General features: G+C 38.2%; 1 protein-coding gene across 2 annotated transcripts; it reads right to left on the bottom strand.

The window, feature by feature from the left end:
* Positions 1-10,019: 10,019 nt before the first annotated feature.
* Positions 10,020-56,699, bottom strand: PAPSS1 (3'-phosphoadenosine 5'-phosphosulfate synthase 1). 2 transcript variants are annotated; one of them, XM_054203316.1, is made up of 12 exons: positions 56,432-56,699; positions 49,411-49,525; positions 45,615-45,850; positions 44,084-44,222; positions 41,870-41,988; positions 33,008-33,121; positions 30,922-31,033; positions 27,634-27,839; positions 25,211-25,346; positions 23,561-23,829; positions 19,391-19,620; positions 10,020-10,843 (listed from the first exon to the last, which is right to left on the bottom strand). In XM_054203316.1, the coding sequence occupies exons 1-12, from the start codon at positions 56,489-56,491 to the stop codon at positions 10,705-10,707; spliced, it is 1,875 nt and encodes a 624-aa protein (XP_054059291.1). In that variant the 5' UTR covers positions 56,492-56,699; the 3' UTR covers positions 10,020-10,704. The 2 variants fall into 2 exon arrangements, with proteins under 2 accessions (XP_054059291.1, XP_054059292.1); XM_054203317.1 differs by having other exon boundaries at positions 56,553-56,686.
* Positions 56,700-72,089: the final 15,390 nt, after the last annotated feature.

Genomic DNA, 72,089 nt, shown 5'->3' on the forward strand with positions numbered 1-72,089 from the left:
CATCTTCTAGTTAGTGCAAGGTCAACAGGTCCACAGAGAGGCTGTGACAGAGCTCATAGACATGATTACATCTAATAACCGTCAATCTGCAGATTCAGATTTATATTTTCAGTCTGGGTTGAAAACACTCATCGTACCAGAGACAAGCAAAAAATCTAAAACATCAAGAAATTTACCACTTTCCAAGTGCACTTTTCTGTCCAACTACAGTTTAAAAGTTCTATTGATCAAAGCAAATTTAGCAGCTCTGGAATAATTGAGTCAGTTTGAAAACAAGAAAAGGTGATACTCAGTTCTTTGAACAAGCTTAATCTTGCAGCTTTTATGCAATCAGCTCTGTAGTGAAGAAACCTGCTTAAGACCAATAGTGAAAACGCTAAATTCCTTTAGTTCTTTGTCTGTGCCCATTTGAAGTTTTAATGTTCCCCCATCCCCCCTGCTCATTGCAGGATTGGTACATTTCTACTTGGAGAACAGCAGGCTTCTCTTTTGCTCTTTGTTTCCAATGAACCCTGTAACTTTTTGATTATTTCCCAGTTTGTGCATCAGTACCACGGATGGGGTTAGAACAGTTCTGTGAACATTTTGCAAATGACGCACCACCAGATAAAACTTAATTGTGTTATACTTCAAACAAGGAGACTTTCCTCACTATCATGATTATTTATCATTCTACATTGAAATACTGAAGAATGATGGCCTTTATGTCAGATTAGTAGTAAATAAGGTTTAATCTCTTTGATCCATACTGCTCATCACAGAAGCATTAGAGAAAACAAAGTATAGAACAACGGAGAGATGAGGTCAAAAGATGAAGTATGTATTATTAAGAGACATTAAGAGAAAAAGGTCAATTCAGAGCTCTTCACTTTCTTAATTTCAGTTCATAATTTCAGTTACTTCCATGTCACTTAAGCTTGTACTGTTTTTCCTCATTTTTGAGGAGAAACCATTCATATTGTTGTACTAACAACGCGATATATCACGGCAAGAATAAAAACCCTCCTACAAATGATTGCAGTGCTCTACTTCCAGATCTGGCACAAAGTCTTTCAGCAGGTTTCACATTTCCATTACCACTTGGCGTTCCATAGATAGAAGCATATAGAAGTAGAGACAGAAGCACATAGAAGTAGAGCAGTCACATGCAATTGCAACTGTCTTTACCATCTCTCTGGCTACATCAGAAGAGCAGTTTCTGCCCAATATGGAAAAATCTCGGGATTTCTGGAGCTCCATCTGCTCCAGCCTTCACAGCTCTAGTTAAGAAGCAAAGGTTTACTGAGTTTGGTTGGGATGGAGTTAACTTTCTTTACAGCAACCCATATGGCACTGCGTTTTGGATTTGTGACTAAAACAGTATTGATAACACGCTGATGTTTTGGATATTGCTGGACAGTGCTTGCACAATATCAAGGCTTTCTGTTTCTCAGCAAGCATGCTGTTGACTGGAAGCTGTGACATGAAAAGCAGAAGCATAGAGAGATGGAGAACTAGGACACTGGTTCATACTACAGTAACTGTTGCTTTCAGCTCCACGAATATGAGGGGGGTGCAAAAAAACAAACCAACACATCCCCAAAAACCACAGACCACAAAAATATGCTCCAAAGACAGTAAAAATAGCAAAGCTCACTGAAAAGCACGCTCACGAAACCCAAACAATCTGTCTGTAAAAGAGATCCAGCATCTGCCACAGTAAGAAAGCAGCTTAGAGTCCAAAGAGAACCAGCTCCTGGAGCCCTACAAAGACAGCTAGAGTCCAGGAAAACCCTAAGTATGAAAGGTCAAGGCCGTCAGGCCTAAGACAATCCCAAAGCAGCCAAAGTTAAGGCAGCAACCACATGGCAGACAATGCTTGCTTTTCTAATGAGAAAAGCAAGTGGAAGAACATTAGTACTCTACATGATTTCTTCTTACACCAACAAGGCTCAAAATTTTGTGTTTTAGATGAACATTCCACCAGATAAAGCAGTGCTATTTGTCTTGGCTCCTACTCCGTATCTAATGTACAAGAGATCCAGTTCCAAAGTTCAGGGTCTCAGTTCCTCTTTTGCTCCACTTCTTTAACTGGAGGGCAAGAGTTGTCCTTCCTTCAGAAGCTTGCCTTCTAAGCCTTGGTTGGTTTGGAGCTGTTGTCTTAGCTTTCACTGTGTTCTTACCTGCATTTGTGGTAATATACAAACTCAGACAGCCAACACATACCATCAACTTTCTTGTACGTGGTGGATGTAAAATTGAGTTTGTCCTAAATGGGAACATGCTAAGCCTTCAAGTACTGCCTAATCCATTTATAATCTTCTTTTATTCTTTCCTTTTATTCTTGTTTCTTTAAATGCTTCTGTACTTCATAATTTAATATAGAAAAAAAATCACAAAAACTTTTAAACTGTTATTCTAGAGCAATGGTTTTAAACTTGTGAGCTGCATTTCCCAGAAAGGCTTACAGACTACCATTAAAGGAACCTCAGAAGATAACTAAACAAGAACAAGATTACAGGCTGACTAACACTTACTAAAAAAAAAAAAAAAAATCAAAGGAGAAAAAACCCAAACCCTACACACCTACAGTAGTCTGCAAACAAAAAAAAAAAAAAAAAAAAAGATTGTAAGCCCCTGTTATACTGACCCTGACCAAAATCAGAAACTCCATTGTCATAGAACACTCTTCGGCCCCTTCTCTCAGTTTTCATGGCTGATTGATGAAACTGTGAACTGCATGAGCTCCCTTTGGAAATTGCAATGCTTCCCTTGGCACATCCAAGTCTAGAAAATTTTCAGCCTGAAACAATAACAGAGTGTTTTATGAGAAAAGGAAGAAAAAGATACAAAAGCGGAACATAGTATAAGCAGATATTTTATTAAAATTGTACATGTAGATTGAGCAGACATTGAAAATTCCACAGGAACCATGAAATGCATAATAAATTCATACTGCATAAAATCCTCTTCGATGCTGAAATTCTTCACGTTAGTAGTAGACTCCCTGGGGATATACACAGGCAAAAATCTCTGGGTTTTAGTGGGCAGGCCTTCTTTAATGTGTACCGATCATTTTGTAAACCACTGTCTAAAAAGCTCCTAGCTTATGTTTTTTTCTTTGACTAGTTAAGACAAATCTATTTCTTTGGAAACCCCATTGCATCACATTTAAGAAAACAGTGACTTACCCCTTTTCTGTCAAAATAAAAACTCTGTATATCCTAACATTCAGGCACAGACTTAGAGAGAGGAGAGTTAGCAGACACTCTGCAGTGTCTGATCTCGATACAATCAGATTCATTTCTCCACAGGCAGCCAGATCTTTCTTCAAGTTCACATTAATGAACATCAACGACATCTTCCAGAGTTAACGTCACAAAATCAATGCGGAAAGGCACTTACTTCCTTAGAATTAGTTTCAAGATCTACAGACACATGTAGGATAATAATCAAACCAAGAATGGGTAAAGAGATTGAATTTTCTTTCATTAGTTACACATATATGTAGAAAAATCTGAAACGAGGAGTTGTTGCAAGTTACATACAGGTGAAAAAAGTAAATTAAGTATGTCTAAATGAAAAGATGAACTTGCTTGTTGGAAACTGTGTAGTGTAGGACTGGTCAAGATATACCACGATTTTCAGTACATTCCAATATTCACAAATCCTCAAACTGAAGACATTGCAACTGTTTGAATAAGAGAAAGAAAACACATTGGTCCCACATCAAGACACATCTTTAAATATGGAAATGGAAAGATCAGGACATTTATGTTTCATTTTTCAAGTACATTAAAAATGTGAAAAGGAAGTGGGGTTTTTTCCAGAAAACTACTGACTGAAGAATGTTCGTTTCTTTCCATACATCTTTTAGACAGAACATGCTGCTTTGAATTTGCATTTATATCCCAACTATGATTATAGAAAAGGCAAAATATTCTTTTGAAATAATTAAATATTACAAGATCTGGTCTTCCATTGTTATTGCTTGAATGAGACTGTCCTGGAATTCTCCACCATCAACTCATCATCTTTAAATACACTTTTCTCCAGCACATGAAGTGTTTGACAAGAAATCCTCATGACACAAATGAAGGACATCCCTGAACCAGAAGTTTGTATGAAAAGGAAACCAGCTACAGTTGTTTTAATAGCAGATGAAAATTCTGTACCCAATCTCTACATAAGATTGACCTTTATGAGACCCTTTTTTAATTTGTACAGAGGGAAAAATGACCAAACTGCTGTGAGTAAAATAGCCAAGAATGTTTACAAAGAAAAACTTTGAAACTTTAATGTTCTTTGCAAAGCCATTTCATTGTGGAACTCAGAAGCATGCATGTATTTAAAAATACTCACAGCAAAACAGTAAAAACTATGAAGAATCATTGCCATTCTGAGTGTCTCTAACTACCAAGTAAGGCAAACAGATTTTCAGTTTTCAGAAAGAAGCAGTATTTTTCCTTGAAGAAATAATGAACAAAGGAGTTATAAATAACTGTCTCTAATGAAGAAGTGTCAATAATACTTAGCATTTTGCACTGTACTTCTGATGTTGACTCTGATGACATGTTTATTGCTCTGCTGTCACATAGTACGATAGGAAATTTTTCTGTATCCTAGTTTAAATATAAACTATAATAGTGCTAAACTTTTCCTAGTGGAAAGTTATGCTTGAACATGATGTTGTCTCATGATTGTCTTCATTATCTGGAAATAATTGAATCAAATGATCAAAATATTGGTTTTCACAGGTGGTAGATGAACTACAAGCAAGGCAAAACTCAGTGACACGTGACCAATCCTGCAAACAACTTTCTGTGGACTATCCAGTTTCAGTTTTCCATTCTACAGTGGGCAACCCATCTGAACCCAATGTTTAAGGGTTAAGGAGTTCTTCCTACTTCCACTTAAGCCTTTGAGAAAGCTGTTGATGAAATCAAATTAAGTACAAAAACCTAAACGTTTTCTCTTTCCCTGAGGAGCACTCCTGAAATCAGAGAAATGTTTCCATATTCAGGAGTGTCCTCCTGAACAAAATGTCATGTTTTGTAATATATAAAATGCACCAATGATGTTCGGGCAATATTAACACATGGATACTGGTATCTCTCATCTGTCTCATCACAATTATTGCAACAAACTTTACTATCAATCATTACAGAAATAACTGATTTAGACCACAAAAATTCAGGCACAGGTCATCTGGCATCTGGGTAGAAAACCTGGAAATCTGCAGGTACTCAGCAAAACCTAAAAATCTTTTACTTGCAATCATAACTGCTGTTACGAGATGAAAATAAGTGGATGTGGCCAAAATGTTTGTGTTATTCTCATACAGTGCAATTTAGAGTGATGAGTGTAGGACTCCGCAGAGAAAACAGCTTTGTTTGCAGAGGATAAAAGGAAGATTTGGGCACTACTCCCACCCCACTGAAGTTTATACTGAAACTGATATTATTTTTTTCCTCCTTTTATACATAGACAGGTAGCATTCTGACTGCAATCATACTTCAAAGCATTATGTAGAGGGATTTTAACATGAAGGTCGGGTGACAGTCCTTATACTGAATCCAAGGCTCCTAGAGTTTTATAGCATATAAAATATCTGCATTTTCTGTTTTAAGTTGGAGCCATTTACTGTCTAAGAATTCCAGATGTGGCTTTAAAGCAGTGTTTTCTAGCTTTCAGTGAAGTTGCCTTCCCCACTCAACTTCAAAATGATATCAAGATGAGGTTTCTAGGGCAAACGGCTCTGGAAATGTTGAAGGCATGATTCTGGCTCGTGCACGTATATACCCTCCCATAAAGAAGAAAAAAGTGATTTTAATAAAGACTAAATAATGAAAAGGGATACAGGTAAAAAAAAAATCCTAATACCACAAAAGCAGACATAGAGTTTGCAGGAGACACAAAAAAACCCCTTCAATGGACACTTCAAAAGCCTAGTAAAAATCCAGCTATATTCATAATCAAAAAGCTTTTTGTGAAATGAGAAAGCAAACTTAAAAGAGGCCCTTCTATTCCAGCCCTCAGGCTTTCTTCAAGATAAAACACCACAACCGAGCAGAAACCTCAGCACAGTCTTCCTTTAAATCACATATTTTTCCAACACCTGTTTGGCTGCTGGCAAGGAACTCTCATATCCAACAAGTTGGCCACTGAAGGCTTTAAATTTACCCTTGGCAATCTAGCTTCTCAGCTCCATCTTGTAAAAAACTCTAAACATGAAAAAAACGGAATTAGTGTTGCTCTCCTCTTAGACAGCATCTAAATCAGGAGTTCTGGTAAGCAAGTTTCTGAGACCAATTTATAAAGTACCACAAAATACTAATTCTGAGCTATCAGTTGCTTTCATTCCACAATTTAATTCAGCCAACTCACTCCAGGCTGAAGTCCCTATTATTTTACAGGTGGTGGTGAAGGATTCTGTGCCAGGTTTGAGGAATAGAATACCATTCCTACACAACTCTTACTAGTATTCAACCACCACAGTAAACCCCGTGCCTATAGTAGTAGACATGCATGTAAAGTTAAATGAAGATTCAGTTTACATCTTATTTTTTCCTGTAGATTCACATATATTAAGTGAAGGAATAGTCTTCCCTTTCCCTGACTTTGAAGACGGTGCCATAGATGCAGTAAACTTATCTTCTGACTCACAGGTGAGCAGAGATGAGAGATTTTTTTCTGTGTTCCTACAGTGCCTAGCACAAAAGTTTAAAGATTCATGAACAGAAATAGAAGGGATGCCACGGGTGTAAATACTGAGAGTGACACACACACAAACTTATTTTTGAAGCTGTCAGCATTTACAGGGAAAGGGAGAAACACATTGATTAGCACCTTTAATCCATCAGGAAGGGAAAAGGATATGGAGTACTGTTAGTATTTGGTCAGGATGCTCAAAGTAACTTTTATTCTTTTTGTAGTATGGGAAGACAGTAAGTTTAACCCTCTGTGTGACCCACCTGTGGAACTTTTTGAAATTAAGGAAATATGAAATGCAAGGGAGGTCCAAACTCAAGCCAGTTACAGTATTGGCTACACAGCTCATGGTAGACCTGTTGTATTTCCACCACCACGCCAAGACATCCACTGATTTCCTCCCCCTCCTCTATGGAATTATTCCAGATGCAGAAGCTTAGTTAGCTCCAAACTGCATCCAAAAAATAAAAATAAAAAAATGCGACCTAGTCTACATTTTCAATTTTGCATCTCTGATGCATTACTGAGTTGTTTGTGCTCAGATCCCCTATTGAAATGAAAAAAATCAGACAGAAGTCAGCATCCTCAGTATTCATCTACTATTTTTCCCATCACAACCTGCAGAACCTTTCTTGAAAAGTTACCCAAAATATTCACGTTAGTCAAAAACAGGCATATGGGAGCTCACACAGGAGAACAGAATTCTCAGTCGTGAGGTTCTCCACAAAAAACTTGCATTTTTCAAGTTGCTTATAGGTACTGTAGGAATCAAATTTATCTGGAATTAATAATTTCACCTAGGAGAGGTAATAATTTCGTACCATTGATTTAACCTTGAGGATTAGGGTTTGGTAATCTCCATCTACCTCATTAATCCTTGTATTTTGGAAAGCTGGGTCCAGATTGTCCTTGTATCAGCTAAACAGATCGATGGTGTTACCACTTTCATACATCACACATCCAATACATCAGAATGATCAACTAGAAGTAATCATGCTGAGACTGTACAAAAAGCACAGGATAATAGCCATAAATTATTCTGTGCAAGAGTAGCAGGTAAAGAACCATTTATAAGGTAAATCAATGTAGAGACAGAAGGTAGGAGACAAAGGGAACACTTTTTGACATTTTTCATCTTAATGAACAGAGTAAAACTCCTCTTGATTGTTAAAGCAAAATGACCTTTAGAAAAAGGGCATACTTGGAAGTTTGATTTTGCAGTTCTTCAAAACAACACACCTATATAACTGCTTAGATTCATGATTCATGTACATATCACTACTTTTCTAGTAAAAAATAGTTGGTTTAGGAACTGAAGAAATGAGGCAATGAAGCTTTTTATTTTCCCAGCTGGAAAGCTAGTTCCTGCTTGTCCTCATATCCATCACATGGCTCAAGAGTATTATTACTTCTATATGGTGTGTTTCTGAGGTCATTGCTCTTTGGTGATAGAGCAGGTGTGGAAAGACAGGTGTTGGGTGCAAACAGCATTACCTCATTAGTCCTGTTGCCCCCATTACCCATTAGTCCTGGAAGACACCCAACTGTTGTCTCAGAAGAGCCTCAAATGCCATAGCACCCTTAAGGAAGTTGAATCTACTGTTAAAAACAGCATGTTAGGACTGGACAACTGGCAATGCTACCCACTGAGATAAGACAGAGAAAAGCTAAAGAAAGAGAAACACTGACAAAAGAATAATTTCTGGGGTATAGCTTCCTTAAATAAGGCAGCTGCAGACAAGAGGAGAAATTTGAACTCTACAGTGAAAACTCACATGATACAGGAAAATACTGTATAGAGCTAGTCCTTGCCCACAAATCAACCAGATGCTCCTGTTCTTAATCAGCATTATGCTGTGAATGCCTTGGCTGTTGGCTTAAAGTTAGAATAAACCTGAAAGCTTCTTTAATACAGAGACTTGCAAGGAATGCTTTCCAGGAGCTCTCTAAGCAAAGGGCCTCAGCATCAAACCAGCTAAGTATGAAAACTAGATCTGCTTGTTATCACCGTATTAATTTGCTTGAAGGCACTCCTGCTTCTAAATTAACTTTACAGGATGATTCACATTCATGCTCATCACTACTACTTATTTTCTGGACTTCATATAGCACATGTAACATTTTTAAAACATTAACTTCTGTAGACTTTCACCTGTGTTTGCTATTCTGCCAAAATATTTTTATTATCTTTCATCATACCTAGCAGAAGAATCAAACCTGACAGCAAAGAGTCCAAACTCCAACTTCCAACAGCAAATCCCGTTTTAGCAGCTGATAACTCTTGTTCACCTTCATAGTTAAACTTGAAGTTTTGCATGAACAGCTGCACACAGATGAACTGACTCTTTCTTCTGGATTTTGCACGTCCTACATATTGATACAATCTAAAATGAAAGCCAAGTTTAAAGAAAATCTGTTCAGTAATTCTGAAGAAATAATCTTTACACTACCAAAACACAGTCTCAAGTAATTGTTGTGGTTCGCTAATAAACATGCCTCTTGTCTCTTCCTAATTCTGCCTTACTTTCTATCAGTCAGAGGTAAGAATCCCATTACAAGGTACTTTCTACATTTCTTCCAAAGACAGAGGGAGAAAGCATTTGTCTTAAATTCTACTGTGAACAATTAAACTAAGATTACAAGTAGCATTCGTCCCATACACAGTTCCCCTCATCACAACCTTCCTCCTGTCCAAAAAAATCTAGATGAACATATGATTCATCCAGGCTTAGTAGCAGGCCAGTATCAACATTCCGAAAACAATGTTGAGCTCATTCCTCCTATATACAAAACAGAAAAGTAAGTTTTCGCGAGAAGGATGCGAGACAGTTTGTAGCTGATAAAGGTTACGACTGTTCACTGATTATCTGCAAACGACTGAAAAGATCCCAATAGGTCAGTGTTACCTTACACTTAAAGATTTTTTTGTTTTCCTTTGGCAGTTAATGTTTCACATACTGAATTAGACAACTTCGGGATTTTTGAAGAATCCTAGAAGAAGAACATATGCTTTGTTCTTCAAGCAAACAAAGCTGAACCAAGAGAAGGAGATTACTCTTTGGAGACCTTGAAAAACAGCCAGAAAATTAACCTCAGGACTCAGCATTTGTACCACAGGAAATTACAAGACTTAAGGATTTTTTTTTTTTATTTTTCTAGCAATAATTAAACATGAATTCAAGGTTGGTCTGCCATTAGTTTTTTTTCAAGTTGTAGTAGACTGAACAAGTATATCTGGAATCAAAACCTGGCAAGTTACATCAAATAAAATAAACCATTCCCTACTGACGCCTATGGCAACAAGCATATATAAAAAAAATATGGAGTAGTTATGAAACGAAAACTAGATATTTTCTTTTATTCATTACTTGGCCATCTTTACAGGTCCACAGCAGAAGAGAATCACCAGACAACTCAATGGACTCCAAAACTAAACAAAGAAAGCAAAAAAGGTTAGCTATGCTACATAAAAGCTCTGCTTTTTGATTACATATAGTGAGAAATTAACGTTAAGTGCTTTTGGAGATGATGATGAGATAAAGATGAGGACACTTTTATGGATGTTTTGAAGCTTATTTATGTTTTTGATTTATAGATAATCTATCCATAGTTAAGGGTCTAACCATTACATTTTCTCCTACAAACTACTAAAACCAGACACTACCCAGCAGTTTAAATAACATATGAAAAAAGCTGCATCTATTTAACAGCTGCAGAACTCATAGGACAGAGGCAATAAAATATAAAAAATAGACAAGAGTTAAAAATCCTACTGCAAGAATATTAACTGTAATAAAAGAGAAGACATTAAACCCAGCAGCTAGTTAGGTGCCAGGACATAATAGAACCCATAAGGACAGGCAAAGAATGATGCTAAGTTAGGGAGAAAGAGTCTGTTTTCAGAGAAGAACTTCCTGACAGACACCACAACAAAGCAACATGAACGGTGACTGTGTGGTCCCCTTCTCGTAAATAAATCAGGCGTCAAAGGTTGATCTGCAGTTAATAAGAGGCCTAAGCCTTCTCCAAGGATTTGTAGTATTCTGTCAGCACAGTCCAAGCCTTAGGAGCCATGAAGCCTTCCGGTGGGTTTTGTCCTTCTCGAGCCAGCTTGCGCATGCGGGTCCCCGATATAAATTCAAAGTCTTCATGGCTGAGAGAGTAGGAGTGGGGGCAACGGGGGAGAGGAAAAAAAGAACATATTTTAAAAGCAGGCAAAGTTGTTCATATTCCTTCTGCTTTCTTGATACTATACAAATTTCTTCTTGTGAGTATAATGCTGTATAGGAACTGTCATTTCCAGACATTTGGCCAGCAATGTCAGTAAATCTCTAGAATATACACCCTCTGCAATATGCAGCTTAGGTAACTCCTGAGGTTTAGTAGCATGATCCAACTGTTCTCCTGTGGAATGAATTGAGCCTATGCTTCCATCTAGCCTGGCTCGCTCTCTTTGAGGGAACAGGGAGCTGCTGTTGAGAGAGAACCATCTCCTCCACCTCCTGTCTCGGTCCTCTGCCAAGAAACAGCAGCCATCCAATTTTGCACTGCCATGGCAGCAGACCAGCCCAATGTGCTGGTTGGAGATCATTCCAGTGCCATTAGAGAATATGAAAAAACAACATTGCACAAAATCTTAGTGAAGGACAGTTTGCAGAACAGAGAAAGTAAAAGCCCCAGAGTCCAAAGGAAAGCTCCACAGCTGCTGCAGCTGGGCCACTGCAAGCCACTGAGCATGTATATACATATATATGCATATCAGTAACGTGGCACATACAGTTCAAAATAAAGAAAAAAAGCAGGGGAATAATAAAAATACCTTCCTCTAAAGATTTCCCTGTTTTCCCTAAAAAAAACAGAATTCTGTAGCACAAATGCACAAATGAACCCAGATCAGGATTGTTTATCATTGTTAACATGACAATCTAAATTAAATTCTCAGGTATGTGATCATAAGTGATCCACAAGCTAAAGTCTTACTACTCAAAGGACTGAAACAGTAAAAGCAAGACAAGAATGCCAGAGTTCTACCAAAGGCTCCAAAGGAAAAATTATTTATTCTTAAATTAAATATGCAATTTCACGTACACCATTTGCTCAATTTGCAACATGTATGCATTACTCATTCTTTATTTGTCTGTTTGAAATAAAAGCCAAATATTGATCTCAGATGAACATGCCTTAGATAGAAAGAAGAGCCAAGTGTGTGCATCAGAGGGCAGAACTTGGCTCTAAGTGCTGAGCTATGCTCAGTAGGACATGGAAGTTAGCAAGATGCAGATAGCGTTCCACAGTTCCGTTTCACAAAACCACTAGCCCCATAACTTTTTGATTTGGATTGTACACATTTACACAGCAGCACTGCCATACATGCTCTTTTCTTATTGCTCTCATTTTTGTTCCTTGGCAGAGAGATGCCTACTGTTCACTAACACTGATTGAAGGTAACTTGCACTCTTTGCGATGAACCATTTCTATAAAATATATGTGGGGAAGTGATAAGCCTGGTTAATTCTAGTGAAGAAATACTAAGTTTTCAGAAGATCAAGAAAAGAAAAGTAGAGCAAGTGCTATAAAGTTTCTCCATGTGTGGTTTTCTCCACAGCTAGCAATACCAAAGCTCGGGCATGAAAAAAATGTAGCTGTTTTATCCCTTCCTTGCCTGTTAAGTTTTCAGAACTACACTCAACTTCCGCCTATACCCTACAAGTGAAATAAAGGTACTAAGACAATAAATTTAGATATGCCATATAAGTTTGCTTCAATAACACCCCCAATTCCTTTAGCTTCCTCTTATCCCTAGATGCATAAAATACAGCCCTAGCAATTGGAGATATCAAGAAATAAAGAAACACAAAAAGAAGACAGAAATTGTAAGAAAAGGAAAGAAAAACATAAGTGAAAATCATTTAATCATAGAATGGTTTAGGTTGGAAGGAATCTTAATGATCACCTAGTTCTACCCCCTGGGCATGGGGGTTGGGACATCTCCCACTAGACCAGGTTGCTCAAAGCCTCATCCAGCCTGGCCTTGAACACTTCCAGAGATGGGGCATCCACAACTTCCCTGGGCAACCTGTTCCTGTGCCTCACCACCCTCAGAGTGAAAAGTTTCCTCCCAATATCTAATCTAAATCTACCCTCTGTCAATTTGAAGCCATTACCCCTCATCCTACCACTACATGCCCTTGAAAAAAGCCCCTCTCCAGCTTGCTTGTAGGCCCCCTTCAGATACTCAAAGGCTGCTATAAGGTCTCCCTGGAGCCTTCTCTTCTCCAGGCTGAACAACCCCAACTCTCTCAGCCTGTCTTCATAGGAGAGGTGCTCCAGCCCTCTGATCATCTTCGTGGCCCTCCTCTGGACCCACTCCAACAGGTCCACACCCTTCTTGTGCTGAGGACGCCAGAGCTCGATGCAGTACGCCAGGTGGGGTCTCACCAGAGTGGAGTAGAAGGGGAGAATCGCCTCCCTTGACCTGCTGCCCATGCTTCTTTTGATGCGGCCCAGGATATGGTTGGCCTTCTGGGCTGCAAGCACACATTCAGCATCTCACAACATTTCTAGAAATGTTTCAAAAGTACTATTATAAAGTACAAAAGTACTAATGATGCCCTCTCACTTTCCCAAACTTCTATTTTAAATGGATTTTTCTTTTAAAAAAAATGTAATAATCCCTTAACAAGTAATCACTAAAGTGACTCAAATGGAGCTTTGGCAATATATACTGTGTGTCGAAACAACACAGTAATTTTTGCATTTTTTTAAAATATACTGCATTTGCAATTTTATTGTTTCCAGTTCAGTCTCCACTTCCATACTTAAAACAGAGCATTTGAATAACCACTCAATACTCATTGTCTTTACCAGTGGTAAAAATCAAATCTCTTGAATATCACAAACTGAGATTTCCACTAAGCAGAAATACCTTATCACTGTGGTGTGGTGTGATGTGAACCACAAGCATTTTGAAATAAAACCTACGAGTATGAGTAATTTGCTTTTGTGGAAAAAGAAATCAGGAAGAAAAGTCAAGTAATTTTGTTCACGGAGAATTTTGAGGATATTAGGAACTACTCTACTTAAAATGGATTTGAGCAGTATATGAGAGGGGGAAACATTGGACCATTAAAGCTGCTATGAAATACAAATGCCAAAGCCATCCAAATTCCATTCTCAAGTGAGATTTGGAATAACTCTCAATGAAACTTAACCCAAGCCTTTTCTGAGCATGGGATTTAAGTGACTTTGAAATTTTTACTCAGTGGCTGCTGGAATTAGCTTTCTTTGTGCCATGCTGTATGTTAGTAAACGCTTTTAACATTGATTTGACCTTTCACTACCAATGGAGTTTGACTAGTATTAATACAATTAAAAGCATTCTCCAAAAACAAGAGGATAAAAAAGGCAGAAATAAATCCACAACAAAACCTTTTCAACAGAAAACCAGTCTTGACACATATTAAGTTGGGACTGATATTTGCTCTGTGGCATAGCATCCTAGAACCCTGTTACACTCACAGTATGGAAAAAGCCTTACATACACACGCTGCGAAATCTCCTTACTTATGCAGGACAAAGCTAGGCAGACAAAAAAATACCTAACTTTCCTGTGCTCTCATACATCTAGCAAAAGGAGAAAAGGAATTTTTTCTTCCACTTCAGATTGTGCCCATCTTCCACAGGCAGAGTTCTATGCATATACAGGCACCAACAGTACCTTAACACAGTGACCAAGGTGAATATTTTTTTCCTCTTCAACAACTAGTCTCTACATGTTTAATCTAGGTATAAAATATATTAGGTAATTGATTTTTCACTTGGGGGCAGTAAAGATCAGTCATAATCTTGGGAACCCTGACCTGTTAGGGTATCTGGCACTGTGCAAATGACCTTCTTAGAATTCCCATTTTCTGTGCAGGGCAATGTCTGGTGGTCTTAAGAAATTACTCTTAAATACAAGAGTCATTCATAGTTTTGCTTATTCATAAAAATACCATTTTTTGAAACAAATGTATGAAAATAAAATAATAACATGACTTATTCACCCTGTTCTTGCTTCAAAACAATTGCTGTGTTCTACTTAGCTTGTAAACTTTAGCTCAGATTAATTGCTAGGACAATTCCTTATCTGGGGTTCAGTCCTTTAACAATTCTCCTTCTGCAGCTTCATGCTTCCTGAACAGGATATGTCAATGAGGTGAAATCTAACCTTACAACCATTGTCAGAAGGATTTTCACTGAATTTAAATTTGCTTTTGCAGCATCAAGTCATGACTTAGACCATAAATCCTACAGGAACAGAACATTGCCCCTTACAGTGTCAAGTCTTTATTATGTCAGTCTGTGTTACGCCTTGGGAATCCCCCATGATGCTGAACAAACCAGATAGTATCAGCTAGGTTCAAAACCTAACTGGCCATGAACAAACTCTTTGTGAAAGTAGAACATAAAAATGTGATTAACATCAACATATGCAAAGCTAATCCTTTACCTGCTGTGAATGAAATTCCTTCCTGACTGGCAGGAAGGTTTTAAGTCTTCTAAGCTGCTGTAGTGTTTCAATGTATCTTAAATTATGTATTAATGTTAACTGAGAAACAATATTTCACATAGCTAAATTAAGGAGGGCAGACAAGCGTGCTTGTCTCAGCCTCTTACTACCACTTTAAAAATCAGGTATTACACCAAACAAATTTGGGAACAGTATGTACTTAGTGGGAACAACTGTCCTGTAAGTATGGCTTGCTAGTATTAAACAGTCATGACAACCAAATTAAAGGTCCTGGGAATAAACTATATAAAGTTAAAATCTCTTCTTTCACAGATACCCATGCTTCATTCACATTTTACAGAAAGCATGAACAGTCTGCTCTGATAACCTTACTTATGGGTTCCTTTTAGCCAAAATGACCTCATCAGTTTTCCTCCAGGACAAAAAAAGAAAAGAAAAAAAAAAAATATACTTTTTCCAGACACTGCTGTGGCTTTTTTTTTTTAATTGCCAGACTAATTTCCTTTCTTAATTGAGTTTTTTCCCTCAGCAGCAGTCTGTGGCTGCATTTTATAGGACTGATCTTCTGTAAAGAATTGGGAATCTCTGCTCACCCGAACTACTACTATTATTAAGGCACCAATCCCAGATTACACTCGTCTGTAGTAACTGTTTGAGAGGCCTTTTTGGCTGCAGAAACACACTAACTGTTTTTCCGAAGGAATTTCAGAACCACTCTGCAACAATTGTTGTGCTGCTAGTATAAAGGCTTTTACATCAGTCTTTTCTTACCACTTTTCCTCACACACAATGCTCTATGGTTATCTCTGAATGCAACTGGGATATCAATGCCTTTGCTTATAAAAGGGGTACATGTTGATACACCTGCTGCTAAGTGACTTCAGCTCCAACACAGCACCGTACGTAGCAGCTCAATACTCAATCAGCAGCGTGAGGCGCTGACACGCAAAGCTAACAGTCATGTTCTCCAGACTGTTCCCAAGCAGAGATACTGGGTCTACTGGAACTCCAAGGGCAGCTTGTGTTCTGGAGAATACTAACGGAAGTGAGAAAGAAACGTAACTTCTGCACCAACTCCACAAAACTGCACTTGTGTGGACACCTTTGGGAGATGAAGACCTTGAAAAAAAAAATGACCTCTTAGAATTACAGGCAGTACAACTGAGAAGTAAGGGCCTTTGTTACTAATTTGGAGGCAGGGCCATTGGGAGACTTTTTGATGCTTCCCAGGCTTGCCACCAGGTCATGAGCAGCTTAGCCACAGCAAGGTATCACATAGTTGCCCAGTATCTTATGGTATGTAGCTGACCGGTACCAACCCAGCATATGAAAACCTACTCCACTCCCACAGGCATACATGGAATGCTATCAGCAAGCGTTACATCTTTCTCATAAAAGCCGAGCATGAATGTTTAGAGATGTCACAAGCAAAGCAATTCTCTGCCACTTCTAATGCTGCAGCCCCAACTTCCAGCAGTTGGATCAAGCTTTTGGTAACCTGTCACCACTAGCCAAAGATTCATCCCCCATCATCCCCATGGCTTGGTATTGCCCTCAGAAGAAAGATAATTCACTAATATCAGCAATGAGTCCAACTGCAATAACCTCTGCATGTCTTTGCTACCAAGCCAGGTGTGGGTCAACTCTGCCAAATTAGAAAGACACCCAAGATAGCACGTGGTGTCCATTATGGCTTCTCACAAGCACCTTCCCAGATAGAGGAGTCTAGGAAGCCTGAAAGAATAGAAGAGATGACCACTCGGGGAGAGAATAACTAATTCCAGAAGCTAAGACACACAGCTCAGCTATAGCTCAGTCCAAGGGAAACCCACTTGCCCCAACCTTGTGTGCATCCATTAGTGATGTGAATTCTTGAATTGCCTAGTTGGCTGCCAAGTTTCCAAGCCTCAAAAAACTGAGAAAGGTGCAATAGAAATCAAGGTACTAATTTCCAAAACAAGTCAGAGCAATGCTTCTATGCATACAAACCACTTCCCCACATTTTCATGCTGTGTTTTTCATCAGGTAAGTGGTGAGTTCAGGAAAGATTTCTACAAACATCACTACTTCACACCCAAGGGTCTTCCACCACTACTGATCCTCTCATATTTCCAATCCTCTGTTCCTTGCCATCCTCCTTACAGAGTCAAACACCACATGGTCCAGGAGTCTGCCACATTTTCAGCATTACACAGACTACACTGAAATGCAGCCAACTGCACCCACCCAAGCTCTAACTTTTCCTGGAGCCTACCACAGTGTTCTGTCTATGGCAAGCAGGAGCAACAATGGCTCTCTCTTCAGGGAGTCTGCATGTGTCCGCATTGCCATCTAGAGGATTGCTGCCATACTCCAGTCCGCCCTGTAGTTTACAAACCGTATCTGGGGAAGGGCAGGACAAGTGGTCTTACATTCTGACAGCAGCAGGACAAAACTGCATATAATAGCAACATGGTCTTTTTTCTAAGACAGTGGCAGAAACAGGGAAAAAAAACCGCCTCAAACCAAAGGGTTCCCCTGTAGGCATGATGAAAGGATAATAAGGTGCGCATAATGCAGTCTGTGACAACAGGTAAAACCTGTTACCACAGATATTTTTTTTTATCATTCGCTCTGGCTAATGACAAAGGTACCATTTTACTCCCCTTGATCTAAATCAACTCTATCCTGCCAAAAGTACAGTATCAATGATCACAGAATCAATACCATCCAAAGAGAAGCTTCACAGCACTAAGGCGAACCTTAGGCTGGAATGCTGCCTATATGGGATGGAGGAGGAAGGAAGAATAACATCAGCAAACTAAAACAGCTAAATAAGCCTCCCTGATAAACTCCAATTTTAAAACATCTGCAATGTAGCAAATCATCAAATTTCTAAACACATATGGACGTCATAGAGTAATACACAGTGAAACTATTTTAAGTCTTGTCAGGCTTCAACACATTTGCCTTTATCATGCTGCTTACAACTTCCAAACAACAGAACATACCATAAAGTTATATTTAGTTATGTAAGAGACAATAACTCTTTGCAGCTTTTGAAAATAAAAGCAGACCAATTCAGGTACTTGGAATTTACTGCTGAAATATAAAGCAGTTACATAACTTACAATCAAGGTTAAACCAGCACGCTATCTACTAATAATTATAATTCATGGTAAGAAAGGCACAAGTTGCTGAATAAAATTTGATGGTTGACTGTGACAAGCCACAGCAACATCCTTGGAGACTTTTATACTCAGTGCAACTGCAGCATAAGCAGCTGACGAAGAAAAGATAAGAGATGGGTTCATTTTTTACAGATCAATCCATCCCGTGCTGAGTTCATACTTTCAAAGATGAACTGTGTTGTACAGACATACTTCTTCAGTTAGAAGCAGTAGGAAATAGTCAGAATATAAAAAAATACAACTTTTTTTTGAAAAACATCTTGCCCAACAGTTTGTATTTCCATACTAACTTCAACTGCAGTTTGATGTAAAATAAAAGTACAGTTCAATAATCTGAATAAAGAGGTTTAAACTAAAATGACAAGTCATTTTCCCAGTCCCACTCATTGGCACCACAGCAACACATGCAGTGAGTTTTGGACTCCACTATGCCACATGAGTGAAAAATAATATTGGAACATGCAGAAGGTGAAATTACCTGTCCTGTAACTGGATTTAAAAAAAAAGAATAATTCCCAGATGAAAACCCTGGCACATACAATGGACTTAGGGCATCATTTTACATTATTGTTAAATAGAGCAAATAGCTATTTGTCACCCTCTCTTGTCCAGTATCTTCTCCCTGCTGCACTCTCTCATTGTTTGTCTTCCATCATATCTGATGCATATCTGACAGCTGAGAAACATATTTAGAAAGATAAACCATCAGAAAGCTAGTCTTACCATTATAATAACATTTTTCTGTGGATTTAGCAATTTGTGCCAACATATTTCAGCACCTGGGAGGGAAAAGGGGACTTTCCAGTGGCAGCTAAAATTGGGTCATGTTAGTTGTGCTGTGAAACTGCACCCAAATCATGCTGATGTCAAGTTGCATTCGTGATGCATCTAAAGAGATCTAAACACTGCCACCTTTGAGCAGTACGAATTTAATTTAAAACTTTTTTTTTTTTTAATGTGGGGGGGGGGTATAAGGCAGCTATTGCTCAAAAAGTCTTAAAACAAAAATACAACTTACTGATCAGAGTCATAATAATCCATGCACTTCTTTTTCTTATTATAAGCTGCAACTCTGAAGGGTACAATTTCCAGTGCTCGGAGGCCTGGAGCCATTGTCAACACTTTGGCACCATGGGTTGGTTCATACAGATCTTTCCCAGTGTCAGGGTGTGGCATCCCTGCTGGATCTCGCCCTACAATGTAGAAGTTAGCTCCTGCAACCATCCGTGATCTACAGTGCCACTGAACCTAGAAGACAGACAGGGAAAAACAGTTAACAGAAGAAAATTATCAAAATATGATCCTTAAAGTGTGCATGCATTGTATAATTACCACTTTTTCCGTAATCAGACATGATTTTTACTATGGAGCCACAACAAAACAAAGAATAAATTATGTGAATCACTACCAAACTTACAGCAAAGATATACTACTGCCATTTAATTTGCAAATTAGGATGCTAAAAAAGTTATTTTAACACAGTGTTTGGAACAGTATAATCAAGGCAAGTAAGATGGAGCTCATCTATTTCTTGGCTCAGTTCCTCCCGATATTGTCACCCTCCATCCCTTTCCTTTTATATAAGAAGATTAACGCAAAAGCAACTGCTTTGGGAAGCTTAGTGGGATCTAGCCATATATTGTTCTATTTTAGTCATAGTAATTTCTCTAAAAAGACACCCCGACCAATAGATAGTTGACAAACATCTCTTTGGAAAAAAGACAAGATACATTACTTAAACACAATGTTCACAAGTGATCTAATCAACCTATCTACATATTAAAAAAGAAAAATTACCCATACTCAGCTTGTTCACCTGGTGCATGTGGCAAGGATGTTGTCCGAGGCAGAACTTTAATACACAGCGTGCAGCAATGTTAAGACCCAAAAGACATATAAACTAGGTACATACTGCACATGAATGCTTGGAAGAGGCTTTCAGAGCGCTAAGACTGCCTATTTATACAACAAGCTTCCAAGATGAAAACTGATAAAGCAACTCTAGTTTTGGTAAATATTTAGTCACTTCTGCCCTGATCACTTTGAAATAATTTGATTTAAACACATCTGTATGAACTGGGGAGGAACCAACATCAAAATCAGAAACTTCAGGTTTACTGAATTTTTGTTCTAGATGTACCAACCCCCTTCCACCTAATATTTGACGTACTGTAAATATTGACAAACAGCTTTCCCACATTATTTCGCTGCACATTTCAAAATGAATGGTTTCATAACTTGATTTTTACTTTTTTCCTTATAAATCACTTACTACAGAAGGTGTAAAAAAAAAAAAAAAAAAAACACACACACCAACAAACCCACCACCAAAACCCAAGATACTTCAAAGGAAATTCTGCACACAGACTATTCAATCATCCACACCCTAGAACCAAAGAAATTCTTTCAAATTATCGTATTTAAATACGGTGAAAGGATTTTTTTTTTCTTCCAAAGACTGCAGTATTTACTAGATCCCAGACTGTTAGATATGTTACATTTATAACGGTTTTTAGACTTATTATGTTATAGCACTGTTGGTGAATTTTATTCATTTTTATATGTAATATTTTCAATAGAAAATTTAAATGTACAGTACAGGAAAAGGAAAATAACTATTACATTACTTTAGGTAACAAAGACACACCACTTCAGGAAATGACAATATGTTCTCATACTGCGAAACATTCCCCTAAAAGAATTGTGACATGATCTATACAGCTTACTATCTGCCAGAGGATACTCAGAGAAGAGTTTTAAAAACCAGCAAGTATATAGCAGGATTTTCTTATATCTGCAGCCTTACCTTCACACAAACGGAAGGGCCTACCCAGTAACTACATGGTGTAAAATAGCTTCGCAAGTTGAACAATAACAAACATCTGTCAAAATATCTGTCAAGCACTAAAGGGAAAAAAAAGAAGGGGAAGCAGGAGTGGAAAAAACCCACAAATCATAGGACAAAAGTTGCTGCCACTACCTTATAGTAAATGAACAATGTGATGGATAAATTTTCCTTCCATTACAACTAAAAATTTGCATCCGCCTACTGCATATCTTTACATAAAACCAAATCACAGTGTTTCGTATTTTCATCACTGTGCATGCTGTTCTGTTAATAAGCTTTAGGCAAGAAGCTCAAAAGTGATTTCTCAAAGTAGTAACTAAATGTTAGTTCCTCATTAGTTCTATAACTAATCGTTATAGAAACCACTCAAGGAGGAAGTTTTGCAGTCAATATGGACAGGGTTCTGTAAATCAGTAGTTAGATAACAAAATTAGGAACCAGTCACAAGTTATAAGGATACCATTGGTATCAGTTTTCATCTTGACTACTGCCAGATACTACACATGCTAGATTCCACTGCTATTCAAGCATACAGGGTGCTATGGAAGCATCTGCATGCTGATAGCTATGCTAATAACTTTAATATTTATATTAATTTATATTAACAGTATTAATGTATATTAATAATACTAATATTTATGTATTGTGTTTGCATGGCAAGGTTTTGGTATCAGGGGAACTACAGGGGTGGTTTCTTTGAGAAGCTACTAGAAGCTTCCCCTATGTCTGATAGAGCCAACACCAGCCGGCTCCAAGAGGGACCCATTGCTGTCCAAGGCTGAACCCACCAGTGATGGTGGCAGCACCTCTGTGATAACATATTTAAGAAGGGTGAAGGGGGGGGGGGGGCGGAAAAAAAAAAAAAAAAAGGAAAAAGCTCCGCAACAGCAACTACAGCTAGAGAAAAGGGAGAGAATATATGACAGAAACAACTCTGCAAACTCTGCAGACACCAAGGTCAGTGAAGGAGGAGGTGCTCCAGGCATTGGAGCGGAGATTCTCCTACAGCCCATGGTAAAGACCATGGTGAGGCAGGCTGTCCCCCTGCAGCCCATGGAGGTCCATGGTGGAGCAGATATCCATCTGCAGCCCATGGAGGACCCCACGCTGAAGCAGTGGATGCACCTGAAGGTGGCTGTGACCCTGTGGGGGAACAACAATGGAGCAGTCTGTTCCTGAAGGACTGCACCCCACAGAAAGGGCCCTCGCTGGAGCAGTTCATGAAGAACTGTAGCCCGTGGGAAGGACTCATGTTGGAGAAGTTCATGAAGGACTGTCTCCTGTGGGAGGGATCCCACACTGGAGCAGAGGAAGACTGTGAGGAGTCCTCCCCCTGAAAAGGAAGAAGCAGCAGAGACGATGTGTGATGAATAAGGATTGTGGATTTTGTATCTCCTCATATGCTCATGAATACAAGACTGAAGTAGATTTCTGTTAATTCTCACAACAGGTCCATGGGGAGCAGTACAAGATTCCCTACAGTAACTCACTCACATGCCTCAACTAGATCTGGACAACAGTTTTTTCTGGACTGAAAGGCAGTGTAAGCTGTTTGATCAGTCAAGTAGACAGCAGAAATAAGCGACACCTGTCGAATTTAATTCCACTGGTGAGATCTCCTATCTATCAAAAAGCTACCACAGAGTTAACCTCTTGAGCCTGGTCAGAATTTGAGTTTCCTGTGACTAATTGAGGGATGAGAGGGGGGGGGGGGGGGGGGGGAAGTAATGAGCTGGAGAGCCAATATCCCCTAAAGGAATTGCCCTCAAATGAGAGCATTTATTCTCTTTGCTGCTTCCCACAAACCTCTAGGGATTCCAAACCAAGACCTGGCTTCTAAATAAAGTGTGGCCAAAGAATTATTTCATACAAAAGCCTTTAAACAATTCTCTCTGAATTAAGTTTGCCAAAAACCAAACAAAGACTTTCTTTTTTCTAATTTGTGTATAGCCCTCCAACATACAAACTTTTTGCTTAACAGTCATAAAACTTAAGTATTGTAACATTCAGGACAACTATTTGGTATGTTAACAGATCTCGTAATTCCTTCTGAAAAATGCTGTAAAAAAGGAGGCAAAATTAATTCATTATCATACCCTTACAACTATAAAAAAAGGAGCCCATAAATCCAATATTGTCTCCCACCATTTCCAGCAAAATCCTCCAATACAGAAGTTTCTTCATAGAAGAATGTTTCGGTTGATGACAAAGGGAAGTTTTATGGTCTGGTTTCACAAGGAAAATTAGTCTCCTCTCTCCATTAAAAAAAACACAATGCACAAACATCAGGTATAGTACAAAATACTTCAGCGTTTTGTTTAAAACTTTTGATGTATTTACCTCAGTTGGTCCAGCATACATCATAGGGGAAGGGAATATAGCCACCACTGTAGTTTCTGGATTCAAGATCCCTTCCTCCAGTACTGCAGCATGTTGCTTCATGCGCCACATGAGAGGAACATCATCCTCTTTTGTCCAGCCTCCAAGTGGATGCAAGAGTAAAACTGGGCGCCGGTAGCCACGTTCCAAAAGCTGCTTATGAGTATCTTGCATTAAAAGAGCATGCCCATTGTGCACCGGGTTGCGTAACTGGAATGCAAAGACAGCATCTATGGAGAAAAAAAACAAACCAAAAATATAATGAAAGCAAGCTATTTTATCAGGAGTTGTACAACTATAGAAAAATCTTTAAACAGTACAATCTTTCCTCTGAACCCTATTGAACCAGTATAATAGCAGTAGTAACAGGTCATTAAAGGATTATGATTTATTATAAAACCATTGTACTCAATAAGCAAAACGAATAAAAAACAACCATACTAAAAAAACATAAATCAGCTTCCTTAATTTTTGAGATTTCTGCAGAATTATTCTAGTTTCTCCAACAGCTGTAATCTTCTCTTTGGATTTTTCACTTGCATGAGCACATAATATAAAGTTAAATTCTAAGAGGAAATAAAATTATGCTATCTGTCTTAAAGGCTCAATGTATTATCAGGAGAACAAATGGTCATGTTTGCAACAGAACAAATAAAATGGGATTTAATGTGCCTTAATAAGTTTCGTTCACCTAAACAGCTTAGTAGAGTTTACACACAGTAAGAACAAAGCAAGGCTAACTGCTATTCCAAAGTATTACAAACCCTTTGTCAAAAAACCCTGACACAACCAGGATTTCTCCCTTCTGCAAATTAAAATAAAGTAAGGTAACCTGCAAGACAGCAAAATCACCATAACTAGGGTAGCTAAAACAAAGACTGGTATCTCAAAATTGCAGATCCTGGAAATACTGACCGCACTGAAAAGAGACAGGAGCTCAGGACCAATCTCTGTTTGCGTTCTTGATGTTAATCTCTTCCCTCGTGTCTAGAAGTGTTTAGCAGCTGCCTGCCAGCCGCTGCTACAAGGCAGTATGTTTGATTTTTCCCTGAGCTTTCCCTGCTTTATTGCTCTACCTCTTAGTTATCTGCCTAACACAACTGCTTTTGTGAAAAAAACTGTTTTGTTCCTTCTGCAATATAAAGCTAGCAGTTAGCTCACAATGTTTAACTGTGATAGATTCCACTTTGCATCAATCTACTTGCATTGCTGTCATAAGTTTTGCTCCCCACAAGCAGCATAGAACACACCTAAAAATAGAAGAGCATGAAAGCTCAGCACTCAACTATACTTCTGTGGTTTAGTCAAACCTGATAATTTTTCAATCATGTTCTGACAAATTTATATTGTCTTTTCTTACATTAGTAACATGTCTAGTGCGCATGGAAAGATAAAATTCAGAACCTCAGGCATTACCAGCTTCTATCATGTATTTAGGCAATACAATGCCCAAGATAATAAAAATTAATACCAATAAAAGGCAAAGAATGCCACCTAAGAGAGCATTAAAAAAATCTTCATCCTTGAAACAATGCTAGCCCCTGTGGTATTGAGGCAGCAGACATTTGGATAAATCTGCAGGAAGAAACAGAAGAAGAAAAATTTACTCACCGGCATTCATTTCCTTGAATTTTTGCCGTAGTTCAGCTGGAGTGAGACGGTATTGATCAAGTCCATCATTCCAATAAATACGATCAAGGACCTGTAGATCTCCACCTACAAGCCAGTTCCCTTGCTCCATGACCATCTAAAAAAAGAAAAAAAAAATCCTTGTTAGGATTGGTTGTCAGCTTCTCCTGAGCATCTAGAGCATTGCAATGGAGACACATCTTTACCAAGGGAAGAGTTCTGGGTTAATTTTATCTGTCATTCTCAAGTCAAGTATCAATGTTTAAAAAAAAATAAAAAAAAAATCACTGGTACATAGTCCAGACACATTATACCACGGTGCAGGAGATGCACAAATCTTCAGTAGGCATATGCCTTTCTGTCAAAATAAAGGATTTTTTTAACATATAGAAATGCAAGTAGCCAGTATTCTTAACCAACATTATTATTACATGACAAAAAGAGATAGTGGCTGGAAAGCCTAATATATTAAGTACAATGAAGTTAGACACTTCATAGCTGTTGGTCAAAGCAAATGCAGTTGCAATATCTCCTTGCAGTTTACAAGATTCAGGTCAGCAATAAAGTAACAAATAAAACAGTTCTATTAACTACTCACTCACATTAACTTACAAATAAAATCAGAATCTTTGAAGTAGGATAGCTTTTGGATTTGTTTCACAGCAACACTTTACCAAGGTAACATATATTGCACACTCACTAGGATTCTTTTGATATCTTCAAATATCACCTCACCCTTAATAAAAAAATAATTATAGCAAGCTGCTTAAGATACTCTAGCAATGGCCATAGAAATCACTTAGAAATTGTTAATTTCTGAGAATGCATTTGCTTTTGAAGATGGAACCACAAAAAACTTCCAAGTTTCATACACATTTCTGATAATTTTTTATCCTTACTTATTTTAAAGATGACAACAAATAATGATGTAACGTAAGACATTGCATACTAAATTCACAGCCAAGATGTTAAAATTAAGTCTGGATTTTTCAATTTATTTTTGCTTTGAGATAGATGACCTAGTAGAACTGAATCATGCTACAGTCACCACCCCCTTCCCAAAGAAAATGCCAGACTGACATCTTACCAAGGTGGGGGGAAGGTGTGATAAAGATATGAAGATGAGAAAACTCTGCACTACAGTAACAATCAGGCACCCAAAGATTTCTGATTCATTTAGAAAGGCCACCAGATTCATGTGCTGTCATGATACTACTATGCGCACATACATATACTGTCATGATACTACTATACACTCAGTACAGACATAAGAACATAGCTCCTCATCTTCTACATTAGTTTCAGCCATGTCGTTCTGTAATTGCTCGTGCATTATAATAAGTCATTCAAGTCTTGTCTGTGCGAGATTTTCTTAGAATTTCTTAAATTTGGGTTAAGTTTTCAATAAAGAGGTAATCTTGCATTCATCAATACAGAACACATCAAGGGCTTTGAAAATCTTCCAGACTACTGTTACTTGTATCTAGCAGGAGATGTCCTTTTTCAGATATTACTCCTGAAAACAACTTCAGTCAGTGAAAGGATGACATTACACATTAATAAAATAATTGTTTACACATTAATAAAATGAAGAAGTCAAAAAATCCATACTTTTCACATACATATAACTATTAGTCCTACAGATACTTTTAGGACACTTCAAAGGCTTTCCCTTTTTAAGAGCAAGTTCATAATTTGAGGTTTATTTGATTTCTTTTTATCTGATTTTAAGGCATAGTTGTCAACAAAAAGATACTATAGAGAAAAATGGGGAAGGAAACATATTTTTGCTCTGCAGAGCTAAGATGCAACAATTACATCAGCTTGCAAAACCAAACACAGCATTGCAATGAGTATGTTACAATTAGAATATTTCAGTATGACGTACACATAAGGTCAAGATAATAAAACATACTGAACACAATGGATAGGAAATAACTCCCCAGAGAGTTAAATGATGAACTCTCCAGGAACGGGGCCTATTTCAAAAGCATCTAAACCAGGCAGTTCTCACATGCTCCACACACAGGCAGAATAGAAGTTTTCTTGCCTTCACAATGTATATATCCGCTGATTAAGGAGCTTTGATGATCCATCTGGCTACACCGAGGGATGTGCTTCCTAGACACACTAGAAGGCAAAGACCCCTCTTCTGTAGCACAGATTCTACAGTACATCCTAAATTAATTTCATGTGTACATATTGACATTAGATTTTCACACTAAGTGCAGACTATTCAACAGCTGCATCGAACAAAAAAAAAAAAACCTTTGTTTCTGCTCAAATGTTTTAATTAGTTCTCAAAGTGGTTTTGCTGTCAAAATACACCAGTCGCAGACGTCAACTTCACTTAATATGCAGCTCCACAAACAATACAGCTAATAGGACTAGATTTGGACACACACCTTGATATAGGGATGTTCCTTGCATGTTGTTCCCCATTGCCTAGCACAGCGTTCCTCTTTCCTGTGCTCATAGAATTCGGGATTACGGAGAATGGCCACGCGGCGACCTTCAAATACCAGTGCAATTGCTGTACACCCATCCAGTCTGTCTTTGTCTTCTTGAGTAGCCGTTAGCACTATAGGAACTGACAGATTAATAACTCCCCCTGTGGAATGAAGGAAAAAAAAAAAAAAAGCCCTTATCCTTGGTAATGGTCATTAATGATACTATGAAAATCTGCCCTCCTAACAAGTTACAGTCCAGGCTGTAAGTGTATCACACAACAGATAGCTCAAGTACTTATTTTAACAGGGGTTAAAAGCAACTTTTAGAATGAAATCCTGCATAGGATACACATGCTATAAAAATGTGCAAGCACTGAGGTTTGAGGAAGAGCAAAGACAGTACTGAAAATAGCAAGTACTTACAGCTGCACACTATATTTAGTATTTAGACTGTGAGGATACTACTTTTTCAGGATCTCAAATGAATACCTTGTTCAAGAAGCTATATAGTAAGCAGAAATACACAACTGACATTTTTAAAAATATTATCTAAAATATTAGGAATATTAGGCAATATTGCTACTGGAGTGGATAATGAGTAAAAAGGAAATAGCATTCTCAGTAGCCGTACTTTCAGTCCATAAGAAGAGCTCACTGCAATAGACGCAGCTAAATGTACCCAAGCAGTTAGCATATATAATTCAACTACTTCAAAAGGTGACTTTGCTGTTTACTTAAAACTGTATTCAGATTCAAGCATATATATTTCAGAAAAAAAAGCTGAGCCAGGCAGACATTTTGTGGTTTATTCAGTTGAAAACTTACCAGCTACTTTACTTCTAAAACTAAACCAATGTATCTGAATTTTAAGGCTATGTGTGGTCCTCATTTTTAAGCATTTACTTCACTGCTAGCTGCTGGAAGTCTTGTTTTTCTTGACCACAACAGTGAGACTTGAGAAACCCCAGTGGAGTAAATACCGTAAATCTCATACAAAGTTTGAATTCTAATGAGCATACACTTGCCGAAAGAGCGCAAAACTTTTGGGTGGTCTCCAGGAGAAAAGTCATGAAGTTAATAGGGGGTTTTGCTGTTGGCTTTAGTGGGGCCAATACTCTAAATAAGGCTGATTTCCCTGTCATTTGAGCAACACATTTTTTATAACCTTCTCTCAATTTTACCTCAAGTGTGGTAGGAAGTTAAAAATTATGAAGCTGGATTAAAAGTTTAAGAGAAAAATAGGCCCCCCCTTCCTTCATAATGCAAAATGAAAAGTATGCTGCACATCATGTCCTAAGTTCAGTCATAGTGCTCAGAGTTATTTTTAAAGCAACTAGGTCATAAAATTGACCGTGGCAACAGTCACAGAGAAGGTGATTTGCCACCCCTAACTTCATAATTTAAAAAATCCTTTTCCTGTCTGAACAAGTAAATAAATATTTCAAACTGGGAAGAGATCTCAAACCTGTTGATTATTAAAATTTTGTCAGTGATCAATAATAAATAAATAATATCTTTGACATCCGTCTTCAGCCGCTGTACAAATGAGAAACTGAGGCAAGGTAGTAGAGTGAGTTTCTTAAGTCACAGATGAGCAGAGTCAGCTTGAGACTATTTCAGATAACTTAAGCTTTAAAGTGAGAATATCAACACACCTGCACTGATCTCCATAATGTAGAAGTCAATCAGTATGAACATTGCATTTAGAGCCCAAAGGATGGGATGCATTGCAGGTATTAAACAATTTTGCTCTCTTGAAAATCAAAACCCTGGAAAATGACTGCTGCTGTGAGACTCCAGAACTAACACACCAACCAGGGAGGAAACTTTCAGGATGTTGCTTTGACTTAACCATTGTCACTGCTTCAAGTAGCAAGATAGCTTTAAGGCAATCACATTTTTCTAAAAAGGTTCTCATACGTAAATGTTGCAATAGATATCTAAGAGGAGGAAGTATGGTAGCATCTAGCCGAACACAACTGTTCTATTCAAGTTTAGGACTGAAATTTTTTTCCATCACTAAGTTATTCATTATTTTTCATTACTCATATTTTGTATAGCATAAATGAGGTACTAAAAATAATTGCAAGAGTAGTTTAAAAACTTGTAATATTGCCATATCTGAAACAGTCACCTACACAAGGTCTTAAAAGCCTCATAAAAATTCTGATTTACACAAGACTACAAGGCAGAATAAGGAGCTAAAAGCTATTTTAGCAGTTGAATGCACAGCATGCCATCTGCAGAGTATGTTTCACCTGGATGGACACACAGAAGGCATGAAAACAAAACTAGCAGTCCAAAATGGTACTGCAAACTCTAGATACTGCAAAATAACAGGATGGCATTATGTTGCCTAGGATAGTATCTGAGACTTATAGAAAAGGGAACTAGAAAATATAAGAGGGACAACAGATGTCTGCATCATAGAATCAAAAGACAAGTGACTCTTTTTTTTCTTGCTATTTGGTCTCCAGCAAGAGAGGAGTAATGCAGAAGGAAGTGGAAGTGTGGAGACAGGAATTTTTACTATCTCTCTTTCACAGAGAGGATGCAAAAAAAACCCTAAAAGGCTGGAGTAAAACAGAGCCTTCGAAGAGGAATAAGTGAAAAATTACAAAGGATCACAATCAAATTCCAAAACCTGCAGACGTTATCACTTGTTGACTACCTTAACTAATGCTTGCTCTTAGCCAACTGGTAAGGCAAAATAAAATATGTTAGTTTAAATCATCACAGGATAAATACTTAGTCATAGTAATTCAATTACATGTGACAATTGTCCATACTCAAGCCACCTCCTCCAATTCTGATTTCATACTTGCAATAGCTCCAGCATTCAAGTCAGTTTGTTGTCCTTTTCTTGGTTACTATTACAGAACAAATCTTTTGGCACACAGAGTTAAACAGCAATTAAATTGCAATTCTGAATCGTAAAATCAATTTCTTCAAAACAAATTAGAAGCATGGATTTTAGGTTGAAGTGTTTTCAAAAAATGAAAACTTTTTAAATACATTGTTTGTACAGGCAAAAAGACAAGACATTCAAACTGTAACACGACCGTAGGTATAAAGAGAATAAAACCATCAAGTATAAAACTGATTATAATATCCTATTCTCTTACCCCAGGTTGTGCAAAAGCCTGGTAACGTGTTACCACAACACCACTAAGCAAAGCATCAGCAATATTTTAGAAGTAGGATTAGTTTGCTCAGTTTTACAAATGGTAAGTTTCACCCTACCATCAAGGAGACAGTCAAAGTGAAGGCACTGTAGGTATTCTCTCTCTCTCATAAAGCCATTCAAGGGTGTTGCCCAACCTTCTGCTAGCACTTGCACCCACTGCATATCCACCTTGAAAAGAAATGGAGAAATAGACTTAGAGCAGATAGAAGTTGTTGCTTAATGACTGACATCAGGTATTAATCGTAACAGATCATGATTTACCCATAAAATTCAGGACAAGATAAATGAAAGGTTTCTCAGTGTTACAGTTTTTAATCACAAAGAATTCAAAGTTTCTACAAGTAAGAAAAAAAGAACAACTTGTTCCTCACTGTTCATATTTTTGGCTATTTTCAAGTCCTTACACTAGATCAATTTCCTTGTGTTAAAAAACAAAAAAAACACTAAACAAACAAAAAAAACCGCAATAAACTTTATTTCTAAAAGTTTGATAAAGTTCCACCTAACAGAATTAAGAGTCCCGCTTGCATTTATTTTTTTAACAAAGATAACCAAGAGGTTAAAAAAAAAAAGAAAAAATAAGAAAAACACGTACAATTACGACAAAAATATCAGAATTGTGGGGGTGGAAATTAAGAGGTCTAATCTTAAAACAGATTAGAAAGAAAATTTTTATTGCAGAAATTAGTGAGACAATTCATAAGTAAAACTCTCTTGAGACCAGTACTTATTTTAGTTTAAGAGGTATCAGCTCACAGAGAATTTCCTTCCTTAGTATTTAAACAGTCACATTATGACTTAGTGTGTGGCCTCTATTATTTCTGCAAGTGCATTACTAAGACTTGGTCAAGTCTTTGACAAGGACAGGCTTTGCTTGTGCAAATCTCTTCTGCAAAGAGCATGACTAATTTTATTACACTGTTTAATTTATGCTGAGGCAAGTACAACACATTGTCTTCCCAAGGTTATGTTATATACTTGCTTGATATTTAACAAACCTCTGGTTAGGAATGGAAGGGGAAAGGATTTGTTTTTCTAGATAGGGAGCAATTTAGAATGGGACACTATAAAAATTTAATAATGGTGACCTAAATATTTATTCATCATCAAAGCAATAAACAGTTTTACAGACACATATGTGAAAGGAATCTAGTTAGATGCAGTGAAAGGAAGTATTAAAATTTATTAGTAGAAGGGTAGGCAGATTTTAAAACAATGTAATGCAGTGCTTAGTATGTTGTCTCAATCCTTTAGAGTCAAGTTAGTTGCTGCAGATGCTCAACTCTGAGCTTAGTCAGCTCCTAGATCAAATGCTTAGCTTTAAGTTCTGGCAATACTGTCAAAAAGCCAGTGAAAAAATTAATGCATTCTATCTGTGTTTAGGCCTAGTTCTTCAGAAAAAGCTGCCAGAAGCAGCTTTGTCTAATTTATTTGAGTTGGAAAAGAATGCATTTAAGCAAAATAAGAACAGAGCTGATCAAGTTGATCCATGTTTTTCCACGTTTCCTCTGCTGGAAGCCAGAAAAGTAGCATGAGTATGTTCTAACGAGAGAAAAAAAACAAACAAACAAACAAAAAAAAAAAACCACGACAACAATAAAGTAGATCTGATCTTCTCTCTGTAGACTTAAGTTTGCAATTGTTTGAGCCAGGTATGTAAGGTTACTATCATTCAGCTGAAGGTTACCAACAAGGAGAATCAAGAGGCAGTAACTGATTTCCTTCATATTTCTTGGTCATTACAATTCAAAAATAAAATGGTTTCTGCAAGTAAACTAGAAAAGAAAAAATCAGTAATTTTTCTAGAAACAACTACTCATATAAGACATGCCAGGCATGGTTTAGTCTGTGGAAAGGGGGTACAGGGGAAGTGTGGGAGGGAACCACTGTAAATTTAATTTCCAGGCTTGGGATAAACTAAGTAACTGTATACCACACATTATTTATGAAATTATCAAGATTTAATTATTATCTCTAGTAAGTGATCAAAGAAAACACCATTGCTGTAATTTCTCTCAAGAAAAGAGGGAAACTGTATATTGAGATACATTCTGTAACCACTACAGGTATTTTGACTATACCCACTTCCGCAGAGCGGACTGTCTTTCAACTTCAGCAACGAGATAACTGAGTACAGAATACCTTATTTATTTCCAAGGTTAACAGAGACTCAGCATCAGTTTTGGCCAACTGTAGCTTGTTTTCTGGCACATAAAGCTCTTTCACCTCATAAGAAGCATCCACTGGTACAATGTCCTGTATAAAAGGAATAAGCAGAACTTAATGTTTGCTCAGAATGCTTCTCGGACACCGAACACATAATCAAGAAGTAAAATTGTAATGTTGCACTGCTCTGTAGCAAGAGTTTATTCATTAAGCAATTTTTACTCATTTAAAAACCAGCTCTGTTCCAAGATTATGGTATATTGCTAGCCAAGCTCCTGGCTTGAGTAACTAAAGTGAAATATTCCGACGAGATTTTTTCTAAAGTACGCCACAGAACATTTACCTAGTAAATATTTAACTACTGAATTGAGTGCAGTTTTTATGACTTATTAATGCCTTTATAATGACTTTATACTTGCTAAAGAAGTAAAAAAAGTTTTAGAGACTGAGCATTTATAAATTTAAGGCATCCACTATGCCACATACATTAGAAGTGGTAACATACAAGTATAAAAGAAAACAAATCTCTTTCTCAATTGAAAGTGATTAATACAGAAGTACAAATTAAACATATTATCAACAGCTAATGACACCGGTGTCCTAATCTATATACTAACACTTAGAACATTTAAATGTGAGGCCATCTATACATGTATATATATGCAATGCATTGAAATCCACTTTTACAACCAGAATACCACAGAATATGAATTTTTGTATTTGAAAAAATTCAGTTTTCTTCTATGCATTTTAAACAAGACATTCTCACTCCACGATGTCAAGACCTTAAAATTTTCATAAGATATGAATAGAAGGATAAAAACATAATTTAACAAAAAAAAAAAAAAAAGGACATCATGATAAAACTTTAAAGAGTCTCCTCTGACAAAGAATGGTGTAAAATGTCAAAACTTGGTCAAATGTTCCAGTGACATTCAGCAGCAAAAAAAATAGTGAAAAGCAGATTACAGTTCTTTTTAAAACAAGCATTTCAGAGTTTTGGAAACTTTTGTAAAGTATTGCTTTACTTTTTGAGAAAAAAAGTTCACCCTTATGGCAAGGTATATACAGACCCATAACAAGAATAAAGAATTATCTTTATTTTTCCAGTATATGCAGCCCAGAGTAAACAGGTATGTCTGTAGGAAACACAAAGTTTGCCCAAACATTTTAAAACATTTATTCAAGCATTTATCAGATATTGGGCACTACCTCCATGGAAAGTAAAACAAAGGGAGTGGCGTGATGAAAGCAAGTGGGAGATAATATGACTGCAGCAGTAAAAAGATGTGGGCTCACTGACATCTCCAAAGATGAATAAAAGGAAAACAAATTAGACTAGCCTTTGGAAATTGTGTTGTATAAGGAAAAGCTCAGTCCATTGCACATCAGACATCATTTGGGAAGCTAATTTTATTAGCTAGTGAGTTAGGCAAAACCTGCCTTCTATTTTCTCTGCCTGAGCAGCAGCGTTACAGCCCAGGAGAGCTGCAGCAGACTCCTGCCACAGCAGTAAGCCCAGAATCAAATAAATGTATTGCCTGCTGTAAAGAACAGCATGCCTTATAAGCAAAGTACAATGACTGAGTATATATTATACTGCTTCACAGAAGATTCCCCTCTGGACCGTAGTTCATTACCATGCTACAATGTCCTAATTTTACAAACCATCAAAAGTTTAAAATAAATGTGCCTATTAAAAAGGTGTCTTCAAATATTATCCTGTTTTTAGTGTCCCACTTACAGGCAAAACAATGAAGAAAACAAAGGTTTCACATTGCAGTTTCTGTCAACAACCTACCTCATTATAAGGATGTAAACAGCTTGAAGACAGTTCTAGAAACACTGAGTCAGACGTTTAGAGAATTTGTAGGATTAGTAAACCTAGACTCCCTTGCAGACATGAAAATGGTATTTAAATCATCTTATATTTTTAGAAGAAAAATGAAAACCAAACAAAACCAGCCAGCAGCATGAGGAAGCCATAGGTCTTTAAACTATACAAATTTTAGGAAAACGCTAGGCTAGCAAGCCATCTAGTGACCACTTTAAGGTAGTAACTTTACTCAAAGGTTTATCCTCCCAAAAGACAAGTTACACAATATTCCTCAACATTTATTGTTTCTCAATGCATCCTTATAAATAATGGAAAAATAATTAAAAAATAAACTAGATGCTTTATGGGAATGTGTCTCCTCAGGCTGCAGTGGCAGGTTCTTTGCTGCTGCTGTGTAACACTCTTAACAGACTGTAAAGAAAGGGCCTTCAGGCAAGTTTCCTGTAGATGGGCATTCACAAGTGATATCCAATTTACACCACTGCATGAGCAGTCTTATAAGTTCATATTAATTGAGGTGTGAGGCCACTTAATTATTTCTATATGGAAAAAACAAAGAGAAGTATTTGCTTGACTATAATAACCACTGAATTTTTGGTACCTACAGTTTGCAGGGAAGTTTGTCAGTTCTTTAAGTACGGGAAAACTGAAAAGTGCAATCACAGCCATGATCTTAACAGAGAGAAGCACAATTGCTCATCAATTGTGTTATACCATGTTTTAAGTTCACTTGAGCATAGAAACACTCCTCCTGTTGTGCCAACAAGAGGAATTTCTGACCCCAGTCTTTCACTGCTGTTTCTCTCAAATGTGTAAAGAACAAACCCTTTACACATTTGTATTGGCCAAAATAAGTCATCTTTAGCTTACATAGTACACCTATATCAACCTAAATGATTTTGACTGAAAACATCTAGGAAATACTCATACAAACCTATCAGTCAGCAGATCTAACCGTATGACTCTCGCCTAACCAGAGTCTCTGCAATTAACATAGAATGGCTCTGAACCAAAACCTTGTCTGTACCTTTTCCCAGAATACCAAAGTTAAAAACAAGAAAAGAAAGCAGAAGAAATAAGTAACAAAAACGACACCATCACAGTATTTAATGATTACACAATTCAATATAACTGAAGCTTGTTCTTTAATAACTCCAAAATTATACATGCTTTTTTACCAATTTGAGCTACTGAAATCTGTAACATCAAGGTAGATTGGGAACTGTCTGAATGGCAGAGCTCAGAAGGTTGGGATCAGCAGCACAGAGTCTAGTTGGAAGCCTGTATCTAGCAGTGTCCCCCACGGGTCAGTACTGGGTCCAGTCTTATTCAACATATTCATCACTGACCTGGATGAGAGGACAGAGTGCACCCTCAGCAAGTTTGCTAATGACACAAAACTGGGGGGAGTGGCTGACACACCAGAAGGTTGTGCCACCATACAGAGAGACCTGGACAGACTAGAGTGTTGGACAGAGAGGAACCTAATAAAGTTCAACAAGTACAAGTGAAGGGTCCTGCACCTATGGAGGAATAACCCCATGCACCAGTGCAGGTCAGGGGTTGACCTGCTGGAAAGCAGCTCTGCAGAGAGGGACCTGGGAGTCCTGGTGGACAAGAAGTTTACCATGAGCCAGCAATGTGCCCTTGTGGCCAAGAAGGTCAAGGGTATCCTGGGGTGCACTAAAAAAAAGCATGGCCAGCAGGTTGAGGGAGGTCATCCTCCCCCTCTATTCTGCCCTGGTGAAGCCACATCTGGAGTGCTGTGTCCAGTTCTGGGCTCCCCAGGAACAGGAAACTGCTGGAGAGAGTCCAGCTGAGGGCTACAAAGATGATCAAAGGACTGAAGCACCTCTCTTATGAGGAAAGGCTGAAAGTCTGGGGTCTGTTTAGCCTGGAAGAGAAGACTGAGAAGGGGTCTCATCAATGCTTATAAATATCTGAAGGGTGGGTGTCAAGAAAATGGGGCCAGACTCTTTTCAGTGGTGCCCAGCAACAGAACAAGGGGCAACAAGCTGCCCACACAGGTTGTGGGGTCTCCCTCTCTGGATATATTCAAAACACGCCTGGATGCGTTCCTGTCCAGCCTGCTCTAGGTGAATCTGCTTTGGAAGGGGGGTTGGACTAGATGAGCTCTGAAGGTCCCTACCAACCCCTACCATTCTGTGATTCAGTAGTATATTTTCAGAAGAAAACAACCACAACCAAAGCACACGTACCTCCAAAATATGAAATCCGTAACTTAAATTACAGGAAGTGCTGCTTACTTTCCTAAGCATGAGAAGAAATGTATTGATGTGGGAATTACAGAAGTTGAATACTGAGGTGGTTTTTTTGAAATTATGCTTAAAAGCTTAGAGTGATTTCTGCTCACTGTGGCTAACGTCTTCACTGTTGTGTGTTTAAATCTTCACTGTAACAGTATAAAAGTAATAGTATAATCTTGCATATCCATTACACAGAGCATGTTTTTTTTCCCCCCCAGCTTTTCACACAACATAACTACTAGCCTTATCACAGGGGGCCTCTGGATGTCACGTAGTCTAGCCTCCTGCTCAAAACTAGTCCCAGTACAGCAGGCTGCGCAGGAATTTGGCCATTCTAGTTTTGAGTATCTCCAAGAATGGAGCATCCACAAACTCTCAGAGCAATTTGTTATAATATTTGATTGTCTTTATAGTGAAAGGTTTTTTCCCCTCTGTCTAGTTTGAATTTCACATGTTTCATCTCATGTCTGTTGCCCTTCATCCAACCTCTGAGAAAAGTCTTCATCAGTGGTCTCTATATCCTCCCACTGGGGTGCTAGAAACAGCAACAAGACATCCTTCAGCCTTCTCTTCTCCAGGCTGAACAAGCGCCTGACCATCTTGGTGGCCTCCCGCTCCACTCACTCCAGTACACCAATGTCTGCCTTCTACTAGGTGAGGGAGAAGGGCACAAACCCAGATATGGTATCCGGACAAGGTCTCACAAGTGCCACATAAAACAGCAGAACTGCTTGTCTCAACCTGCTGGCTATGCTCTTGCTATTACAGTACAGAATGCAGTTGGCTTTCGTTGCTGCATGGGTACATGTTTTCATAATGCTGACAAATGTTTTTATAACGCTGAAAAATCTATTTCAGTTTTCTTGTCTTAGGAAGAGAGATACTTTGTTTAGTTATCAAAGAGGTGAGTTATTCCACACAGTGTCAACACATACAAAAGTTAAAAGGTAGGTATGCTGCAAGTTAATGTAATTGTACTGTATTTCATACAAAGGCTTACTTCCAGTGTTATAAACCATTTATAAAATCCCCGTGGTCTGCACTTTGTCTTTTGAATCCCAGTTAGTCCCACCCAATCCCCTTTTGCTGTAGGTATTTGGTTTGAATGCTGTGTACAAACAAATAACATTTGTATTTGTGCAAATTTTCTGCTGGAATGATTTTGAAAGCAGGAGGAGACAGGAAACAAAGTTTCATGTTAAATAATGATTCAGTATCCACCTAGCAGCTGAGTATAATCAATTCATAGAATAATAGAAGGGTTTATACTACTGAGTGCCTAATTTACAGTCAAATGACGAAAAAGTCAGGTGAAGACCTATAATGCCTGCTCTACACAAATGTTACAGGTAGTAAAAAATACTAAGCTCCCACGTTTTTAAGTTTCCTAACTAAAAAAAAAATACTGAAATATGTTTTAGAGCGTGCTGTAATTCATGTTGATGACCAAGGTGATCACACAGAGTATTCCTTATTATCAAATTTTTGATAAGTGAATGAGGAACTAGACAAGATTGAGAACTTCACTCCAGAGAGAATCATGTTGTTACAGTGATAGCTCCAATATAATTTGAGGCAAAAAAGCCCAAATGTACAGAACAGTGGAATCCATTTCTACATATTTTCACCACCAGCTTCAAGCTTCACATCTTAAAAGAGACTACCTTATAAACCACAACAACAAAGAATGGCCCCTAACTTCTGCTCTGCTCCAAAATACAGAATTTGAATACAATTGCAGGGAATTGTGTGAATATAGCTAGGAAATCAGTATTATAGCATGAGGACCCAACAACAAGTATAATGGTAAGCTTAGATAAGAACTTGGCTGTAGCTGTTTGGGGATGGGTGAGAGATGGAAGAAGGGACAGAAATTTTATACATACGCTCACAGTGGATTGATCTAAATAGTAGTAGAAACGCATAATCAGGTTCCAGTTTAGGGGATGGCATCTGCAGAACCACTGTAAGTTGATGTCCTTAAGAATGTGACTTTTATACAAAGGTAGTTAAAATTTTAGAAGTTACCTACTGGAAATGCAACTCTTTCTTTGTACACTTTTGCACTTCCTTAACAATAAAGGTGACATTCCTGAGCTATGACTTCTTCAGAAAATATTTACCAGGCTAAATACTGAATGTACTGCATAATAAGGAAACATAACTTTTGTGCAATGGACTAGATCAGCAATATTTGTTGACAGGAAAAACAAGAACGAAAACAATGAAATCTTTACAGCCAAACACCCACACTAGGCTATAGTCTGACTCCGTTGGAAAATATCAGCAGACTGAAAGCCAATTTATCAAAGCTCGAAAGCCACATAAGCCTTTCTGACAAAAAAAAAAGAAAGAAAAAAAGTGCACAACCACTGATTTGCATAGTCTTGAAAGCAGTTCGGGAAAAAAAAAAAAAAAAAAAACGAAAAGGAACTTTTCATATGACTCAGACTTGATAGCTTTAGGAGATACTCATCAGTACCTTGCATTCTAGGTCCCTAAAAAGTATCTGTTGCACTTACATGCAAAGAAACCAAACCAGGTGACACTCAAAACTGAGTTATACCATGCAAGAACTTTCCAGATTCAACAGCTGCTTATTACCCCTATTTTTGTGTGGTTACCTTCCATTTTCTTCCATAAAGGATTGAACATGCTTCTGGAAGACACCTGATAAATTTGTTTCAGAGTTCTTTTCGAATATTATGAAAAATTCTAAAAACCAAATAATTCCACTACCTATAAAAGAACAATGTTTCAAATTCTTGTTTAATAAATATGTGTGTGTGCATACCTGTCTATCTCAACATGTATTTATACAGTTCTACCTGTCTTCTCTTTACTGCCATTATTGCCTGAACTACTATAAAAACAGTCCTTGAAATTCAAGGATTACCAGTACTTCGAGCAGACTTCTTCCCAAAGTTTTTCACAGCTATTGAAACAAAAAAAACATCCCAAATCGTTTTTGATGCTGCTGGCCTATAGTCTTTTTCTTTACTAATAACAATGGAATATTAAAGAAGAACGCAGACACGGCTTGTTCCAACTAAAGGAAATCTACAGAAATTATATTCTCAAGATATCACTGTATTAATATGGCCTGAGAACAAGACATGCCTGTTCAGCCATGCCTTGGTTTCATTGTCTCTCATGAAAATAAGCAACCACTAAGACATCTTGGCATTCATGATACTGTTGTCTACAAAAAAAAAAAAAAAAAAAAAAAAAGGGTTAAAATGTGCCTTAAGCAAAGGACAGGGCAAAGCTGACTGGATCAGGAGCCAGCATTCAGCAGTGTGTGCCAAGTGTACTAATGCAAGACTTTGGGGATCACTATCTTGGCACACATGACATTGGATTCTACAGTTATGAAAGGTACTAAACTGTTCTTCTGAGCAGGAGGTGCAGGGCCTCCCACAGTCAGGAACTGATACCTCCTGTAGGTAGGACTCCTACACAGTGCTCTCCTCCTTTCTTCCAAAAAAATATTCATATGAGCATTAGGGTAAAAAAAAAATCTAGAATTCTGCTGTGGGTTTCTGCCCTGCCTTATCTTCCGAGCAACCTTGAGCAAGCAGTGATCTATTAACAGAGTTTTCTTGAAAATTTAGATACAAGAGACTAAATCTCTCCAGAGCTGTATTGGCACAGAGGGTTAAAATTAACTCCACGCTGGCTACATGATGGGATCTTCTGCTTGTACCAACTTCAAACCTTGGTAAAGCTTTACTCAAGCTACTACCTACGCCCTAAATTCCCAGAACATCCACCTCAAAAAAAGACATGAATAATTGCCCACTAGAGTATCTAAATTAAAATTATGTCTGAAATGTCATCCCACTACCCACTGACTATAGATAAGAATGTAAGGAGACACATTTCTTCTACGTGAAGACTAGTAAATTCTGGGGGTATGTTTTCAAGAGGATAAAGCCATCTCATGACTGCCTTCACTTTTAATGAGTTTTGGGTTGTCTGTTTGTTTTGTTTTCTGTGGGTGGTTTGTTGAGGTGGGGTTTTTTTTTGTTTGTTTTTTCAGGTTGGGTAATGAGCTAAATCCATTTATCAGAGAACAGGAGGAGGCTCGGAGGCTTCAAAAGGGATGATGTAGACTGTAGGCATGAATGAGGAAAGAGACACACCTTTTCAGAAGCTATGAACCATTAACTCAACTCAGCCATGTCAAGATCAGCTTCCTGAATTAGTCATTACACAATTGCAGGAACACTTTTACTAGCGCAAGAAAAACAGTGGAAACAAGGGAAACCAGACACAACCACAGCAACCCCTATTTAAGCCAGCTCAAATTACTGCATAATTATATCCCTGTCTCCTCACATCTGCAGTATATATTAATTTGCACACTATAGAGACAAAGTAAAAACCTTCAGACTCTTACAAATCCTAACAACCAATTTTAAAGTCAGCATTCATCGTTCGTTCTGTAACAACTGAGACAGTTGACTTTCCTTTCCAGTAACCAGTTATGATAATTAATATAAATTAATTTTCCACTTGTACAAATCTTATTTCACTTAGAGATCAATGTTGTTGAAAAGTTTAAGTTTAAAAAGCAAACATACAATACAACAAGTTTAAAAGCTAGAATTTAAAGATGTATAAGCCTTTAACTCTTAAAAATTGTCTCTGCTTTTCCCAGCACATACATTCAGATTGCAGGTACAAATGCTTTGAAAAAAGTTACTAAGATATATCTGCATTTCTGCTCACCCTCTCTTGAAGAAGTTCCACAACTTGTTGTATACAATCATTCACATCACAGGAATCAGTTTTTAGCACAAGCTCTGGGGCTTCCGGTTTTTCATACTCAGAGTCAATCCCAGTAAAACCTACAGAACATAAGTCAAAAAGCTTAGGTGACTTTTTCCAAAAGATTACTCCATTTTAACATTGTTCACAGATAGTTTTCTAAATATAAACCAACACAACAGGAAAGAGCCCAGAGTTTTACCTTCCTTAATACAGGATTTCTTAGGGAAATCAACAGGCTTTTTCTTTCTGCTAATCCTACTACATGACTGCATCAAGCTTCAGCATTCTGCAGTACACACATAGCTTCACCAACAAAAATGTGCTATTTGATTTATACTGTGAATAAAGAAAGGAACACTGGCAGAAGAACTCTCATATCATCCCAGAGTTAGTCATGCATCAGCTGCCCTTCATTATTAGCTGTGATTTTTGTGAGGGTTTTTTGAATACAAAGCCCGACATTGAATGACCAGTATATATGAAAATTCACACTCATGCCACCAAGCAGTACTCTAAAGGGTAAGGAATTCCAACACCTATTACATCAGTTTAGCTAATATACTTACCTTAAGATAGCTGTTAACGTAAGGTAGATGTGTGTGTTTATTATAGTTATAATAAATATTGTCATAGCTGTACAAGCCACCAGTGATACTTGCTCTGGCCTACTTAGCTAGCAATCTGCGTTGGAACAGAGGAGATCCTGACTAACCATGCATAAACAAGAAGGGAAAAAAATCAAGCCCAAAGGCAAAGCATGTAAGCACTACAAGTCAGATCTGCAGGAGAATTACCAGCTGGGTTACAGCAACTGAACATCTGCATTTTCTACAATTGCAAATGCAAACATTAAAACTCAGGTTTTTCATTTCAGACTTAAAATACTCTCAAAATTAGTAGCTTAATTCCCCATCTAAGAAAAAGATCAATTGCTGCAGTACCCCATGTGATAAAGAAAAGCTGGTATCTGTTCCAAAAACTGTATACGTTATAAGTATCTGATTACTGGAGGAGTGGAAATAGGGGCAAAGAAAGTGTCCCATTACCATTGCCAGAGAAAAAGATAACAGTTGCTGACATTCTTTGTGAACAGGCAAGTTCATTTTATTTTCATCCTTCAGATAGGTCCTAACCACTGCTAGACCCACTTGTAGCTTACTCAGGCACTGTACACCTCACTACCACTTCTCATGTAACACAATCCCATTACGGAGCTTGTAAAATTAACAAACTGTTAAGGAAGTTCTACAGCACAAATGAAGATTCTGTACAGAACTGTATCTTTGTATGGTGCCATTTCAAGCCTTCTTGTTTTGATTCTGAGCAAACCTTAGTTCAGCATTATTTATTCCTGGTCTTCACATGATGTGTTTAGTAGTACTAGAAGTATCAAGCAATAAGTCATGTGGAATGTCTTAGTTTTCTGGAATTTTATATCACTTTTGATTAGTGGTGAGTTCATCACTACAGCATCTGCAAACTCAGACCCTGAAAGTGATTATTTTAAAAACTGCTTTGCTTCATAAAACAGGTAAAAAGCACTATGGTCAACCTCTGCAAACTAAAATATAACATAGAGCAAAGAAGCACTTAAAACAACACTTGCAACGAGCGATCACATATCTCAGCTTTTTTTATTGCAGGCTGTACTTCGATCTTGATCTGAGGCTGGGGATAGCAAATCATTTTCATGGTCACTAGCATAAAAACCCCAATTTCAAAATAAAAGTTAGTCTCTTCAGTAGTGTTCTTAATGGTCTTTACAGAAAGATGGTGACCATGCTTTACTTTTTGGAAGAAGTTAGTAACTCTGATTAATGCAATTCTTTGTAGCCTTTAGAGAGAATCAGACTCTTTTTTAACTAGTCAATGGACACACAAAGGAGACAGACTAATCCTCAATCATAAGAGCTTACAATAGAAGCCATGTAATCTGCTCCAGGTTTTTCGATGTGAGGATAGCCAGTTTTACCCTTTTCCTGTCCTATACATTTAACTAGTTAGTTCCATGAGATAGAAGTCAATCCCAATTTTCTGCTTGGTCCTGCGCCCAGTCCATGCTGCTTTTAACGGTGGTACACTCATAGATTTGAGCACATCCACTTACACGGATGCTCAAATTACACTAATGTTTCAGTTATGTCAAAAAGATGTAACTATATTTAGGTTTACCTTTAATTTCTCCAGCCCTGGCTTTCTTATAGAGTCCTTTAACATCTCTCTGCTCACAGACATGCAATGGAGCATCCACAAATACTTCAAAAAAAGGCAAACTTGCCCCTTCATGAATTCGTCTGGCATTATTACGATCCTGGAAGAAAACAGAAAAAAAAACTAGAATATCTCACCCACATATTATTATTGTCTTTCTGCTTTCAAAGTTCATTCTAAAAAAGGTGATAGTAAAATGTACACAAGTTTTCAAAGTTTGAAAAAAGAAACATTTGATCAACTGATGCCCTGAAAGCTACATCAGTTTGGCTACAGTTCATCACATGGTAAAAGCTGACATGAAAATATGAGATATTTTACATTAATGTGATTTATTTAAAAAAAAAAAAAATCACCAAAACAAAACAACCAAAACAAAAAAACACCACCCAAAAAAACAAACAACAACAAAAAAAACCCACAAAAGAAACCCAGGCATAGCGTGCAGAATTTTCTATGCCCGCCCCTATCTTAGGAGTTGCATCTGCCTAGCTCACTAAAGTCAGAGGAGATATAACCTGCTGCTCCCGATATGACCACCCTTCTCTCCAGAGCACCAGATTTCTCTACATTCATTAATCCGAGAAGACTTGCATATTCCAAATATTATTTTATTTGTGTGGCTTGACAAGCATTGAAACGATTGGTGATCTTCATTTAGAGAACAAAAAACTTTCCAAAAAATCCACTAAAACCAACTCTTACTAAATATGGTTATCTTTCCCCATATCTAAAGACTTCTGTTTTACTGCAGGATCTTGAGTTCCCCTAATTATTACTGGAAGAACTGTTTGGACCACTATAACCAAATAAATAACACCTTCTTATGCTGTGAAATGTCTAAGCTAGAACCCCTGGGTCATTCTTCACAATACTTGGTGTTCACACTCCTGTTTTGTCTCTCCTATCCATGTTCTCATATAGAGAGGAAAAAAGTCTTCACAAAACAACGTGAACATGGATTTAGGTTAATTTTCACTGTTATCTAATGTCACGTTGTATACACAGCATGAAATAAAGTAAAAACAACTACGGGCAATTAATCATTTTTCCCTTAAGCCACTTGGTAAAATACAGGTCATGCCATTCATTCACTGGAGGAAAAGTTGCTTTTAAAAACAATTTAACTGAGTCTTCAGGTAAAATGTATACCTAGTCTTCATATTTATAAAGTACTGGAATCTATGTGGATCAAACAAGACACTGTCATTTTCAGACTCTTTCTTGCAGTATCGGTTGGGCTTGTTCCTAATATTAGATTAATAATTCTGCCTGAAGTACAGTGCCAGTTATAAGACTAATATAAACATTTTTTATATTTAAGATTAATGTTTCTGAAATTTGAGTAATCATCTCTAGAGAGCACAAATGTCATGAAAATCCAAGCCAGCGTTTGATTCTGGATAAGTTCAGCGAGGGATTCCTGTAACTAAAATTCTGAGTGACATTTTGCATTTTCTCTACACTTTATCTAGAGGGTTTTCACATTTACCTGAGTATAAGGAGAGATGAAACTAGTAATGCACACCAAACCAGCATCTGCAAACAGTTTAGCAACCTCAGCAATACGACGGACATTTTCTTCTCTATCTTCTGGTGTGAAACCCAGATTCTTATTAAGGCCTTGACGAATATTGTCACCATCCAATGTGTAGCATGGAATACCATGACATACTAAGTACTCCTCCAGTGCCATGCTCACTGTAGTCTTCCCAGCACCAGATAGACCTAGAATATTCAATAATAATAATATAAATATAAATTACAAGCATAGAAACAAGTTAGGGCAAATTGTAGTACATGTACCACCGCTAGTATGAAAAATCCAAAGCAACAGGCATCAGCAGCAATGCCTTTCAGAGATGCTTACCTGCAATATAAGCCAAGTGCCTTTTACACAGAAAATAGGTATAGGGAGAGTAAGGCACTAAGAGTGCAATTAGAAGCAGATAAAGGAGTTCAGCATTGCGAGCTGTTGCTGCCTATAGAGGTGGTGTACATTACCCAGTGCTGCTGCCTGCAGTTGTTACTACCTGAGCAAACTAAATTCAGAAATCCAGTTAAGATGTTACGTTTACATCAGAAGAGGAAGATCTCACACTGAAGTGAATTTCAGTCAAGAAAAGAAATGGGGTCAGACCAAACCACACTGTTCTTACTCCTTGCAGAATAACAGCACTGAATTAGACACTGCAGACACAAAAAAACTCACTCACTGAAGGCTCAATAATGTGTTATCAACAAGCACAGACAATTTTAATATTAAACTTTGGTCCATTTCAGAATCTCTGGCAACAAACCTTTAAGCAATTGAGAGGTCTTCCTGGTATTAAAAAGTCTACTGTTTGTGTTAAGATGGAAACGTACTGAAATAACTTTCCAGACTAGATTTCCGGAGTTTATATGGAGCACGTGCTTCAGGTTATACAGAGCAATCAATTCATAAATGGGACACAAAGTCAAATCTTCATGAGATGACCTTAATTCTTTGAATAAGAAAAAAAAAAAAAAAGGGTAATGACAGTCTAAAAAATAAAAATAAAATTAAAAAGAATAGCATTAGTGAGTGAAGAAAAATGTTTTGATCTTTATTAGTGGTGGTTAAGATTTATTCTAGCTTTCAGAGGAAGAAGCAAAAAATCACACAAAACAGCAGTTTGGTATTACTTCTAAGACCTTTACAGCAAAGGATGACAATCATGCTAACAAGCACGCTCTAAGAAAAAAATAAAATAAAGTGGAAAGGAAACCTTGACACCTGCAATAGTTTAGGGTAATTTAAAGGAGTCATTGCATTGGTTCCTCCTTCACTCAATTTAATATCCCGAAGATGCAGAGCAGTCTACTGAAAACATAAGAATGTGTGTAGGACAAGACCTACATAAGAATTTAAATTAATTCCTCTCTCTCAAGAAAGGCCCCCACATCCACCTCACAGATTTCAGTATGGTTTGGCTCATACTCAAAACTCTCAAAAAATTGCAGAGTTGTGAATAATGACCTATCATCATCTATAAAAGTTATCTACATCTTCTTGGACAACTCAAGTTTCTTGTGGCAATGCTTACCTGTCTACTTTGAAAAGAGCAACAGCTATACATGATGAAGCTGAATGTTATGACTTAGGCCAGAACCAGCTTCCAAAAGGGGAGGCCCTGCTCTCTTGCCCTCCCCTCTCTCCACTCACACCATCCTACCTCTATTATTCCACTACCTCTGGTGCTTATTAGCCAACTCAGTTTGCTAATTTTTTTTCCTTTTCTTTTTTTTCCTTTTGTGTGTGTGTGGGGAGGCTGTGTTAAGTTCACTGATGATTTAGCAAGTTGAATGAGCTCAAGGTTGGGCTGGGCAAGCACTACAGCTCATGCAAGGCAAGAGAAAGAAAGCAAGGCTGGAAACAGAACAGTCTTTTTGTCAGCAATTAAGTACACCCCCAACCTAGAAGATAGGCATGGTGATCCAAATTAAGATTTCAGCAACTTCATCATTTACTTCTCAATGAAGCAGTTTTTGACTTGCAATTTTTGTTCCCTCATCTAGCTTGCAATTCATTTAAATGCTCTTGCCTTTCTGATACCATTTGGTCTCCAGCGTGTAATGAAATGCAAAAGTTAAGGTTATACAAGAACGAATTTTAAAAACAGCTTTTAGGCTGACAAGTCTTAAAAATAACTTACACTCTCAAAATTGCATATTATTTTACACATGAAAGTAATGCTCTTCCATATTTTTGATACATTCTTTAGGTTGTTTTTTTTACTAGGACCCTCTGACTTGACAGCACAAGACATTCATTAGCATTTAGCTCTCAAATAAATCTTAGCTTAAAAATGAAAAGTGATCTCTGAAATAACTTTCTGTATACTCCCACCCCATAATGCTGATGAGATGAGAGAATCTTGAAGTGAATATAAGACCGTTTCAGCTTTTATACTAAAATCTAGCAGAGTTTTTAAGGCTTATATTTGCACAATTCCAGCATGGGTAGTATTGCTTACTTCAATACCTACACTCTATTTCACTACTTAACATCAGTGCTCAAACATCTTCAATAACCTAGCTTCCCCAACACGCTCTTCTTAATACCTTACAGCCTTCCTACGTTTCTGTATTCCACCACCACCCTTATTCCTTCTTAAAAGAAGAAAATTGTGCATTAACATTACATTTGTTTAAAAAGAATGATGACTGGAAAATGTTGCTGTATAGATAGCTGAGTAAATATTTTTATCATGACCTTTTTCAAAAGTATATTAATAAATTACAGGGAGAAACAGAAAGGGAGCGCACCAGATCATTCGAGCATTGAGAGACAGGCTGGAGCTACGTGACAGAAATAGGGAGAGAAAGGGCTCTGTTCTTTTACCATAGAAATACGTGACAGCAAGCTACTGTATCAAATCTGTTTGGAATGGCACTCAGCAATTTGTTTTCAACAACTGCTTTACCTTTCACACATGTTCATTAACTCTAGTGGAAACAAATTTTACTTAGAGTAGTAAGTTTCTCTAATACTCTGTGAAGATCTTTTGTATAGCAATTTAACAGTGCTCTAAATGGTTTACAAACTTATTAAATAATACATTTTGTTATATTTATTTTTTATTTTCAGTTTTAACTGAAAAAAACTCCAAAGGAAATATGTTAAAGCTTCCAGGAACTTTGAAAGACAGAACAAAAAAAAAATCCCCTCCCAGTCATGAAACAAAGCTGTCTTCCAGAATTTACTTACCCCCTCTTTTTACAATCAAAACAATTCAGTGGAAAAACCACAGTGCTGATTCCACAAATAGCTCCCAATATGCACTGCCTCAACATGCAATTGCTGTCCAAAGGCATAGGTTTATGTTGAACTGTTATTTCAACCCAAGGAGACAAGAACATTCCAAAGAGAAGAGAGGTTTACAGAAAAGATTCAGAAACACAGACTCAAAAAAAAGAAGTTAGGTTTCATTTGTTAATAGGTAAAATGGACAATAAGAAGAGCCAGAATGGGTTAAAATACACACACAAAAAAAACCCACATACACTCCAAAACTCAACCGGAATTAAGCAGTGGACAGTGCCAGATAAACAACGCTCCTAGATCACTGAACAAAATACATTCTCAAGTTACTATCTGCCCCAGAGCAATTTCTTGCTAGTCTACCTAAAAGTAGTAATAAAATTGCATCAAAGTCTTGGATTCCACAAACATTCAACTTTGCATGAAAAAAAGGAGCTACAGCCAAGTAGCTTTTCAGAAAAGTAATTAAAACAAAAGGATCCTCAGAAATCTGTGACTGTACCTGTTAACCAGACAGTGCATCCACGAAAACCACTTCTTGTTCCTACCACTTGGCCTCTCTTATTCCTGCTGACATGATGAGCTTGGTAGGTAACATTGGTTGCCCTCTGCATTCCCTGTAAAAGAAGTAGTTGATTAGGTCTTCAACTTCTGAAAGGGTGAGCTGGCAAAGCATACTAAAATAGGCACAAAGAAAGACTTGATGACAGACCAATGGAACTAAAAACAATACCAAATCCATCAGATGCAACACAGATCAAAGGACACAAAGGAAATTAGAAAAGCCACCCATAGCAAACCACATCCTTTGTGCTCCTTCTGTGAAACTTGGGATTGCCAGGTTAGTCACCTACTACTTTCAAATACCACTTGTTTAAGAAAAATCAACTATAAAAATAGAGATGAACTGCTAGATCTGCGAGACTTGACTTCAAGTAATTTAAATCTAAAATGATCAAATGGATTCTCTCTCTCTCTCTGAGCTAAAGGTTTCTGTCATAAAACAGACAAACATTGGCTCATTCTCAACTCTTAAGTGGCCTTTTCATTGCAAACTATGCATGTCTGGTCCAATGTTCAGTTCAGCAGACACACCTCCAAACCACTCTGCCTTTACCTATGATATCTTCAGTCTCCAGAATATCATATATTCTGACTGTTTAAAGAAAGTACTATTTCTAAGCAACTTAAAGAATTTACTTAGAGATGGGACTTTTGCAATATAATTTTAATTAAAACAAAGCTAGTTACAGACTTTCTTAAAATGATTTATTCATCGTAATTAGCTGCTGTATGAATATCTTAAGTAAGATGACACCACTGTCGAAGACATTTCACTATCTAAGGCAAGGGAACCCACAGGAATATCAGCCTCATCATACCTTTAAGCTTTAATGGCATCTAGTTATATGAACTTTGTTCATAGAAGATCAAGACCATAGATAACGAATCAGAGCATGAACAATCAAACAGAAGAGAAGTCTTAAAAACAAAAAAAAAGAAAGGGGGGGAGGGAGGTTAGTGGTATATGTAATGCTGCTTTGACTTCTCTTGCTTACAAACATATTGCAAGATATTTACACTATCTTGTCTTTCATTATTGTATCAGTGCTAACTGGAAAGAAAAACACTTATGACTTAATACAAAACAAAGAAGGGAGGATATTCATCTACAGAGTACTAGCAGAGAGTTGTTCATAGTTTTAGAAAGATACGCCAAAGTAGGATTAACAGAAAAATGTTCAGAAAAACTTCAAAAGTTTATCTATAACTTAATTAGAATTTATGAATTCGTGTGATTTTATGTCCCCACTTCTATACACAGCTGGGCTCATAATTAATACAAAGAGAAACTCAAGGTAGGAACAGATGTTCAAGTTTTTTAATACAACTCCGTAACTCAATGGTGACAGTCCAGCATCTAAATTAAATGAAGACTAAATAGCAACATATAAGAAGCCAACACCTGCAAACAGGTTATAACCGTGCAAAATGAAGTTATACTTGCTGATCGTGTTATTTTCAAATAATTTATCTCCTAAAACAAAGCTGTTTTGCACACGAAGTCAGTGCAATACAATTAACTAAACCCAGAAGTCAAAGAGTCAAAAAAATCAAAAAGTCTTTCTTCTTATAGCAGAGACAGTTATGCCCTACATAAAATTGGAGATCTCAGTGAGCAAACGCATAAATTGTGGAATTAGAAACAACAAAAAGAATTTAAGTACTTAACCTTCAATTAAAAGAAAGATGTACTGTGCATAATGAACGTGTACAGCAATTCAAACTAATACATTAACAGCAACATTCTTTCTCATTAATTCTAGTTGTACTGTATTGTACAGGCACTGGATAAACAGAATTCAGTCTCAAAGCACAGCTCCCATGCCACTGTCTCAGTAAGCTCTTTTACATTAAGACATAAAACCACACATGCTTTGGTTTTGACTCCTGGCAATGAGTTTATTATCAAACTCAAATACTTTGGAGGTCAAATGTCTCATCCAAGGAGACATCTTCCAGTCCATACTCAGTAAGTTATATCAGTTTTCTTTGTTTTCCAGAACTAGCAAAGCTGCAATAAAACTGGTGAGGGTATTGCCCTTGGCTTACAAAACAAATGAAACCCTAAGAAGCAGGCAAGAGGGATTCTTAAAATGATGAAAAAGACACAACTTTAAAAAAGAAAAAAAAAAGTATCAAGTAATGAATTAGCAAAGATGATAAATCACAGCACTGAGAAGGCCAACAGATTGCTAGAATACAAGGCAAACAAGGGCAACAGAGCAGGACGCAAGCGGGACAATAATCCATCTGTACTTCAGAAACAGGTACCTAAGACTAAAGATTAAAGTGCCCAAACAGTCTTCATGCATTCAAAAACACACCCGTCCCCAGGAGTCTCACCCTTTGTTTACATGTGCATGCACACAAAAAAAAGACGGCTCAGTACTACTCCTGGGCAAAGTAGTAGCAAAATCCTCTTTTATCTTCCAATAGAAAACAGCTTTTCATAGAGGTGCTCTAAACAGTTAATAATTTAGCAAGTCATTCTCTCTTGCTGAAAAAAAACAAAAAACAAAAACCAAAAGAAACTAGTAATGTTTCCTAATAACGTCCACTTTGCTACTAGATAGCCAACAAAAGCCGAACACCGGATCTTCAACAACATAAGCTTTTAATTACTATCCCTGATACATACACTTACTACAAATATTGATGTGGCACAGAAAAATACTCAGAAGTAGAAATCACTGGCTCACATTGGTTGTGCTCTTAAATTTTTTAGCCAGTCTTCAAATTCCCGGTACATAAAATTTGATGAGTATCAATTGATGAAATTAAATGGCCATCCAAAACGATAGCAGAAATAAAGAACAGCCATTTCCTTTTACACTGTATCAAAGTATCACTCACTTAAGACCCATATTATCGATGTTAAACGAAATTAAACATAAGAAAATGTGTAACAAAAATTGTGATGTACTCTTTAAAAAAGCTATTTTAAACTTCTTAGCCTAATTACACTCGCTATAATAGTCACTACTGAAAGGACACACTAGATTTTTGTAAAGGGTCTAATAAAAAAAGGGCATTAACCTCAAAGGCCTATTTATCTGGAGTTTTTAGTTTGTTTGTTTGGGGGGGTTGGTGGGGTTTTGGGGTTTGGTTTTTGTTTTTTGGGGTTTTTTTTTTTTGGGTTGTTTTTTTTTTTTTACAACCATTGGAAATTTCCACTCTGACTTGCCCACAAAAATATTTCTTCCACCCTGTGTTACACTTTAAGTGCTTCCACACTACTTATACAAATACTGCATTTTAATATTTTCCTCCTACTCACCATGTTAAATAAAAATCATGCTTCAGTCCACTGTGTTTTGTTTTAACACTAATGTCAGGTGAAAAGGCTAATACACCCTTCCTTTCTTCTCCCCTACTATGCTAGTTTGTTTCTCACATGAAATCTGAAGTGCCATAATAGGCCAATAACTTTGTGCTGAAGATAAAAAAAATTGGGGGTATTAAAGTCACAAGCCTTTCACAGATGTGCACTGAAGAACTGTAATGGTAACAGAGCAAGGAAGGAGGAATCCACAGCTTACTTTTTTTGGCATAAAGGTGACCTTTTAGTTTTGCAGATAGTTGACTGGGGAAACGAATACAGACATCTAAGAACTATTGGAAGAGGATGGGGACCAAAAGGAAATACTAACTCTGTCAATTTCTCTACGTAAAGATTTGCTGCAATAGACTTGACCGTTTTTTTTTTTTCTTATACTTGATGTTTTGCCCAGTTGCAACTATAATTTTTTCCAAAGCCAAATCTGACTATCAGTGCCAAACACCTTTGATGTAAGATCTCAGATCAGACATTCAGATGAAGAAGAGCAAACCCAAGTTGCAACACTGAGATCAAAAGGCAGCAGAAAGAAAAGACTATTGCTTAATTGTTCCATAGTTACGACCAACCGCTACACTGGCACAAACTGAATTTATTCTTCATTACTTCAGAGCAACAATGAAACATTGTGCTTCTTCAGTAACTTTATATCAAATTTTAACTTTTCACAAAGCAAGAACTCTGGGGTAGGAAGTAAAGCTTTCAATGACAAGGAGAGACTCCCCAAGCTACAGCACCAACTTGAGAGAGCTCTGAGGTTGGAAGCATCAGGGAAGAACTGTGTAAAGAACAGGCATGGTTTCTATGCTAACCATATGTACTCAAGAAGCTGTGACTAATTCCATATTCTTCTGCCCTAAAAGGGCAGTATTGATTCCCCAAGCTAACAACTCCCATAAGCTAACAGTAGCAACACATCCAGCATCACCTCTGAGGTGTGGTCTTATCTTTAATGCCTTTCCCATTTCCCAATCATCTCAGGTATTTTCTATGCCATTTGCTAACTTGCTCACCATGTGCCTCTTATAAGCCAGGACATTCATTCTTCAGCACTGACAACTCAACCAAATGACAGTTTTTTCCCTCCAAAGTGCTCTCCTCAACAGCCAAACAGCAACTGGAACAGACTGAGCATTGCCCGTTTTCTTTGGCTACGTACAAAGACAAGCAAGGAGAACAGGCATAGTTCCAACATAAAAAATTCTACTACCACAGATGCTAAAACAACAGCTCTTCACCTGAGAGTCTCTTTGTTTGCATACTTAGACAAGGTTTCAGGACCTGTTAACCAAAAGATCTGCCAGGAATGCCTTCCAATAGGTATTTTCTTAAATTCTGGTTTGAAAATTTGTGCTTTGATTTGGACAACTATGCTTGAGAAAGGAGGATAAGGCCAGAAATTATATCTGAATGATAAGATGTTTTACAGTTACTAAAAAACTAACAATTCACCAATCCATATTCTGCCATAGCCTACAGCATTACATTTTCTTCCACTTACAACAAAAATTCTTACTTTTATTCTCACAATTGCCCTCCAGAACACAGTTTGCCACAGTGATATTGATACAATAAGGCATCTAAACACCTTTACGTGTAGCACCATCCAATCTGCCAAATGCATGCTCTCCTGTCACGTACACAGACTAGCTCATCTTTGCCAGATGTTCTAATGCTGGGACAGTTTCAAAAATCACAGCAGGAGAAAGCAACCAGAATCTTCTACAGTGCTGTGGATACAAGCAACTCAGTGATAACCATACTATAAGGAGTATATTTTCGCTTGCCACCTGCTGCAGTAACAGCATGACCAAAAGCAGACACAGCTTATTCACCAGTGCTGGAGCAGAGTCATTGGCTGGCATCAAAGGGAATGGACAAAAACGAAGCCAGAAATGCCTCTGTTCTCAGAAACCAAAGTTGGAGCAAGTTCTCATTAGGAGTTACCTCCAAAATGAGCTACACTAAAGAAAGTGTTCCACAAGTCTTCCTATGAAGCTAGTGTAATGGCAGTATTTGTGGCTATGTTGTGTGCTGCTCCATAACTTGGAGTTTGCTGTGCTCAGGGGTGGGCTTAGTAAGGGGGTTTCCACAGACAGAGGTGTATTTTGAATAGGCTGGATACCCAGAGAAGGTTTGGAAGACAAGGCTCTGCCCTTCTCTTCTAGGGGTTGCCGATTCCTTCAGGGTATAATAGCCTGCTTTGACTTTGCTCTCAGCTGAACAGATGCAGAGTCAGAAGTGCCAGAACATTTGTCGTGGAGCGTGTGAATCGGCAGCATTTTTTTTCCTGGTAAGGCTTATTGGGTTATAAAGAACATTTTAGCCAAGGTCTTCTGAAGGGAGAAGTGGAAGACTTCCTCTGCTTGCCACGTAACATATAGGGGGTTGCTAACCTCAACTGAAAACTCAGCAAACGGTTAATGTCAGTTAACTTTTTTTTTTAACATATGATCTCCCTGGTTTGGACAAATCCATCTTGGCTTTGCTTCTGACAAATTAAATGATGAAGACAAACTTTTGAATACACTTTGTTACCCCCACCCAGACGTGATTTATTTCACTATCTTCATAACATTTGATTTTGCTTTTTCCTCAGAGAAACTGAAAGAATGTTACTTAACAATTACTCTGTTATATAAACAAGTTTGAACTTGTACATGGTTAAAGAGGCTGGGACAGGCACATCTACTGAACTCTGCTTAATACAATACTAACTTCCTCATTTGTGAAGCAACCATGAGACTCTTTTCTTCTTCTTTAATAGATCTGTCATTTTAATAAGAAAGTTGTGGCCTGTACTACTACCCACAGCAAGACTTCAAAGATTGTTTTACACTGTTACTTCAACATCAAATGTTTTCTGGATTTTATCTCTTGTCTGCTTCAGCTCAGCATTGTTCGAAAGAAATCACACTTTTTTTTTTTTTCACTCATCTTGCATCATCAAAAGTATCAAGTGTTCTCAGCAAAGGGCTGCAATGTATCTTCTAAATAGCTGCATTTTGGTCTTCGCTGTAAACCGATCTTCCCCCATCTTTATGAACAAGAATGAAGGCTTTGGTTAGATTTTTTTAAGCCCTGTCTCGACAGTTTTCCACATAACAGCCACCATACAAAGAACCTCAGTCTTTGGTCAACCCAGGTTTATGAATGGCCACATTGTACATCGCATTCTTAAGTCTCCCTCCTTCCAAAGCGCTGGAAGCTGAGGGGCTCACGACGAAGAGACCGGGATGGAACCCCCAGACCCCCGGTCCTCTCCGGAGGGGCTCCCTCCCCTTCCCCACAGACAGCCCCCGCCTTACCGAGGGCGGCGACGGAAAACCAGCACACCGGGAACGGGACGCCCCCGCCGGGCTCCGTGGCGACGCTCCCTGAGGGGAACCCGCGCGACCGTTCCGTTAACGCTCCCGGCTCGCGCTGCCCCGCGCGCTCCCTCTCGCCCCGCATCCCTCCGCGCGCCGGGAGGGGCCCACATCCCGGCTCCCGCTGCCGCCCACTGCCACATCACCACCGAGCTCGGCCGCTTCTGCCTCCCTTCCTGCCTCCCTTTCCTCTCCGTTCCGCTCCCCCCCGCCCGCCCATCTGCCCGGCGGCGCACCGCTCCCCGCCCGCTCACCCAGCTCGGCACCCTGTTGCTCAGCTTGACTTTCTTGCACTGGCTTTCGGGCAGCTCCATGGCCGCGGGGGCAGCGACAAGAGGCAGGGAGGAGAAGAGGAGGAGGAGGAAGAGAACGCGCCTGTCCTACTGATGCTTGACGCGCAGATGCAGCCACCGGTGCCGCCAGGGAGCTGCTGCCGTGTGCGCGCCCCTGCCCGCGGCTAGGCCGAAGGTGGTGCAGGGAGGAGCCGCGGCTCGCAGGGAGGGGAGGAGTTGGGGCGGGGGGAGCGAGCGGAGGTCCGCCGCCACGCGCGTGCGTGCGCCGCGCCGTGACGCGACGCGCGCCAGGGTGGGCGGTGGCGGCGGGCGGCAGACACTTCCGCGACAGCCCGGCCGCTGCTGCCCCTGGCGGGCGGCGGCACCAGGTCTGGCTTACCCCTGCCCGCGACTGGCTTTATTCCCGCCCGCTCTGCGCTGTAACGCTGCACTGGGGCGGCCCCACGGAGGTATCGTGTGGTGGCTTGGATGGCACCATTAGCCCTGCTCGCTTGGAAGTGAAGGCGGCGGCAGCAGTAAGAGGCCGCTTGCCTGCGCCTGCTGGCAGGGTGCCTCAGCTGGCAGCGGTAACCGGCTCCCCACCTTCTCCAGTCAGCGCACAGCGGCGGAGGGGCGGGTGCTGTGACCATGAGGCCATCAGGACAAGTTGGGGAGGCGAGAGCCAAGTGGCCGCCTCATTTTCCTGTGGCAGGGGCAAGCTAAAGGCACAGCAAAAGCAGAGCACTCTTTCCCCTGACTTTTAAGATTTGCTTCCAAGCTTTCACTTGGAGGTGATGACACCGAGAAGCAGCGGAGTGGGCATTGGTGGTGATGTGGTTAGGAGTGACTGGGAAAGCAAGGATTGTTCCAATTAAATCTCCCACTTTACAAAGATTTCCTCAACAACTGGAGCTAATCCTGTGCTGCCTTCTAGGAAACGTCTCTTGCTGTGAACTTAGAACCAGAAGTTCTTGGATTCTTACTTCCAGAAAGGACTGCTTTAGTGCTTGGGTGCTAATCTTAAAGTGGAGATGATGCAGTACCAACAGGAGTTATATTTGCTATATAAATATTAGTCCATTTACATTACTTCAAAAAAGTAATTGCTTTAGCACTTAAGTGCTGATCTTAAGGCGGAAAAGGTACTGTACTAACATGAGTTGCATTTGCTGTAAAAATATTAGCCTATTTACAATCCGTCTGTAGATTGTTTATTCTCTGACAGTTTAAACAGGAAGTAAAAAGGCCCACTTTGTAGATGAGTGTTTACTCCTGCTATATCAGAAAGACATCCTTCCAAAGATAGTATGGTGTTGGTTTTAAAGCACATTTTGAAATTCGGATTAAAAACCTAAAATCCTTACGCAAGGTAGGTGACCTCTCTGAATTCAGGAAAAATAATTAGAAATGCTCTCAGGCAATTTGAAGGTCAGATAGAATTAATACAACGTAACTAGAAATACAATTGCAGTTATCTATTTAGTCTTGAGTTGAATGACAAGACTGTACAGCATGCTGCCCTGCAAGTAGCTGTTCAGCAGGTGGTCCCTGGGTGTATATGGACATTCTGACAGTGACAAACAATGACAGAGGCAGGGCCTGGATTTTAGTTAGCAAAATCTTTCACACAATGCTCTGCCAAGCATGGAAAGAGAACCAGCAGGCTTCCATGGAACAGTGGGTTGAGGGCTTTCCCTTGTTGGCTATTCAGTTATGTCTAGGGCACGCTTTGTTAACTGCGGTTTGCACATTTGTGTTATGTGGCTTAAGAGTTATTCTAAATGTTATTTGCAATCACATTCTTTTAAAAATTGTACTGTTACTTTATTCTAACAGTGTTGATATAGATTGATACTGTTCATTCTGCAGTCTGAGAGACAATAGTGGGAAAACGGTAGTTTGCAAGAGTTGTAAATTAAATCAAAAAACACAGGCAGACCACTTAACTATGCAAGTGACTTCTTACTGGGTACATTGGGCCCCCCTGTAATACTCACACATTGACCGGGAGCAAGGCACATGCTCCCAGTTTTCTAAATGGTCCATGTAAGAGTTTTACCTTGGTCAGCTGTTTGCCAGCAAGGAGTTCCACCCCATCATGGGAATTTTTTGCCAGCTAGTTTCTAAAGAAACTGTGTTGGATTCCGATTTGAAGATTTGGAAAACGAGGCTTTGAGCACAGATGAAGTTTTAGGCAACAGTATTTACAGTTTGGAAAATCACAAGAAAATGCAGTTGTAATAATCAAGATGTATGCACAGTACTGCCCAAACAGACTGAAGGCAGGGAGCTGCATGATTCCTTTCACAAAATATTACAAAAAAACTGATGAATGGACCATGTACAAGTAAAATCTGAAGTGTGACTGCAAATATAGCCACTGGTGGTCAGATAGATGACATAGTCTTAAAGGTAATAAAAAAACATTTCTGAATAGCAATTCCTAAAATAGATTACCTTTTATGATTACACTAAAATTCTGAAATAATGCATACATATGTATGCGTATACAGTATAGTAAAATATTAACTATATTGTAAAGCTGCATATGTAGATGAGGTATATCAGGCAATAACTAACATTTACATATTTTACAGAGGCTAACGTTACAAGCATAGCTAATCAGTTTAATCAGTTCTTGCCAACGCTGTGTCAGTGAAAATGTGAGTATATTTTTGTTTTTCAGAAGTTTGACATACAAGTCCATCCAGAACTGACCTTGCATTTTTCCTCTCTAACATTTTAGCCTCCTTAAACTATTAAAAAAAGAGATGAGAATTCTTTAAAGATAGGAAACAAAGATACGTTGATTTATACAAAGATTTGGGGAAAATGATCAGCCTATTAATTCTTTGTAAGGTTATGTGTAAGTTCTGCATGGCTATTAAGGGGTAAGTTCCAATTCCACTTTCCTGAAATATTTCATGATGGATTGATTTAGATATCCGAGCGAGGTGTTTTCTGAATTTAAAAAGCAAATTTATGTGGGAGCCCTTAGTGAAATTCAAATCAATAAACAATGTCTAATGAATTGCTGCTATTTCTTAATCTGCTTCCAACCTGAGATCAAGAACTGCTCTCATGACAGCAGGTGCTCTTGCATCCCTTCTCTATGGAACTAATGTGCTGTATGCCTGTGCCCTAATTAAATGTTCAAGTCTGGTAAGAGAATGACAGCAGAAATTATACTGTGAGCTAAATCATTGGCTAGTCTGAGCCCCCAAAAAGAAAACCCACTCTACCTCTGGAAGAACCACCAGGATTTCGTATTCTTGAGTTGATGATGCTGAATACTTCTGTCAAAGAGCTACTGTGTAAAATGACCATAATAAATTTGGATTTAAGATTCTTGCTCGAGCAACAAAAACAAAACATCCACTGCTGTTCTGCTTAATTTCAAAAAGGGAAATTACATAAAAATAGAGATATTTGTTAAAAAGGAATTACTACAGTCTTTAATAGCCAGCACAGGGACTAAAGAAACTGTGTTGGATTCTGATTTGAAGGTTCAGAAAAACAGGCTTTGAGCACAGATGATGATGTTTTAGACAAAACAGCCTGCACCCACATAATACCACTGAAGAAGGACTGACAGCCTAGAGCAAATTCTACATATGGAAATGCTGACCAGACCAACTCATAGGGAAATCCTTTCAATTCCACATGGGGATAATGACATGGACAATAATTCTCTACTGAGCTATCTCAGTACAAATGACATGGACAAATTTGCAGGGGAAAAATCAGCTTTTTAAAGAAAAATTTATTATTTAATCGCAATATTAAAAAATTATGATGTCTGATATTTACTTTTTAATATAGTGTTTCACCAGGCAATCTGCCCCTAGATGTCAATTGAAACAACAGAGCTAAATCAAGCTTTAGGATGTTCAAAAATAGACAAGATTATTTGAGTAGCTTCCAGACATCAATTATAAATGGAATGTCTGAATTAGACTTGACTACAGATTAGAGTCACAGTATTCTACTGTTAAAGACTGACCATCTACTTGTATATGACTGATATACAAACCCAGAAACGCCTTATCTATAAATATTATCTTTAAGATGCATGTTCTCTTATTTCTCGGAAGAAAACCAGTATTGATGAAGCATTCTCTAGAATCCACCTACTGACGTCACTTTCAATTAAATGAGAAGTTAGGGTAGGAATTCCTTTAATACTGGAATTGCTCCTCTGGTAAGCATTCTGATCAAATCCTGATGGCATGTCATGGTCATGTAAAGATGCATCTATTCTATTATTATTTTTTCTTGAAAAATATCCACAGCAGTGTAACTCAGGTAGTCGTGTAGTCATGCAGGCTGTCTGCAGTTTTGCTTCTTTTTTTTTAAGAAAGATACCATCTTCAATGTAGATGATGCTGCCTACATAGCAAATGCTCATCAAAGTTCTGTCAGGATTGTTTCCAAACTTTATTTTTCGCATAAATCATTCTTCTTTTGACACCATTCTGGTAAGTAAGAACTTCAGAATGACTTTTAAACAGATGAAGCATTTTGTTCAAGCTCTTCTCAAGTGTTTTTCGACACTGGAAGTAGGACCATGAAGCAATCTCTAATGGCTCTTAACCATAAATTCCTTATTCAGTGGTCTCCTGTTGAAGGTGCTATTTTTCTTCTGTCACCAGGTTTGTGTAGTGGAAAAGATGACCACTGAAAACTACTTGAGATTAACAAAATTAGCATGTGGATACTTCAGTGCAAGCTACTGTAATCTATGTTCGATTTGTAGACAAGGTATGCTCATCTACATACAAAATACGCAAATGCAGGAAGTCTTATATAACTTACATATTTGAGAAAGATGGAAATAGAGGAGGTATTTTTGGTCTTTAGCTAAAGCTATTAATAAATTCTTTGATATTTGGACTGATATGTAGGTCCAGCAGAAGAGCAATCTGGCCCAACTGTTTAAAGAAGCCACAAGAAAGATCAGCAGAAATGCTAATAAAAACCCTGAGTGATGAGAATACCATTTGTTTTCTGACACTGCTGAATGTTCAACTCAGATTTCTTTTCACGTCCCACAATACTGAGGATTAGAGCTCTCTTCCCAATTACGTTGCCAGTATTCCATCTGCTGAGTTTGCTCTTTAGACAGATAAACTCACTCCATGTGCTGTCAGTGTTCAGAATGAAGTGGTCTATTTTGGCCAGCAGTGAGAGATGATGGTTCCAGGTAATACAATGATGTTAAGAGAAGCTGCAGAGACGTCGTACAAGGTAAAAGGACATACAGCAATGCTGTGCTGTCCGATGGAAGGCTGTCTCTGGCAAAGTTCAAGAGAGGCAGATTGAGGGAGGTTCTGGCTAGCAAAGAGAGAAAACGACTGGTAGTGCAGATACTAGAATTCTGGCTTAAAACTCGTGCAGAGTTCACAAGGGTGCTCACTTTGTAAAGTGAAATAAAATACTATTTTAATAGTGAAACGAGGAAGCCTTCCAGATTTAAAGCAAAAGTGCATAGTGTGCAGTTTTGAAAAAGTTGATCTTCATGCTCCGTGTTTTGCAAAAAATGCACGTCCTCTAGAATGTTCCGAGCACTGGCATTTCGACTCCTGTAAAAGCTGTGATGACCACTAGAGGTCATTCAATGAATAAGAAATAATTCAGCCTATTGCCTTTCAGTTTGCTGATTATCTGGTTTGGGGTTAATTGGTTTTATTTTGTTCTTTGTCATTAACAACAAAAAAAGTTAACTTTACAAGAGAGCTAAGTACTGGATTTCTGAAGATAATTGACTATCCACGTACCCTATAGGTACACAGTGACTGTAGGTAGACCTAGGTGACTGCTGACGTTTTCAGGAGTGCTAGTGAATTTGATTGGGAACTAGACATACACCTAGAAACCTGAATACTTTGCTGCATGCTTTTCTGTGTCTTTAGGTAATTAATACCCTTAAAAAATCTGGTGCTAATTCCAATGTTCAAAACTTCAAAAATATTTATCTATATAACAAACGTCTATATTCCATATAATTTTGTTAATTTTAAATGTAGGTACTATACAATTCCACCTTGTTGTATCAGTCTTTGACAGATACAAGGACAAGTGTATTGTTTATTGAAACATCAGGAGCCATACTGAGAAACTCTAGACTGAGGACTTTCTAGTTAAGCAAAACTAAAGACAGGATAACTTTAAAAGTGATTTCTCTATTCCTATAAAAGTCATTGTTCAACATTTGAGGAAAACTACTTTTAAAACTACTATTATTTTTTTTCCCATATCTCCGGATGTGACCTTATGTGGAAAAAGAAACCTTGTAGCAATCCTCTAAATAAATAAACCTGCTAGGATCTCTGGAATTAGGAATGGAACAGAAGGTGGTTATCAGGCAGGAAGACAGAGAAGAAAACTGGGAGAAGGATGAGCAGTTACAGCTCCTGTCAGGTGAGCAAAAGAACATAGATAGATGGGTTTGGGTTGGAAGGGACCTTAAAGATCAACTAGTTCCAACCCCCCTGCCATGGGCAGATGAAGAAGAGACATGCAACAGTTCTTACCCTACAGCCAAAGAAGGACCAGCTCTTCTTAGATATCATCCTAGTAGGAGAGACAAGCTGAGAAAGAATGTAAATGTGAACTAACACTTTGTTTTCTTAGGGATGAGGACATACAGAGGACTTTCACACTTGTCAACAATCCCTGGACATAATGTCCCTAGGACTGTTTTTGCCAAATCACAACTGTTGAAAGGGAGGTTCCTTCCAAGAGAGTAGATGGTTTTCAACTACAGTAAATATATTGTACATAAGGATTTGCAAAGTAATTTCTAATGTCACTGTGCTATTGAGTTGCTTTCTCACAAGCTGCAAGTATTCTACCACTTTCTGTTTTCTACTTACTACATACATCATTTAGCTTAATAATAGTTTTTTTCAGTAAAACACAAAAAATTTTAATAAGAAAAGCCCTCTCGGAAATATCTTCAGTCATTTGATTTGTCGCAAACGGAAAGTGAGCCACTAGAGTGCTTTTCAATAATTTATTGCTCTCAACATGCAAATCCATCTCCTAAGAATAACACATTTAGGAGAAAAATATCTGTCTCATCCTGAAGAGATTTTTGGACAGCTAAACAGAGGGCTGTATCACAAGCATACCCACCTGTTGGAAACAACTGTAGCAGTCTGACTGTCTGTTTGCTATGATTAATGGGATGAAATTTAACAAGACCTAATGCCAGATTCTGCACCTAGGATGGAGTAATGCCAGGTACAAGTATAAATTGGGAGAGAAGTGGCTGGAGAACAGCCCTACAGAAAGGGATCTGGGAGTGCTGATTGACAGCAGGCTCAACACGAGTCAGCAGTGTGCCTTGGCAGCCAAGAGAGCAGACCGCATCCTGGGCGCATCAAACACGGTATAACCAGCCGGTCAAAAGAGGTGATTATCCTGCTGTATTCAGTGATGGTGTGGCCTCACCTTGAGTACTGTGAGTAGTTCTGGGCTCCACAATTTAAAAAGGATGTGAAGGTCCTTGAATGTGTCCAGAGGAGAGCAACAAAGCTGGTGAAAGGGTTGGAAGGAATGTCCTGTGAGGAGCAGCTGAGGACTTCGGGCTTTTTCTCCAGTCTGGAGAAAAGGAGGCTGAGGGGCGACCTCATTGCTCTCTACAGCTTCCTGAGGAGGGGACGTGGAGAGGGAGGTGCTGATCTCTTCTCCCTGGTATCCAGCAACAGGACATGTGGGAATGGCTCAAAGCTGCACCAGGGGAGGTTCAGGCTGGACATTAGGAAGCATTTCTTTACTGAGAGGGTGGTCAAACACTGGAACAGGCTTCCCAGAGAGGTGGTCGATGCCCCAAGCCTGTCTGTGTTTAAGAGGCATTTGGACAATGCTCTTAATAACGTGCTTTAACTTCTGGTCAGCCCTTTAGTGGTCAGGCAGTTGGACTAGATGGTCATTGAAATAGAATTGAAATAGTCCTGTCCTGTCCTGTCGTGTCCTGTCCTGTCCTGTCCTATTCTATTCTATTCTATTCTATTCTATTCTATTCTATTCTAATAAAACCATGGCAGATTTTGAGAATGTAACTGATGTTTACCCCAGGAATTATTTCTTCTAAAGACATTTTGAGAAAAGTTATTTTCTTAAAATAAGTGTAAAATAAGAAAGTGTTAAGCAGTTTTGGCAAATACACAGAATTTCAAGCTCTATTTTTTTCTAAATAGAAATAGCAAGTTCCAAGATAATTCATAAATAGAATGTTGCCCACAACAACTTTAAAAGATGGAAAAAAACATTCTGTATGAAAATGTTACAAGCTACAAGTGTCGTACACATGGATACTAAAAGATAGATTGGTGAGTTACCTCAGAATCACTAAACTTTGAAAGGTAGGTTCATAAGAATCACCACTGAAAAAGTACATTAAAGGCTTCCAGAAGAGTATGGTCTGCTTGTTAGAAAACAGAACAAGGATCATGAAATACACGCTGGAAGGGAAAAAGTCATTTATACATTATACCTCTAGTACTTATTGTTCAGTATCAGACCTTTTGACATAAGTTTTGGAGGAATACCCAGAACTACTAAAGCCATGTAGATGCTAACCATCCTTGAAAAACAAGTACTTTAAATAAATCTGCAAAATTTCTACTCGACTCTAAAGATTTTTGGCATGTCATTCTGTGTTTCAGTTTCCCATTTTCCCATTCTGTAACATATGAATAATCATTCTTTTTATTATAGCTACTTAATTTGAGGAAAATGCGTTGAAACAGAAGACCTTTTATACACACAGAATATTACTATGTCATATACATGAAATAAAGTTATTCTACCATGGTGGCATTTACTAGTATAGGATTATAAAATGTATTTTGGTGGAGAACACCCATGGACCAAAGCTAACAGACTCAAACCACATTTCTATTTCAGTTCATAATGTGCTTAAATCCAACAACTCAAAACCAGGGAAAACTCTAATCTCAAATATTTAATCAAACTACAGACATTTTCCTAAAGGTTAAAATTATGGAATTATTTGCCAGATGTGCAAGTCTGAAGTACCTTTAACTGAAAGACTTTCTTAAAGACATCTCTAAGGAACTTAGAATTCATATTTTCCCAGAATAACTGCTTTAATCCGCAATGGGATGCATTACCAACCAGAGTTAGGGGCAGAGCTGTTGTTGCAAGCTGTCTTGGTGATACTTCACACCCAGAATTGGTGACTTCCTATGGCCCCCCTTCTGGACAACAGTGGCAGCAGCAAGAGTTGCTTGGTTGGTTAGCTAACGAACAGCTAACTTGGCTCCCAAGTAGCAATCTCTCCTTCAGTGCCTAGGACAGTTTCTTGTCTCAGCCTGACTTTACTGTGGCTTTGGTCAGAGAATAAATGATACAGAGAACAGCCTGTGAAGTGTTTGTACCCAGGCCTCTCACTGACTTAAGTTAGAACAGATGATCAGTGCACTTAATCAAATCAAAAGGAGCTGAAGGTTTTAGCCCTTTTTAAGAGGCTTTCAACCCAGTAAGCTAACAGGATCAATCTGTAAATGCTAGAGTAATCGTTTATTTCCTTTCATTCCTTTCAAGGTCTGAGAACAATACTCTTTGCTATGCTGATAAACACACCAGCAAAACTGAAATAGGAGAAAAACAACCAAAAAACGCTGGCAGTTTAACTGTTCTTTCCTGTGGGCACAGTCAGCTTGGTCAGACCCATTTATTTAGTCACCTCAACTCCTGTCTGTCTCCTCAAAATTTCTCTCTTATGACTATAAACATGGTTAGTCCCTAACCATAGAACTAAAAGAGATCACAAGGGTCACTCCTGGAAAAAGGTCTGGAATTGCTGTTACTGTCTGAAACAGACAGCTCAATCTCTTGGGCAAACTCTTCAGTGAGCAGACCAGATGGGATTGTACCCAGAATCTGACATTCCATTCAGTAACAGCAGATAATGTTTCCAGGCTGCTACCTGTCTGTTCAGCAAAGCTTCAATCTTGAACTGGGGGAAGAAATCCTGAAAAACATAGCCCCAAGAATGACGCCTTGGAGGCCTTCAGAACAGGACATATTGAGGTGGGAGAAGAGTAGAAAAAAAGCTCCTTTCATCATCATGTGAAGAATGGAGAGAGAAAAGGAGGCAAAGAAACTAGGAGAGCAACTGTATATATGGCAGGAAAGTTTTTCTGAAACGTCAGCCTGTAAAATGTCTCAGTAAGAATGAATCATTACTTCATGAGCACTGTACGCATGTGTCCTTATCATGAATCTTTCTTTGTTGTGATATCTTTCTGCCATAAACACTTCTAATCATGTCAGTCTTTCTCCCCAATATCAAATGGTTCATTTAATATAGAACCCAATCAGATAAACTGGACGACTGTTAAACATTGTTACGAATGTACTATGTCTACATGGAACACATTTGTACTCATGTACCTATTATAAGGATTTGAATAATTTGTCTGGTTATGAACTGTGTTTACCTTGGACTTAAAATATTGCTTGTAAGCCCATATGTCATTTTTTTACCTGCATTTTGAAGCAGAATTCCAAGAGAAGTTGGCATAAAATCGTAACATCTTGGCTATTATCTTTTGGACAAGGAGATGCTTGTATTAGAAAACACCCCTTCTAGTCTGCAGCAAGAGAAAAAGATGGAGCGTTTAAGTCACATATCACCTGGTTCCAGAAGGTGGAACAGAGAAAGAAGTCTTATGGAAGAGGGGTTAAGAACTTAAAAAATAATAATAACTAATCTATTTCGGCATTTTCACCCAAAGCAGGTAGAGCAATTGCAGGAAGGAGTCCTGTCACATTGAACAGACTACTAGTGATTTGAAAGAAAAAAGCGCATTTAGATACTGTTTTCTAACCAGTCAAGCTGCTATGTAAATATAGATCAATTTTAGTTCTTTTGACACTCACTATGTCTTTGCCTTCACATCTATGTATGCCCAAAGAACTAAAACATAGCCCAAAATGTCCATGCAAATTGAATTCTTCTTTAAAGTGTGCTTAAACAACAAAGGAGCCTGGAGAGTCAACAACAGGGACAGAAGTCAGTTTGTTGAACTGTATGTTCGGTTTCAGAAGGGAGCATTAAAGTTTGCACCTCACAGTTCAAACACAAATGTAGCACCTGGAGTCTTTTCAAGACTCCAGAAGCTTAACACATACCAGGCCCAGGGGTCTGGGAGCAAACAGCACAATCTGTTAAGTGTCCAAAGGGCAGACTGACCTGGTTTGTGGCAGCATTAACTCATGTATTACATTGCGTTTCATTTGGTCATGACAGATGTGGCTGCAGTTTCTTTGGCATTTGTAAATCCTTATAAAGGTTACATCTGTATATGGCCTTTAAAATCCATGGTTTAATATGTATTCACTTACATGTTAATTCACGCAAAGGACTCAAGTAATGTTCAAGAGAGTGTCTAACAGTAATTAGAGAAATCTTAGGAGATTTATTATTGTGATGAATAATTTTTCATATTAACAGTATTACTCAGAGTTGGATTGTAATGATATAAAATACAGCCATGCAGGAAAAAGAATGTTTCAACAGTGTGCTTTTGTTCTCTAGAAAATTGTGCTGCAGAATCATCTTTCAAGATGTTATGAGAAAATGAAAAATAAAGCTCACTGTAATTTGAAAAAAGAGAACATCTGAATAGGAAGGACAAAGAAACAGAACGGAAGAAGTTAAATGAGGTAGAAAACAAAGAAAGCTTTGAATTTGTAAAGCAAGGCATACCTCTGGCAGAATCATCACCGTATTCATATCCCACTTTTCTTTTATACAAAGCCTCCCATTTCAATCTTCTGTTAGTCTGGAAATCAAAGCAGATGATCAAGATGAAAACTGAAATGCAGGCATTCATATACCGAGTCATCCTTTCAAGAAAATTGCTCTTCCTGAGTAAATTTTAGAGACAAATGTCAGTGCTCCATAAATATCACTGCAATGCTTTCAGTGTTTACATGTTCACTAATGACTTAGGGTAATAAACACCATGGTTATTTTGACTAGAAGAAATGGTTACACCTAGGTTTAGCTTACCACAATCTATATACCTCAATCAACAGTCAACCAACACAGTGCTACCTAAAGTCAATCTACAGCACAGAGGGGAAGAAGCATGAGGATTTATTTGGTTAGGTTCTAAGACAAAATGCTTCTATATAGATCTCTGACTTCAGTAATTTACCTAAATAACTACATTGACTACCTTGAAGTAAGGCAGCTTTAAACTCCCACTCTGTAAGTGCTGGGCAGTGGAGTGGAGTGAAGACCATGGTCTCGTTACTAGAAGAAGATGGAATATTGCCAAAGGACTATTTTATTCATATTTCAACAAACTTTTTTCTGGTTTTTTTTTGGGGGGGGGGAAGTTGTCATGTAGAATTTTGTCATAGAAAGGTAGCCTGCAATGATCAGGGGAAGAGTCAGGACAGGAAATACAGTTATTCATTGTGTATGTTAGTATTTATGACTTCAAACTCCTCCCATTAACCAAAAATACAGCTCAGACAGAGATGGTAATGAAGTTACATCTAACTGAATCATTTTAATTTTGCTTATAAAGTTTTTCTTTAGAGCATTTTTACTGCTTTATTAAAAGTCTTTGATTTAGGGATAGTATCTTCACAGCAAACTCATTAGACTTTGTTTCAACTTACATTGATTTTAGTCCCTTAGCTTGGTGAAGTTTTTACTTGACTTCAGCCAGGACATGGTTTCAAAGCTGCACATGAATAGCTAGCTACCTGTTGTGGGGGTAGCTCCATGGGGTCCTAAGCCTTTGTGCTTAGGCCCTTTGACCTGCTTAAACTGATCTGTACCACAAAATTACTGCATTTGTTGCTGCCACTCACATTCACCTTGCCTCATGTGCCCAGAACCATCTCCATCTACTTGCATTCTAAATATTTGTCTATACGTACAGTTTTTCAGCAGAGTTATAGTGACCAGTCCCCAGTGTGTGGAGACAGGATTTACCAAGCAGAAATTCTTGTTTCTGAGTCTGGCTTTAGCTACTGGCTGTTCTCTTCTGCTTTTTCTGTTTTGGTTTGGTAGAGCTAAAAATGAATGAGGGGGGCTTTGTGGAACCTGTCATTATGGCACTCAGTGAAAATTGCACCAGATGAAAGCCTAGAGCAACTATTGTGGGAAACCACATCAAGAACCACTCTGTGTATATTTACACAGCAGCCTATCAAGTTTTATTCTTATCTGACATATGAGTATGTCCTCCATAATCTTCCTCTGTAATTTGAAATTGTAGAAGTACAGTTTAATGTATCTTTTTTAGCTCCGAGAACACATTCTTCTCAGAGAATTTCATAGGTTGCTTGGGAGATTTCCCAGAGGTATAACTAAGGAGGGATGGGCTAATCTGTCAAAATCAGAAAAAAGAGAAAACCAAGATAATCACTTACACACTTGTCTTTTAAACAATCTCTCTGTCTGTTTGTGTATATCAGGGAAGTGTAGAACCTGAACTTTTGTATTAAACCAAACTATAAAACCAGACATTTCTTCTCTACAGATACTATGTCTAAGAGGGCTCAAAGCACAACATTGCCTGCCAAATCTTTCATACAGAAGAACAATTTGTTCGACATGTAGAACACAAACAAACCTCACAGACTTTCTCCTGCGCTTTAAACAATGCAAACTTTTCATGTTGTTTACTCAGAAAATGTAATTGGGATCCAGCAGGTGGTTTTCCATGGCTTTACACTGCATAAGATCTGCAGCTCAAAGAAAAGAAAAGAAACCATCTTGATCTGAGATGACACAGTGATGTATCTATCTGCTGACTGAAGGAAAACATGGGATCAACAGTCCCCATGCAAAGTAACTCAAGCACACTTGTCCACACTCCATGCTTGTCAGTATCTATACAATTTGGCAGGTTTGGATAATTTCCTTGGCTCCTCACTTCAGCCTCAACTTTTCCATCTAAGACTGCAATTTTCAGGCCACTGGCTTGAAAGGCTCTGTTGCAGACCTAACATTTATAGCAACCCTTGTGATATATCTAGGTAAGGCTGTCCTCTCTTCAGAATTTGTAGTCTCTCACTTCAGAACTCATATTTGAAGCCCTTGACTCATTGTGGTTTAAAAAAACTTTGAAGCAAAATGCACTCTTTGGCAATAAGGAAACCCACAGGCTTCTGGCCCTTTTGATCAATCTATTTGATGCCTAGGCATGCAGAGGCCTTCCTCCATCTTAATAAGCATGTCCCTGAAATAGCAGACATGGTACACATTGACCACCTATTTACATTTCAGGGGGGCATTAACTGAAGAAACCCATCAATCAGGAGACATTGTTTTCAAAGATGTAGAATAAGCTACTGCATCTCCTTGAATACCACTGTTAAAAAAGGAAGGCATCAGACCAGGAGAACTTTCTTTTCAGATGCTCTGGCTTCAGGAGAAACAGCTCCAAAGTATCTGTGGCCAACGCTTTGTACTATGAGTGTTAAGAAAGGCAGACAGACAAATATGGGAGAGTATGAATCTAGAGGGAAATATTAAGGTCATCCATATTTCCAGATAAACGGTCAAACTTTAAACTCGTGCTTTACAGAATTTCTAAGTTGAAGTGCTTTCTTTACTAAACAAAAATCAGATTTCTCTGGAGTCATTACTGGGTATGCTAAATGGCTTCATTTACAGCAGATGTTGCAAAGAAAAATCCAGTTCCCTACGCAAGGAGCAGGAGTTCAGATTCCTTCTTGAAATTTTTGAAATTCTCCTTGATGATCCTTTTCTACAGTATAGGGCAAACAATGAAATTATTGTTTCATCCTGGAATGGTATTTTTTAAGTAAGTTTGAGATGGATGTTGTAAGGATGTAAACCACAAGTTTTATTTTTCACATTAAAATAAAGGATATAAGGATGACAGTGTCAGATGCCTTAGAGATTTCAGCTCTGCAGTGCTCTGCCAACATGGAAAAATTCAATTTCAAGTATCTGTTACACAGTAGGATTTGTACCATTCCTTATGGGAATACCCCAGTCTTTGTTTTTGCTTGTGCCCTTTGCAAATTCTGACAACATTATCCAGAATGCTGGTCAGTCGAATACTGTGCAGATCAGGAAAAAACATCACGTTAATTAGGAAATACATCTGAGAAGGTCAAGATAACATAAACAACTGAAAAAAAGTATCACTTTTTAAGAACATAGCATATGACAGAGAAGAATGAATCAGACCAAACTGATTAGTAATTGTTATGGCAAATCACAGTGACTTCTATTAACAAAGACAAGGAAAAACAGGCGTTTCAGCAATTAACTTAAATGAGATACAGTTACAGCGAGGCTCCTCCTTTTATTCCCTAGTTTGGATACAACCCCTGTGGATTTGATGACCATTAGGCAGACAGCCAAATGAGTCCTGTGTAGTTGTTGCTTTAGGCACCTCAGTTCTGCTCCTAATAGCGCAGTACTCCTTAGCAAGCTTGTTTTTAGAACAACAAAATTTTTAAAAAATCTGTTACTTTGCCTGAAATGGTGAATTGAAAAGCAGAGGGTTACTTAATTAAGTGAATGAGGCAAGTATTGTATCATGTTATAAAGATTAGCAAATGGAGTATGGGGAGAGAAGAGGAAGTAAGCAAGTAAACTAAAATT

The sequence above is a fragment of the Rissa tridactyla genome, chromosome 5 (assembly GCF_028500815.1).
Source record: "Rissa tridactyla isolate bRisTri1 chromosome 5, bRisTri1.patW.cur.20221130, whole genome shotgun sequence".
NCBI lineage: Eukaryota > Metazoa > Chordata > Aves > Charadriiformes > Laridae > Rissa > Rissa tridactyla.

What these genes read in the sequence shown, in the direction of transcription:
- PAPSS1 (XM_054203316.1), bottom strand. Translation starts at nt 56,491, where the DNA reads ATGGAGCTGCCCGAAAGCCAGTGCAAGAAAGTCAAGCTGAGCAACAGG. An exon ending in ATTCAAGGAAATGAATGCCG is followed by an intron (nt 23,830 to 25,210) that starts GTGAGTAAATTT and finishes TTTTCTCCATAG; the next exon opens with ATGCTGTCTTTGCATTCCAG. An exon ending in TGTATGCTGGACCAACTGAG is followed by an intron (nt 19,621 to 23,560) that starts GTAAATACATCA and finishes TCTGTCTTCTAG; the next exon opens with GTTCAGTGGCACTGTAGATC.